The 72,089-nt window shown below is 41.7% G+C and overlaps 1 protein-coding gene across 4 annotated transcripts; it reads right to left on the bottom strand.

Moving 5' to 3' along the window:
* Window positions 1-28,625: 28,625 nt before the first annotated feature.
* On the bottom strand, window positions 28,626-56,563 carry ttc14 (tetratricopeptide repeat domain 14). 4 transcript variants are annotated; one of them, XM_060941163.1, is made up of 13 exons: window positions 56,373-56,563; window positions 54,185-54,361; window positions 52,945-53,066; window positions 48,572-48,771; window positions 48,373-48,457; window positions 40,711-40,840; window positions 33,834-33,989; window positions 33,621-33,692; window positions 33,397-33,516; window positions 33,154-33,276; window positions 32,474-32,591; window positions 31,448-31,554; window positions 28,626-30,622 (listed from the first exon to the last, which is right to left on the bottom strand). In XM_060941163.1, exons 1-13 carry the CDS (start codon window positions 56,441-56,443, stop codon window positions 29,815-29,817), a joined length of 2,289 nt encoding a protein of 762 aa, XP_060797146.1. In that variant the 5' UTR covers window positions 56,444-56,563; the 3' UTR covers window positions 28,626-29,814. The 4 variants fall into 4 exon arrangements, with proteins under 4 accessions (XP_060797146.1, XP_060797147.1, XP_060797148.1 ...); XM_060941164.1 differs by lacking the exon at window positions 56,373-56,563 and adding an exon at window positions 53,805-53,905 and having other exon boundaries at window positions 54,185-54,273; XM_060941166.1 differs by having other exon boundaries at window positions 30,538-30,622; window positions 31,448-31,535.
* Between the last annotated feature and the right edge of the window lie 15,526 nt (window positions 56,564-72,089).

Genomic DNA, 72,089 nt, shown 5'->3' with positions numbered 1-72,089 from the left:
ATACAGTGAGGAAGAGGGTAAGAGAGACGTTAAAAAAATCCCAAGCATCACAGTTGGTAAATAAGAAAAAGTAAAATCCAAATGTCCAAAATTACTATCAGATGCCACCTCCATGCCAACAGATTATTTTGAAAGTATGCCAGAAAAAAAGTCTTTTCTGTCAGTTAACCACAAATGTAAGTGCCTGAAATTTGTGAAACACTACTACAACTTTGACTGGAACCATGTTCAATGATCTGATGTAACACAAATTTTACTTTTACATGTCAATATATTTGTATAGCACTTTTAACAAAAGACATTGTCACCCAATCTCAACTGTAATATATGGTGGAAGTTTTGTGATGTTTTGGGGCTGTGTTTCCTCCAAAGGCCCTGGAAACCTTGTTAGGGTACATCATCATGGACTCCATGAAATACCAGGACATTATAAGTGAAAATCTGGTTGCTTCTACCAGGAAACTAAAACTGAGTCATCACTGTATCTTCCAGCAGGAAGATGATCTGAAACATATGTCCAAAGCCACACAAAAATGGTTAGCTGAGCACAGAATCCAGCTTCTGCCATGGCCATCTCAGTACCCTTATCTAAGCCCCATTGAAAACCTGTGGGATGAGCTGAAGAGGAGCGAGCACAAGAGATGGCTGAGAACCCTGGATGATCTGGAGAGATTGTGTAAAGAGGAACGGTCTCAGATGCTCTGCTGTGTATCTCCAACCTTATAAAATATTATAGGAGAAGCTCAGTGCTGTTTCACTGGCAAAGGGAGGCTGTACAAAGTATTAAATACAGGGGTGCCAATAATAGTGGCACATGTGTTTTTGCTGAAAATAATAATTTATTGACAAGGGATTTGTTTTTCTCTGAATATATTTATTTCAATTAAAGGTTGGATTTTTCTCTTTTTTTCAGTGTGAGATGAAGCTACTTCTCCAAAATATGGATTTTTTTCTAACCCTTTTTACCAATCTTTATAAGGGGTGCCAATAATTGTGGAGAGCAGTGTATATCCTTAGCATTCTCAGTTTCCCAAAAGAAGTTTTTTCAAACATACTTCAATTTTCTGGCTTTGAGTGATAGTTATGTCAAGAAAATGACTATGCTAAGCTTCTCCAGTACACAATTATACTCCAGGTTCTTTGTTTAGTAAGTAACCTCCCACACTCAGCTGAAGAATTTAAGAATCTGGACACAAGGCCTATATAAAGTTAAAAAAAAAACACTCAGGTCCAGGTCTGATATGATTTTGGATTTCATAATTATGAAACATTATTGTGTAATGGCTAGAACGTCTATGAAATGCTACACATATTCCCTAACAAAATGTTATCGAATGCTACACAACAGCCCTGCTGAATTTTGGATTCTGATTGGTCAAGTTCATATTAACATACTCGTTCCAATACATTATTGTTTCTAACAATAAAATCTGACCTGCATTTACCAAAACTTAAGTTTACACTCGGAAACCAAATTTTAGCTATTCAGGTTCAATACTTAGCCCTGTGATGACCTGGCGACTTGTCCAGGGTGTACCCACCTTTCGCCCGTAGTCAGCTGGGATAGGCTCCAGCTTGCCTGCGACCCTGTAGAAGGATAAAGCTGCTTGAGATAATGAGATGAGATGAGGTTCAATACTTTTTAATTCACTCCCAGCAACTATGTCTCTAAATCAATTTAAAAGGCTCATTAGGTCATATTTTTCATAGTCTTATATAACTATTATGATATTTTTGTTAGTTTCGTATGTCTTTTTGTCTTATAATTTTCATTGCATTTTTTTCCTCTTAAGACCATAATGGTAGTTTTGATTAAACTTTTATATAAATTATATTAATGAGATTATTAAAGATTATTGTAATGTATTCTTGAAATTGTAAATTAGTATAGTTTTATATTTTATTTTTGATATTGTAAATTAATATAGTGGGTGGCATGGTGGTGTAGTGGTTAGCACTGTCACCTCACAGCAAGAAGGTCCTGGGTTCGAGCCCAGTGGCCGGCGAGGGCCTTTCTGTGTGGAGCTTGCATGTTCTCCCTGTGTCTGTGTGGGTTTCCTCCGGGTGCTTTGGTTTCCCCCACAGTCCAAAGACATGCAGATTAGGTTAACTGGTGGCTCTAAATTGACCATAGGTATGAATGTGAGTGTGAATGGTTGTTTGTCTATACGAGGAAACGCAGTGCTGAACTCTAGCTGACGTCGTCATTGGACAACGTCACTGTGACATCCACCTTCCTGATTTGCTGGCGTTGTTCATGCCACGTTGGTCATGTGACGCGACTGCTGAAAAACGGCGCGGACTTCACTTCCTGCTATTGTTTCCGCCTTGTATCACCTTTTTGTTTTTCATTAAAGAGTATAAAAGTATGAATATAATGCTTTGCTTTGTCATTCTTAATGTTGTTCATGGTAAGATGCAAACACTGCCCATTGTGTAGTTATGATTGTCTTTAGGCTTGCCATCCTTCCACTTGCAAGTAGTGAGTGACTTGCGCATGCCCGATATGCACTGGGATCACACACACAACGGCTCAGTCCCGAATCACTGCTCGTGTGCTTCACTCGCGCGCTCTGTGAGCTGCGCAGGGCCGGAGTGCACATCCTCCAGAGGGCACTCGCTGTTCAGGGCGGAGTGATTTGGAGCGCAGCCGCTGAGGAGGAAGCGCTGAGCCGCACTGACACATTTCAACTTATGTGCCGTCTAATTAGTCATGTGATTAGCGTATCCGTGTATTGGCGTTGCTGTGTGCACGCGAATCGTTTTAAAAACGTTAATCTGATGATCCGCTGATATGGTCTAATGTAAACACCACCTCAATGTTTACACAGCACCGGATCAGATACGAACTGGGTTGAATACGTGGGCCCTGGTGGATTCAAGTTGTTCCGCCTGTGGAGTCGTGTCCCGGCATTTTAATGTGAACGGACAGTGCATCCGCGACGAAAACGAGACGGATACAGTCTTAAGGTGGTGTTTACATTAGACCGTATCCATCTCGTTTTCGTCGCGGATGCACTGTCCGTTCACATTAAAACGCCAGGAAACGACTCCACAGGCGGAACAACTTGAATCTGCCAGGGCCCACATCTTCAATCCATTACGTATCTGATCCGGTGCTGTGTAAACATTGAGAAACGAGGATACACTGTGCTGAGCTCTAGCTGACGTCGTCATTGGACAACGTCACTGTGACATCCACCTTCCTGATTTGCTGGCGTTGGTCATACCACGTGCTGATGTCGTCATTGGACAACGTCACTGTGACATCCACCTTCCTGATTCGCTGGCGTTGGTCATGCCACGTTGGTCATGTGACGCGACTGCTGAAAAACGTCGCGGACTTTCACTTCCTGCTATTTGTCCTGAATCACTGCTCGTGCGCTTCACTCGCGCGCTCTGTGAGCTGCGCAGGGCCAGAGTGCACACCCTCCAGAGGGCACTCGCTGTTCAGGGCGGAGTGATTTGGAGCGCAGGATGCCTGCGGAGCCGAGCGTATCCGTGTATTGGCGTTGCTGTGTGCACGTGAATTGTGTATTGGCGTTGCTGTGTGCACGCGAATCGTTTTAAAAACGTTAATCTGATGATCCGTTGATACGGTCTAATGTAAACACCACCTAATGTAAACACCACCTATGTGTCAGCCCTGCGATAACCTGGCAACTTGTCCAGGGTGTACCCCGCTTCTCACCCATAGTCAGCTGGGATAGGTTCCAGCTTGCCTGCAACCCTGTAGAACAGGATAAGTGGCTACAGATAATGGAAGGATGGATGGAAAAATTAATATAGTTTTGCAGGGCCCCTATGGATACCAGCTGTGCTGAATGGGCCACCCTGGTGAAATAAAAGGGGGGGGGGGGGGGGGTAATTAAAAAATAAATAACACAGGGACTTCACAGGGACTTGTATGACAGATGCTCCACATACAGTAAATGTCCTGGGGGGTCACTGATATGGTGAAGTTTTCCGTAAAGGGATGTTTGTTTCACATTTATGGAAGGAGTCTCCAATGCCAGCACTTTGTAAAAGTTAGAGGATATTATATTTTCCAACATCTTCACAACAGAGGAGTTTTTATGCTTTGTACAAACTGTGTTTTTGTCTTAATAACTCCAAGAAAAAAGAGAGGCTGGTGAGGGAATGACTGCTTATAGCTAATATAACATAAGTGCGAACAGGAACTAAGTTGCTTCACAGATGTTCCACAATATTAGAGGTAATAATAACTGGATAAAAAGTGTGGCATGTCTTTCTTTAATATATTGCTATAATTGTTGCTATTGCTGTGGTCTAAGAGGCATAAAACATTTAGGGATGTGTTCTTATAGAAAAATAAACCACTTTGATGTGGTAACTAACTCCATTTCATCATACCATCCTGTCACTCAGTATTTGACTAAAAGTGACTCAAGTCATTTAAGTTTGTTCAGTTAAATGACTCATTCATCTTCAATCACAGATTAATTTAGTTGCACAGTATGCACAATTGCCCAGAGAATAAAGAGCTCGAGCAATGTACAAATCTTCAGCTCTGACTAAATAAGCTTGGACGGGACTCGCTGTATTCACATCACTGAATGCAAAAGTGAACCTCAATCATGAAAGGATTCACTGAATCAATGACTTTACAGATCTTTTAAAAAAAATGATGAAAGTGTGACAGATAAATATATCATGTACATCAAGGTTATTTGATGATTTACTGATGCTAGGAAAATAGCAAAGCAAAAAGAAAAGAATGATTCCATGCATGCCTGATATGGCTTTGTTCACTTTACTGACTCATTTTTATAAATAAAACATATCTATTTTAAAGCAGTACTTTCAGACTCAACAGGCTAAAAGCTCATAGCTTATACCGGTATAGCTTTTTTCCATTATCTGAAAATTTGCACAGTTTCCTCACTGGTGGCACAGCTGCTTTAAATCCCTCCAGACAATCGGTATGAACCCATCAGCAGTGTCTGAGGACAAGCACACATGCCGTCATTAAAAGCTATGAGTGTTTGTGTGTGTTAGGCTCAAGCTTCAACAAGCCTTGGTGGAAATGAAGCGTCAAATCCCTGCTAAATTCCTCTAATAGTCATGCAGCAACGGCAGCTTGCTCTCGTCTGCGTTTTTAAACTCCCTAATTACATTCTCTCTGCTTCTAGTTTGCCTACAGGCTCTCAATCAGAAAAAGAGCTCAAGAGGTCTGCAGACTGCCACCATGAAGCAGTGTGACTGTTATTCTCAGATCCATAAAGTTATAGTTATTACCAGAGATAACAAAAATACATAGAATTTTACATATTTCATGCTTACAGCTCATGGAAATCTGGCAAAGTTCTCATCTCATCTCATCATCTCTAGCTGCTTTATCCTGTTCTACAGGGTCGCAGGCAAGCTGGAGCCTATCCCAGCTGACAACAGGCGAGAGGCGGGGTACACGCTGGACAAGTCGCCAGGTCATCACAGGGCTGACACATAGACACAGACAACCATTCACACTCACACCTACGGTCAATTTAGAGTCACCAGTTAACCTAACCTGCATGTCTTTGGACTGTGGGGGAAACCGGAGCACCCGGAGGAAACCCACGCAGACACGGGGAGAACATGCAAACTCTGCACAGAAAAGCCCTCGCCGGCCACGGGGCTCAAACCCAGACCTTCTTGCTGTGAGGCGACAGCGCTAACCACTACACCACTGTGCCGCCCATCTGGCAAAGTTATAGATTCAAAAATTTCACTTGATTAAAAGTTTACATGGTGACTACAAACAGTGGTCAAACATAAAATGGCTAAATAGGCAAATGATGAAATAAATAATAGCTGTGAAAGAAACAAAATAATACAAATTAAAAATGTTTAATCATCTCATCTCATCTTGTTATCTCTAGCCGCTTTATCCTGTTCTACAGGGTCGCAGGCAAGCTGGAGCCTATCCCAGCTGACTACGGGCGAGAGGTGGGGTACACCCTGGACAAGTCGCCAGGTCATCACAGGGCTGACACATAGACACAGACAACCATTCACACTCACACCTATGGTCAATTTAGAGTCACCAGTTAACCTAACCTGCATGTCTTTGGACTGTGGGGGAAACTGGAGCACCCAGAGGAAACCCACGCAGACATGGGGAGAACATGCAAACTCTGCACAGAAAAGCCCTCGCCGGCCACGGGGCTCAAACCCAGACCTTCTTGCTGTGAGACGACAGCGCTAACCACTACACCACTGTGCCGCCCATCTGGCAAAGTTATAGATTCAAAAATTTCACTTGATTAAAAGTTTACATGGTGACTACAAACAGTGGTCAAACATAAAATGGCTAAATAGGCAAATGATGAAATAAATAATAGCTGTGAAAGAAACAAAATAATAAAAATTAAAAATGTTTAATCATGCTGTGTATAAATGTACAATATTTTCAATAATTACAATAACGGTAAATGTAAATATAATGTGCAAGTAAAAGTAAAACAAAAATAAACGTTAGTTAAAAATTATATATATGTTTTGTTTTGTGTTTTTTTTAAGTATCTCAGGAATCTGAAGGAATTCAAAGGGTTAAAAAAGTTAGAAGAGGATCAAGCACAAAGCCAAAAAGCAAGTTGATGCAGACTCAGATATTTATTATGACATCTTGGAAAAGATATGCCTTTGGTTAAGGTTAGAAGAGAGGAAAAAAGTGATGGAAAAAAAGAAATTAATTATGCTACTATTTTAGAAACAAAAATAGTTTAGTAAAAACAATAAATAATAGCTGTGTGACAAGGATTATAAAAATAATCCCATCCTCATCTGTAGTAGACACCAATTATCAACTGGAGCGATGTAGCTGAGGTTGAAGAACTGTCACATACCATGGTGACACTATTGACATTTCTACATCTGGAGGTTTACTATGTTTTATTTATTTATTTATTTATTTATTTATTAAACCTACCTACCTTTAGGTTTAGACCACAACCACTTTGGTTTGAAATTCAAAGGAGGATACGGATATTTTCATTGCATTCCACAACTAATTTATAGTATATTTATACAGTAGTGTGCAAAAGTCTTATGCACACACAGTGAAATGTTGTAGAACAAAGATGCCTTAAAAATTAATGAAATTAAATGTTTCTACATTTAAAAAATACCATAACAATCAGTAAGCAATGCATGAAAAAAGTCAATGTTTGGTGTGATGACCATTTGCTAAAAAAAGAAAATAGCACTCTCAGTTACAGTTAGTACAGTTTTATAAGGAAATGAGCTGTAAGTTTTACTGAACATCTTACAGAATCAGGCACAGTTCTTCTGGACATTTTGACTGTCGCACATCATCCTTCTTATTTTTGCAGCAAAACCCAGCAGCCTTCTTTATGTTTTGGTCTGAAAAGTAGTCTGTTATGTAATATGCTGCTTTCTTTACTGACATACAAACATTTTTCTGTAACATTTAATTTTGTGGGGCGGCACGGTGGTGTAGTGGTTAGCGCTGTCGCCTCACAGCAAGAAGGTCCTGGGTTCGAGCCCCGGGGCCGGCGAGGGCCTTTCTGTGTGGAGTTTGCATGTTCTCCCCGTGTCCGCGTGGGTTTCCTCCGGGTGCTCCGGTTTCCCCCACAGTCCAAAGACATGCAGGTTAGGTTAACTGGTGACTCTAAATTGACTGTAGGTGTGAGTGTGAATGGTTGTCTGTGTCTATGTGTCAGCCCTGTGATGACCTGGCGACTTGTCCAGGGTGTACCCCGCCTTTCGCCCGTAGTCAGCTGGGATAGGCTCCAGCTTGCCTGCGACCCTGTAGAAGGATAAAGCGGCTAGAGATAATGAATGAATGAATGATTTAATTTTGTGCTGGAAAACTGTTTGGAATCTACATTATGGAACTAGTACAAAAACACTTTAGAAGTCATAAAATAAAAGTCTATGACAAAGTGTGTACTAAAAATAATAAGTTGCCTAAGACTTTTGCACAGTATTTTGTGTGTAATATATATATATATAAAAGGAGGTCAATTCAACCTCCTTAGGTACACACTACACACAGATCAAAACCTCTCTCACACACACACACACACACACACACTGTTAGAGGTGCAGACATGCGTCTCATTTGTGACATTAAATTAGTTAATCACTCGCCTAATGGAGTTAAATTTGATTCAAATTTGGCAATATCAATGTGACATTGCGATATCCATACGTAATTCCATAACATACTGAAATATATTCATAAAGTTCTGCGTATATTGATTTAATAATTAACTCAATGTACTTGCAATGTACAAGAAAAATAATTTAACATGGGCAGCAGATTCAACACCAGTTTCCTCCATTGACTGCGAGAGTCCCTTGTCGATGCATGCACATTCTGTGCATTCGGCTCTGAGCGAGTCACTCTTTGTTTTGAAAGAGTCCGGGTGCCTCGTAAATTCCGAGCAAACTCAGGCTACGTTTACATTAGACCATATCTGTCTCGTTTTCTTCGCGGATGCACTGTCCGTTTACATTAAACCGCCTGGAAACGCCGGGAAACGGGAATCCGCCAGCGTCCACGTATTCAATCCAGATCGTGTCAGCTCCGGTGATGTGTAAACATTCAGAATACGCGGATACGCTGTGCTGAGCTCTAGCTGGCGTCTCATTGGACAACGTCACTGTGACATCCACCTTCCTGATTCGCTGGCGTTGGTCATGTGACGCGACTGCTGAAAAACGGCACGGACTTCCGCCTTGTATCACCTTTCATTAAAGAGTATAAAAGTATGAAAATACTGCAAATACTGATGCAAATACTGCCCATTGTGTAGTTATGATTGTCTTTAGGCTTGCCATCCTTCCACTTGCAAGTGGTAAGTGATATGCACTAGGATCACACACACAGCGGCTCAGTCCCGAATCACAAGCTGTGCACTTCACTCGTGCGCTCTGTGAGCTGCGCAGGGCCGGAGTGCGCACCCTCCAGAGGGCACTCGCTGTTCAGGGCGGAGTGATTTGGAGCGCAGGATGCCTGCGGAGCCGAGCGTATCCGTGTATTGGCGTTGCTATGTGCACGCAAATCGTGTATTGGTGTTGCTGTGTGCACACTAATCGTTTTAAAAACGTTAATCTGATGATCCGCTGATACGGTCTAATGTAAACATGGGCTCAAGGACTACTTGGGCTACAATGTTGTTTGGGAAAACCACATTAGCTTGACGATGAATCTTAAGAGGTAATTTAAGACTCTTTTGGCCTTAAGAGGCTTTCGGGAAACCCAGCCCTGATCAGTACTGGACAGTGGAGATGCACAGCCATACACACCTGGCAGCGTGAATGCATCTCTTGTAACCACTTCATACGTACATCATTTCCAGGAGGAAGGATGTCATGGACATTTATTGTAGAGATTACATGTCATATTTCTGCCATATTTGTTTTCAAGCAGATATATCCCATGCATCCTATTTTATATACAGGCTTTTTCAAACACTTTGCTTGAGTGGCCTGCTAAAAAAAAAAACCTGTGTCAATAAACAGTAGATGAGATGATGAAACGAGCTAGGAAAAGCTGCTGCTACTGTTCTGCTGTTTTAGCCTCAAGACCATGCAGAATGGTATGAGTGGTATAAGAATTACGCAGTTTCCGGCTACGGCAATGACACATTCGCATTCACCCTACAAATATGATGTGGTTATATGCATCCCAAACTACCTCTGAATGTGGCTTGAATGAACGAGTCTCAATGTGTCTTTGAGGCACATTTGACCCCATTCACACCTGTACTTAGTGCTACTCACTTACAATGGGATCATCCAGGAAGCATGTTATGCCAGATGTGAACTGGGCCAAAATTTCAGGAGAAACAAAGCCATGGCAGGAATGAAGTGTAGAACTTTAAGAGTGAAAATTTATTAAAACCTTATTGTGATCAGTTCATGTTTACCATGCAAGCAAAAGCAAGCTTTGTAGTGATAAAACACTAGCTAGCAAACTCAACAATAACTCAAAGAAATGTACACATCCTGCTGCAAGAGAAAGTACTGATAAAACACACACAGATCAGTCCTACCATATGTGTCCGATTTATCTCTTGGTTACATTATAATGTTTCTGTGTGGAGTTTGTATGTTCTCCCCGTGTCTGTGTGGGTTTCCTCCCACTTCAAAAACATGCAGGTGAGGTAAAAAAAAAAATTGTTGAACTTGTATGTTGCTGTGGATAAGAGCATCTGCTAAATGGCTGTAATGTAGTGTGCATATGCACAATATACAGTATAGGAATTATGTTCAGAGTAAAAAAAATCACTTGAAATATACTAAATGCATGAACTTAAACAACTTTAAATGTATATTTTACTTCTTTTGGACTTGAATATTGAATTGTCAGAATATTTTCAGAATATTTACTTTGTCATAAAGTTTAAGTTAGGGGTCACCACAGCAGATCCAGATATTTGATTTGGCATAAGTTTTACACTGGATGCCCTTCCTGATGCAACCCTGGAAACTAAGTATGCACTGGCCTGTGCAACCCCAGTGGCTGGGTATTTTACCTCACCTGCATATCTTTGGATGGTGAGGGAACCCAGAGCACCTGGAGGAAACCTACACAGACACAACATCCAAACTCCACACAGAAAGGGCCCTGTCAGCCATGAGGTTCGAACCTGGAACCTTCTTGCTGTGAGATGACAGCGCTACCCACTGCACCACCATGCCGCCCTTCACTAAGAACCGCCCTGTACATTAAATTTAATAAAAGATTCTTTATGTAATAAAGTGTCTTACATTGGCATGTGGGCAGCACGGTGGTGTAGTGGTTAGCACTGTCGCCTCACAGCAATAAGGTTTTGGGTTCGAGCCCAGCAACCGACAGGGGCCTTTCTGATACCCCTTTTCCACCAAATCAGTTCCAGGGCTGGTTCGGAGCCAGTGCTGGTGCTGGTTCCTAACTCGTTCAACTTGCGAGCCAGCTGAGAACCAGTTTGCTTTTCCATAGCTCGCGGTGCTAAGTGGAGCCACATCATTACATCACTGTATACGTCAGTTACGGCGCTATGTTTACATAAACCTTGGCGCGAATATCAAAGCAAAAACAACACGGAAGAAGCAGCAGCAACAACAACAATAATAATAATGGATGACTTCGCGTTTGTACAGCTACTGCTTCTCGTCGCTTAAAAATGGTGATCTTTCGTGGTCTTGTTATTGTTGTTGGTCTTAACAACTCCGCCCCCCTGCTGACGTAAGCGGTTCTTTCCTCTGGCCCAGCAGAGAGTTGGTGCTAGCCTGGAACCGGTTTTTCTGGCCCCAGAGCCAGTTCTTTGTCAGTGGAAACAGAAAACCCAGTTCCAAACTAAGCACTGGCCCCGAACCAGCCCTGGAACTGCTTTGGTGGAAAAGGGGCATGTGTGGAGTTTGCATGTTCTCCCCGAGTCTGTGTGGGTTTCTTCCAGGTGCTCTGGTTTCCCTCACAGTCCAAAGACATGCAGGTTAGGTTAATTGGTGGCTCTAAATTGATCGTAGGTGTGAATGTGAGTGTGAATGATTGTTTGTCTATGTGTCAGCCCTGTGATGACCTGGCAACTTGTAGCCTTGCCTCTCGCCCATAGTCAGCTGGGATAGGCTCCAGCTTGCCTACGACTCTGCACAGGATAAATGGTCATGGATAATGGATGGACAATGGCATGTACACACACAGAATGATACCACACACAGTCTGGAAGTTCATGGTTCATTGGCAGACGTCTCACACACACACTGTGTGTAAAAAAGAGCCAATTTGCATTGATACACTTAATAATGATATAAGACAGCCAATATATTTCCCTTGTTCAAAAGGATGCAGTAGTAGACCACACACTGAGTGCAAGTCAAGTGTTGCTGTCCAAAAATATGTTGCAAAATACACACATCACTCTGCATTGCAGTGCCAGTCTGAGTTCTCAGAACACACACGAACAAGTGCGCGTTCACACACACCATTCGGTCATTCATAGAGAAGCACACAGCTGTATGAAAAGCTACTGTGGGTCAGTGGCTGTGAGAGATGCAGTAAGGGAGGTAGGATTAACTCCTGAAGAAACTCAACCCCACTCACACTCTCTCTCTCTTCCAGCAAGCCAAGCAAGACCAACAGGAAGCAGACTAAGTAGGCAATTACAAGTGTATTCCATTAAACAGGATTAAGGAGCAGTGAACATAAAGCAGACCTGTACAGCTGAGCTGGACAACTGTCAGAGACACTCTGCAACCACACACACACACACACAGTACTAAACTTTTTGGTCTATATCAATGGAAAAAGACATCACAAAACATGTCTGAAGAGGCATCTTTACCACTTATTACCAGAACACTGGAACATTTACATTTCACATAGATTGAACGTTTATAAAGATGGCACTCCTCATGAAGAAAACATCAAAATTATGGACTTATGCACATTCACTGGTCAGTTGGTAATCACGGCATAGAACATTAACCTCATTCAGGATCTGACCTGATTAATGGTTTACTGACTTTGGACTTGACTTGGATATGAGAGTGATGAAGCTACTTGTTTTCTGTGAAAATTTTTATTTTAATTAACAACTATTTGTTTAAATAAATAAATAAATTTGTACACTGGCATTAGCTTCATTATTTACAATCCCATTTCCAAAAAAAGTAAGTGCACTGTGTAAAATGCAAACAAAAATAGAATGTGACGATTTGCAAATCATGAAAACCCTATATTTCATTGTACAAAGACAACATATCAAATGTTGAAACTAAGAAATTTTATTGTTTTTTGGAAAAATATATGCTCATTTTGAATTTAATGCAAGCAACACGTAAAAAAACACTTGGTGGAATATCTCACATCTTATTTGGTTAATTGGCACCAGAGCATCCCAGAGAGGCTGAGTCTCTCTGAAGAAAAGATGGGGAGGGGTTCACCGCTCTGTGAAAGACTATGCAGGCAAATAGTGCAACAATTTCAGAATAATGTTCCTCAATGTAAAATTGCAAAGAATTTGGGGATCATATCATCTATGGTACATAATATAATTAAAAGATGCAGAGAATCTGGAGAAATATCTGTATGCAAGGGACCCTCAGGCAGTACTGCATTAAAAACAAACACGATTCTATAGTGGAAATCACTGCATGGGCTCAGGAACACAGTTCATCACTGCATGACCGAGTTCAAGTGGAGCACATTCTATACAAGAAGCCAATTCTAGATTTGACTTTTAAACCATAACCTACTGATGTGATGTAAGGAGGACAGAGTATTATTTAAGCAAATAACCAGGTATTTATAGTCAGTGACCTGGTCTAGGATAACCCCATTGAGAGTGATGATATCTTGGGCGAGAAGGGGGACAATATGTTTCCTAACTGAACCACATGACCTTGGTCTTGGTGGTATTTAATGAGAGGTCTAAAGTAGAGAAAGCCTGAAAACATTTGATGCATTATGAAAAGAAAAAGATGACAAAGGAGACCCTGAACTGTTGAACAGCTGAAATCCTACAGTATATCAGGCAAGACAACATTTGGGACATTTCACTTTCAAAACTACAGCAACTGGTCTCCTCAGTTCCCGAATATTTACAGTGTGCTGTTCAACAAACATGCCTCTGTTTGTTGAAATGTCCTGGCAACAAACTTAAAATGAGCATAAGTTTTTCAAAGAATAATAACACATCTCAGTTTCAACATCTGATATGTTGTCTTGTACCATTTTCAATGACATATAGGGTTTCCATGATTTACAAATCATCAAATTGTGTTTATTTATATTTTAGTGTTTCAACATTTCTGGAAACTGGGTTGTACTTTTGTTAGATGCAAGAAGATAATATAATAATCACTAAAATCATTAAAAGCCATAAGGTATATAGACAAATCTAAAAATCTACAGTAGTGGCTATGGTGATTGTGGACTCTAAAATATAACGCTCAAAGCACTGACTCAGATATAATAAGTGATCAACAGGGTGCTTCCCTGTATCTGCTGCATTTTGTGTTATTTAGATTTTACAGATTCATTTTTGGGGTGATTTTGTGGGTCCACCACTGTCCTCCAGGACCGAGATGAGCGTTTAACAAGATATATTGATTTGTTGATATTCTGACAGTCTGGAGCAAATCTTTAGACTTGCTATTTACTGGGATCCTTGATTTTCTGAAGTATTCTTTTTTTTACAACCCAATTTCACTTCTAACAAAGTTCAGCTCAGAAAATGCTTCAACCAATTTGTTAACATGTTCAGGGGTCTTTGATTTATTTAATTTCTTCTCTGAAAGAGGTTCAGCCCAGTTTTTCACTAAAAGTACTCAGAGGAATAATTTTGCAGTAACAACAACAACAACAACAACAACAACTCATAAGAGCTCCTCAAGGTCATCAAAAGACCTTCTTGAGAGAGAAGCCTGCTCTTGAGTGTGTGTGTGGGGGGGGGGGGGGGGGGGGGCTGATGACTAATGTTGAGAAATAAAAGGATATGTAGCTACCATGTAAACCACACACATTAAGGGAAAATGTTGCAAATAAACACACATAAATATTCAGGGTTGTTCTACAATAAGAAATAAATTAAAGCCCACAGACAAAAATAATAAACAAGACACATGAAAAAAAAAGGTTTCTATTACTTTTTTGTTCCAGAGCTCAGGTCAAAATGTTTTTTGCATGTTTTTCTAACTCTAAATTAACCAGGGTTTTGTTTGTTTGTCTTTGTGAACAAAATTTTCAGATTGTTTCAGATTTAAGAAATCCTTCAGATTTGTCCAAAATAAGAAAGACATTTCTGTCTTAGAAATGCTGGTTACATAAACAGTCTCCTGATTGAAACACCATCAAGTCCATGCTAGCAATACTGTCCGTTTGGAATATCGCAACATGGTTGCAAAAATACCTGAGCATCTGATGATACTTGGCTATAATTTGACAGGAGATCTGAGCAAAAATTTCATTTAGGAAATGGAATTTCTTCAGCTAAACCAACATTTTTTGAATGGTGCAACTCAAAAGTCTTTATAGCTTATCCTTATCGACCAACAAGTTGAGTCATTTTTGTTGCAAATGTGTATGACCGAAATACTTTAAAATGTTTTTAAAAGCAAGGAAGCTATTTAAGAAAAACTCCTGCAGACATTTGAGCTTGCTGTGACCTTGACCCTGTGTGGATCCATTCCAAAATTTAATCAGTTTATCTGCTGGTTAAAGATGAATTGATTCAATTTCAATAAGTTCACTGAAATTATACAAACATTCCACCACTCATTCTTGCACTAAGGAGAATCTCAGATGAATGAATGCTCAGATGAATGCACAGACAGTGTCATAAGTATAAAAAAAATATACAGTAATTGGTGTAAAAAAAACCCAGCAAAATATCCTCAAAAGTTTAAAAAATATTTGTACTTGTATCCTTGTGTGGACATTTTTTATTTTATTTTTTATTTTATTGAGCTTCGCCTTACCATAATTGAAAATAACATACAAGAAAACAAAATAAGTACGATTACACGTAGGCAGGGTCACCACAACAGTTTACACCAATTACTGTGAGCCCGGTTAATAAAAACAAATGAAGACTAATACATTAAAGTGCAATGCAATGATAGAAAAAATCTGAACATTTGGTCCCCACCAAGATATACAGTGGTGCTTGAAAGTTTGTGAACCCTTGAGAATTTTCTATATTTCTGCATAAATATGACAAACATCATCAGATTTTCACACAAGTCCTAAAAGTAGATAAAGAAAACCCAGTTAAAAATGAGACAAAAATATTATACTTGGTCATTTATTTTTTGAGGAAAATGATCCAATATTACATATCTGTGAGTGGCAAAAGTATGTGAACCTCTAGGATTAGCAGTAAATTTGAAGGTGAAATTAGAGTCAGGTGTTTTCAGTCAATGGGATGACAATCAGGTGTGAGTGGGCACCCTGTTTTATTTAAAGAGCAGGGATCTATCAAAGTCTGATCTTCACAACACATGTTTGTAGAAGTGTATCATGGCATGAACAAAGGAGATTTCTGAGGACCTCAGAAAAAGTGTTGTTGATGCTCATCAGGCTGGAAAATGTTACAAAACCATCTCTAAAGAGTTTGAACTCCACCAATCCACAGTCAGACAGATTGTGTACAAATGGAGGAAATTCAAGACCATTGTTACCCTCCCCAGGAGTGGTCGACCAACAAAGATCACTCCAAGAGCAAGGCATGTAATAGTCAGCAAGGTGACAAAGGACCCCAGGGTAACTTCTAAGCAATTGAAAGCCTCTCTCACATTGGCTAATGTTAATGTTCATGAGTCCACCATCAGCAGAACACTGAACATCAATAGTGTGCATGGCAGGGTTGCAAGATGAAAGCCAGTCAGTGTGTTTACATGCACATCCAAATCGAGCTACTGTCGGTAATCGAGCTAAGGGTCCCAGCAGGGGTGCCAGAGAAATCCAATCCTACATGCACACAAGGAAATCGAGCTATTGTGTGAGGTACATTGTGCACCCGAGCCACAGGTGGCGCTACACGCCCCATTGTGTTGGTACACTTCCGGTTGTGGTCATGAAGAAGAGCTATTCAAGAGTATAAACAAAGTTATCAGCAGTGTTGCCAGATACTGCTGACATTTTCCAGCCCAAAACATGTTCAAATCCGCCAAAATGCACTTAAAACCGCCCAATCTGGCAACACTGGCAGTTCCGTGTTCAAGCTGTTAGGCTTGCTCTAACAGACTGTATGGCTACAAACTGTCCTGCGCAGACCACTGTTTTGTAAGACAACTTATTTTGCACAATTGTATATATTTTTCTAAAGTCCATTTTTTGCTTACAAAAATTTTTATTTTTTGCTTACAATTTAACTTATGTCTTAATAAACACACAAAAAGTTCAATTGTTTTGTTTTTATTGACATTCTTCAGATGTTGGATATATATATATATATATATACACACACACACACACACACACAAATACAATGACTTGTTTATGTACACAATTCACAGCTATGCAACAGCTGTACATATGTATTTGGTGATACAGTAAGTGAGCTAAATTTTAACAGTGCAAACAATGCCACAAAAAGAAAAGATTCATGCCGTTGTCATGATTCGTTGTCATGCCGACCGAGGCTGTTGTGTTTCCCGCTTGTGGTCTCGTCACTCGTCACTTCCGGAAGGGGCAGTGCTGAAGTAAGTAGCTCGACTACATAGCTCGATAGGGTATACATGCACTAAGTAGCTCGGCTACAATCGCATAATCTAGGTCGTGTAGCTCGATTACGAGAAATCAAGTTCAGTTCGATTTCAGCCTAGCTAAGGTGTATCCATGGCATTTAGAAATTCGATTTCAGTCGAGCAATGGCAGAAATTCGATTTTCTCTATGTGCATGTAAACGCACTGACTGTGCTTCAAAAAGAACATTGCTGATCATCTGCAGTTTGCTAAAGATCACATGGATAAGCCAGAAGGCTATTGGAAAAATGTTTTGTGGATGGATGAGACCAAAATAGAACTTTTTGGTTTAAACATCTGTACAGCTGTTGCATAGCTGTGAATTGTGTACATAAACAAGTAATTGTATTTGTGTGTATATATATATATATATATATATATATATATATATATATATATATATATATATATATATATATATCCAACATCTGAAGAATGTCAATAAAAACAAAACAATTGAACTTTTTGTGTGTTTATTAAGACATAAGTTAAATTGTAAGCAAAAAAAAAACATTTTTGTAAGCAAAAAATGGACTTTAGAAAAATATACAATTGTGCAAAATAAGTTGTCTTACAAAACAGTGGTCTGCGCAGGACAGTTTGTAGCCATACAGTCTGTTAGAGCAAGCCTAACAGCTTGAGCACGGAACTTGTGAACACAGAACTGCCAGTGTTGCCAGATTGGGCGGTTTTAAGTGCATTTTGGCGGATTTGAACATGTTTTGGGCTGGAAAATGTCAGCGGTATCTGGCAACACTGCTGATAACTTTGTTTATACTCTTAAATAGCTCTTCTTCATGATGACAACCGGAAGTGTACCAACACGATGGGGTGTGTAGCGCCACCTGTGGCTCGGGTGCACAATGTACCTCACACAATAGCTCGATTTCCTTGTGTGCATGTAGGATTGGATTTCTCTGGCACCCCTGCTGGGACCCTTAGCTCGATTACCAACAGCAGCTCGATTTGGATGTGCATGTAAACGCACTGACTGAATTCTGAATTATAGCAGCAAATTCTAAAGGAAAATGTGAGGACATCTGTCCATGAACTGAATCTCAAGAGAAGGTGGGTCATGCAGCAAGACAACAACCCTAAGCATACAAGTCGTTCTACAACCCCGATTCCAAAAAAGTTGGAACAAAGTACAAATTGTAAATAAAATTCGGAATGCAATGATGTGGAAGTTTCAAAATTCCATATTTTATTCAGAATAGAACATAGATGACACATCAAATGTTTAAACTGAGAAAATATATCATTTAAAGAGAAAAATTTGGTAATTTTAAATTTCATGACAACAACACATATCAAAAAAGTTGGGACAAGGCCATGTTTACCACTGTGAGACATCCCCTTTTCTCTTTACAACAGTCTGTAAACATCTGGGGACTGAGGAGACAAGTTGCTCAAGTTTAGGGATAGGAATGTTAACCCATTTTTGTCTAATGTAGGATTCTAGTCGCTCAACTGTCTTAGGTCTTTTTTGTCATATCTTCCATTTTATGATGCACCAAATGTTTTCTATGGGTGAAAGATCTGGACTGCAGGCTGGCCAGTTCAGTACCCGGACCCTTCTTCTACGCAGCCATGATGCTGTAATTGATGTAGTATGTGGTTTGGCATTGTCATGTTGGAAAATGCAAGGTCTTCCCTGAAAGAGACGTCGTCTGGATGGGAGCATATGTTGCTCTAGAACAGGGGTCACCAAACTACGGCCCGCGGGCCAGATCCGGCCCGCCACCCCCCTTTGACCGGCCCCCCAGCCCCCCATCACTTGAACCGGCCCTATGAGGCAATCCCCAAAAGTGGTCATGGCCTATTTTTTTAAATTGCTTTTCGGCAAATAATAACATGTCTGCATCTTGTATTTTGTTGATTTTATCAATTAAATTGATATTTAGTTATAAAATGAACTATTCATATTTTCCGAATTTTCGTCATATGCTCGCGATCAAGCAGTGACAGGCAGCGCACACGCAGAGAACTGTCAGTGTTCAGGACAGCAAAATGGCGAGCGGTCAGCGAAAAGCTGACAGAGAGTGCAGAGTTTTTAAACAACAGTGGACCACCGATTATTTTTTCGTTCAGTGTAAGCAGGGTTCGAAGTATAAATTTGACCCTATGGGGGTCTCTATTTAAAAAAAAAAGCAATGCATACTCGCTCTCCTGGACCAGCGCACTTTTGCGCACTGCAGTGCACAGCTTTCACACACAGGCGCGCGCATGCACGCACCCACACACACACGGTGTTGCAAACAAATTATATATATATTGTATATATATATAATTATATATATTGTTAAACAAAGGAAGATCGTTGTGAGATAGAGGACAAGTCTTCTTCGGACTTAACTTCACATTCGATTTCGCAGGCTGCAAATTTCAGTTTGCGCGCATAGTGGTGTGGTGGTGAAGTACAGCCGTACATGTTGCGGTTTAATAACACGTTCAATACAAAGTTATGGCTGCATGGTGATCGGAAATGAAATGAGTTTTATTTATATTTATATGGTGATATAGGCTATTCAAGCTTATTATGGTGATATATGACGTATTTGAGAGACTTCCACAGAAAATTAAGTTTGCTTCTTTCATGGGAGCCTGAGGGAATGGGAGCTCAGCTCCCATTGGCTCCCACGTAATTCGAACTATGAGTGTAAGGACCGTGCAGTTTGTCTTGTATGTAAAGAAAGTGTGTCGGTTTTCAAAGAATATAATCTGCGTCGTCACTACGAAACCTGCCACAAAGAGTATGTTAGTTTGCGAGGGCAAACAAGAGAAGACAGGATTCGGAGGATGAAATGCGGACTGGCTGCACAACAGAATGTATTCCTTCGCCAAACCCAGATCAACCAGGCTGCTGTCCGAGCTCGCTATAAGGTAGCTCACCTACTAGCTACCCATGGAAAGCCGTTTACTGATGGGGACTTTGTTAAAGTATGCATGCTTGCTGTGGCCAAGGAGGTGTGTCCCAACAAGAAGGATGCGCTCGACGCGGTGAGTCTCTCCGCACCTACTATGACCAGGCGAACCGAAGATTTGGGGGACAACGTGTATGACCAGCTGAATGAGAAAGCGTCAGAATTCGAGTTTTTTGCTTTGGCCATGAGAGCAATGACGTGCAGGACACAGCACAACTGCTGTGATCTATTGCTCATATTATTATAATTTCACTGTTTTTTAAAATGTATTTATTTTATAGGCCTATTTATTTGACCTTTATTAAGTGCTGCATACAATTATTATTTATATTATTAATAATATCAACAGGCCTACCTACAATTTATAATTTTCCACTCATCTTTGCCAGTGTCAATCACCTCAAATAGGCAGATGTTTCTTACCTTGACAGCTTTGATGTTATTTTTATTAGAAAACAAATAAATGGAATATCTGTGGTATTTCAAATTAAAACAAAGTGTGAAGACTCAATTACTACTTTTGCAAACCACTAGTAAAGATAAACAAATATGTGCCAGGAATCAAGTGTTGATATAGTAGTGGGGATATAGTAGTGTTGATATAGTAGTGTGGGTATAGTAGTGTGGATATAGTAGTGGGGATATACAGTAGTAGTGGGGATATAGTAGTGGGGATGGCCGTGCCAGGCTAGTAATCTCTACTACACAATGAGGCCTGCTGGTGGTCATATTTGTCTGGGTCATACAATTCTATGTGATATAGCTGACCCGACCCCGGCCCCCCATCACAGTCAGGAACGACAATGTGGCCCCCAGAGAAAAAAGTTTGGTGACCCCTGCTCTAGAACCTGGACATACCTTTCAGCATTGATGGTGTCTTTCCATATATGTAAGCTGCCCATGCCACACGCACTAATGCAACCCCATACCATCAGAGATGCAGGCTTCTGAACTGAGTGCTGATAACAACTTGGGTCGTCCTTCTCCTCTTTAGTCCGAATGACACGGCATCCCTGATTTCCATAAAGAACTTCACATTTTGATTCGTCTGACCACAGTCCATTTTAAATGAGCCTTGGCCCAGAGAAGACGTCTGCGCTTCTGGATCATGTTTAGATATGGCTTCTTCTTTGAACTATAGAGTTTTAGCTGGCAACGGCAGATGGCACGGTAAATTGTGTTCACAGATAATCTCATCTCATCTCATTATCTGTAGCCGCTTTATCCTGTTCTACAGGGTCGCAGGCAAGCTGGAGCCTATCCCAGCTGACTACGGGCGAAAGGCGGGGTACACCCTGGACAAGTCGCCAGGTCATCACAGGGCTGACACATAGACACAGACAACCATTCACACCTACGGTCAATTTAGAGTCACCAGTTAACCTAACCTGCATGTCTTTGGACTGTGGGGGAAACCGGAGCACCCAGAGGAAACCCACGCGGACACGGGGAGAACATGCAAACTCCACACAGAAAGGCCCTCGCCGGCCATGGGGCTCGAACCCAGACCTTCTTGCTGTGAGGTGACAGCGCTAACCACTACACCACCGTGCCACCCGTGTGTTCACAGATAATGTTCTCTGGAAATATTCCTGAGCCCATTTTGTGATTTCCAATACAGAAGCATGCCTGTATGTGATGCAGTGCCGTCTAAGGGCCTGAAGATCACAGGCACCCAGTATGGTTTTCTGGCCTTGACCCTTACGCACAAAGATTCTTCCAGATTCTCTGAATCTTTTGATGATATTATGCACTGTAGATGATGATATGTTCAAACTCTTTGCAATTTTACACTGTCGAAAACCTTTCTGATATTGCTCCACTATTTGTCGGCGCAGAATTAGGGGGATTGGTGATCCTCTTCCCATCTTTACTTCTGAGAGCCGCTGCCACTCCAAGATGCTCTTTTTATATCCAGTCATGTTAATGACCTATTGCCAATTGACCTAATGAGTTGCAATTTGGTCCTCCAGCTGTTCCTTTTTTGTACCTTTAACTTTTCCAGCCTCTTATTGCCCCTGTCCCAACTTTTTTGAGATGTGTTGCTGTCATGAAATTTCAAATGAGCCAATATTTGGCATGAAATTTCAAAATGTCTCACTTTCGACATTTGATATGTTGTCTATGTTCTATTGTGAATACAATATCAGTTTTTGAGATTTGTAAATTATTGCATTCCGTTTTTATTTACAATTTGTTCTTTGTCCCAACTTTTTTGGAATCGAGGTTGTACCAAAGAATGGTTAAAGAAGAATAAAGTTAATGTTTTGGAATGGCCAAGTCAAAGTCCTGACCTTAATCCAATCGAAATGTTGTGGAAGGACCTGAAGCGAGCAGTTCATGTGAGGAAACCCACCAACATCCCAGAGTTGAAGCTGTTCTGTATGGAGGAATGGGCTAAAATTCCTCCAGGGCGGTGTGCAGGACTGATTAACAGTTACCGGAAACGTTTAGTTGCAGTTATTGCTGCACAAGGGGGTCACACCAGATACTGAAAGCAAAGGTTCACATACTTTTGCCACTCACTGATATGTAATATTGGATCATTTTCCTTAATAAATAAATGACCAAGTATAATATTTTTGTCTCATTTGTTTAACTGGGTTCTCTTTATCTACTTTTAGGACTTGTGTGAAAATCTGATGTTGTTTTCGGCCATATTCATGCAGTAATGTAGAAAATTTTAAAGGGTCCACAAAGTTTCAAGCACCACTGTATAAAAATACCCTCTGACCCAACACCAAGGGACACTAAGACTAGTATCCCAGTACCAATATAAAAAGTCTTCTTGTGTGTAAAGAGAAATTTTCAAAACATCATAACACAAATCACTCCCTTGATCATTTGTGTGTGTCACATGCTGTTTGATAATCATAAACATGACCAATATTCTTATATTAAGATTAGTCATTAAAAAGAAATATCAGTATCAAAGTATAATTGTCAATACTACATTAGTAATGATCTCATCTCATTATCTCTAGCCGCTTTATCCTTCTACAGGGTCGCAGGCAAGCTGGAGCCTATCCCAGCTGACTACGGGCGAAAGGCGGGGTACACCCTGGACAAGTCGCCAGGTCATCACAGGGCTGACACATAGACACAGACAACCATTCACACTCACATTCACACCTACGGTCAATTTAGAGTCACCAGTTAACCTAACCTGCATGTCTTTGGACTGTGGGGGAAACCGGAGTACCCGGAGGAAACCCACGCGGACACGGGGAGAACATGCAAACTCCACACAGAAAGGCCCTCGCCGGCCCCAGGGCTCGAACCCAGGACCTTCTTGCTGTGAGGCGACAGCGCTAACCACTACACCACCATGCCACCTCATTAGTAATGATGACTTCTAAATTTAAAAGACTAAAATTTTACAGTTAATATCAAATATCTCTCAAAAGAGACAATGAGTGGACTGTATGTTAAAATTTAGTTTTTTTATGGTTTATTTGATAGGGAGGGATACAATATACATAGACAAAACAGTACACATATAAGTGAACAGCCTATCCCATGCTTGTATCGTAGTGTTTATAGCAAATGCTAATTTTCAACACTTGTCCCTAGGAGGGCTTTTAAAAATGGGGGGAAAAAATTCTGGTAACAATAATCCATTATAAAATTTAAAAAAGACTATATATGACTACATGATTGTTGTTGAATTAGCCAAGATTTTGTAATTTTTTTTTTAAATTAGTGAAGCTTGAAAGCGATTTCAGATGATCAGGTAGAGAATTCCAAAGTTCTGGACCTTTGACTGAAAAGGCTGACTGAGCAAAGGATGTTTTGCAGAATGAAATTCTACAGTTGCCACTTGACACTGCTCTAGTGGATTTGCTCTGTGATCTTGTTATGAGTCTAGCAAGGGGCAAAGGAGCAAGATTGTTTAGACATTTAAAAACTAATTTTACAGAATGAAAAACAATAAAATTCACAAAACTAAGGATCTTATGCTTGTTTAAAATTTTGCAATGATGGTACCTTATCTGTTTTTTGTCCAAAACTTAAGGCTTGATTATAAAGACTCTCTATTGCTTTAATGGTTGTTTGATTTGCTTGGGACCAAGTAGTAGCACTATATGACATGTGTGAAAGTAACATGAGTTCAGGAAGAGTAGAGCACAATTAAAGGTCAGACAGTTTCTAATCAGCTTAAAACAACCTAAATTAGCTTTAACGGTTTTACAGATTTTTTTAATGAGAGTTTTAAAATTTAGCTGACTGTCTAGAATTATTCCCAGGTATTTAACCTCTGGTACTTGTTCAATAAATTCATCTTTAATATATACATTCAAAGATTTGGTTATAGCTTTTTTCTTAATTGAAAAGCAAATTGAATTGGTCTTTTTAGTGTTAGACAGGAAGATTCAAGCCATGTTGATACTTTAGTTAAATTTGTATTTAGCTTGTCTGATACAGAGTCATGGGTGTTACCAGATGCATACACCACTGTATCATCGGCATATATTTGAAGGCCTATATCTGGACATATGTCTGGCAGGTCGTTGATGTACAGGCTAAAGAGTACAGGGCCTAAAACAGTCCCTTGTGGGATTCCTGTATCCATTTTGCAGGATAAAGATCTTATGTTATTAATTGTGACACACTGTTTGCGGCCCTTCAAATAGGACTCAAACCAAGACAATGTCGGTTTGGACAAACTGAATTTTGAAAGTTTGGAGATCAAAATGTCATGATTCACTGTATCAAATGCTTTTTTCAAATCAAGAAAAACAGCCCCAACTATATTCCCTTTATCAAGTGATTGATATTTTCAGATAATAAGCAAATAGCTGTTTCTGTAGAGTGTTTGTGTCTAAAACCAAACTGTAAAAGGTGTAAAAAATTATTTACTTCCAGGTGATGTAGGAGTTGCTCTAGGACAACCTTCTCTAGAACTTTAGACAGGACTGGAATGGACTTAGTTTAATATCACCTTTCTATATACACACTTTCAGGTTGTGCTGTTGGGTTGAACTGCCCTCTGCTGGATAATTCATTCATTTGACTTGTAAACGTTTTTGGTTTTTTACCCCCTTGATTTGTGGTAAAGAATCAATACATAACCGAGCTTATTAACCAGAAGGTTGCAAGTTCAAATCCCAAGTTAGAGAACAAAAACCTTCAGCAAAATCCTTTCAACATTAAGGTCCATTTTAAAACTTAGACTATACTTTTCCACAAATCTAATGGTTGTTGGAATAAAACCATGAATTAAATCAAAGTTAAGACCACAAAATATTTCATACTGGCCAGTTAACACGGATATAACTACCTCTCTAATAATAGAGTGCAGCATGTAAATTTAGACCTCCATCTCTCTCAGCCCCTCCATGTGTCCTTAGGTATTCCTCAGGGCTCAACACTTGGTCCCACTCTCCTCTGTATATTTATTTATCATACTCCTGTTAATAACTCCCACATATTCATTTGTATGCTGTTACAATCTTGTATGCCACTAGTCCATCTAATTAATGCAGTGACAAAATAATTTCAGGATAGTTTTCTTGAAATACAGTAGGCTTTTACTAAGCTCAATTTATCATTAAACACTGGCAAGACTAAAGTTATGTGGTTTGGTCAGAAGGACTTTGAGTCCCCATCCACTTTGAAGATTACCACTAGACATGGAACCATCCTCGAGCAGGTTCCAGGTTATAAATACCTGGCTAGATAGTGCATTGTCCTTCTCTCACTATGTTACCAAGCTGCAGACAAAGGTCAAGGCAAAACTTGGGTTTCTATACAGAAACCATTTTTTTCTCTTTCTTTTTTTTTATATTCACTGCCTAACACATGATTGTTCATGTTCAAATACTTCCCTTGTTACAATTTATAGTCTGGCATCAAAGGAACACTTTAAAAGCCTGATGATGAGTAATTGATCATTTTGCTATTCGATTTGCTACAAATGCCCCCTTTAAAACACCCCACTGCCATAGTATTCTCTAGTCAAATAGCCTTCCTTGCATCCAGTGGTTTATGCTTATTTATAAACTCTTCTTGGTTACTCATCCTCCTATTTAAAGCGGTTACTGCAGCCAATATCTGTGCACAAATATAATACACGGTATTCCCTTTACATCAATGTAAAGGTCGCCAAATCCAACACATCCTTTAGCCTGTTGTCATTTACAGCCTGCTGATTGGAATTTGCTACAAAACCCCCAAAAACTGCATAATTTTCTCTCAATCACTGCTTTTAAGGTTCTACTTATGGATATTTTAATCTCATCTCATTATCTCTAGCCGCTTTATCCTTCTACAGGGTCGCAGGCAAGCTGGAGCCTATCCCAGCTGACTACGGGCGAAAGGCGGGGTACACCCTGGACAAGTCGCCAGGTCATCACAGGGCTGACACATAGACACAGACAACCATTCACACTCACATTCACACCTACGGTCAATTTAGAGTCACCAGTTAACCTAACCTGCATGTCTTTGGACTGTGGGGGAAACCGGAGCACCCGGAGGAAACCCACGCGGACACAGGGAGAACATGCAAACTCCACACAGAAAGGCCCTCGCCGGCCCCGGGGCTCGAACCCAGGACCTTCTTGCTGTGAGGCGACAGCGCTAACCACTACACCACCGTGCCGCCCTGGATATTTTAATGATAATTGTAAATCTTTACTTCTGTCAATCTTTATTTTGTATATCCTGTTTTTTTCCTTTCTACAAGTGTCTTCTGGCACTTGCCAGGCTGTAATTATAAATAAGAAACTGTTTTCAATGTCTTGCCTGGTAAAATAAAGGTTAAAAAAATCAGAGTAAATCTATTGTTGTACACAAGTAACAAACTGATGCTGTCACTATCTCAAGGAGGGGTTTGGGGAAGAAAAGAACGGCTTCCTTTATTATAAAAATCACGAGTGCACAGAAGCATGACAATGCACGACCACTAGGCGGTGTGTATGACTGGCAATTACTAACACTGGCCACTAGGCGGTGTGTATGACTGGCAATTACTAACACTGGCCACTAGGCGGTGTGTATGACTGGCAATTACTAACACTGGTCACTAGGCGGTGTGTATGACTGGTAATTACTAACACTGGCCACTAGGCGGTGTGTATGACTGATAATTACTAACACTGGCAACTAGGCGGTGTGTATGACTGGTAATACTAACACTGGCCACTAGGCGGTGTGTATGACTGGTAATTACTAACACTGGCCACTAGGCGGTGTGTATGACTGGCAATTACTAACACTGGCCACTAGGCGGTATGTATGACTGGTAATACTAACACTGGCCACTAGGCGGTGTGTATGACTGGCAATTACTAACACTGGCCACTAGGCGGTGTGTATGACTGGCAATTACTAACACTGGCCACTAGGCGGTGTGTATGACTGGTAATTACTAACACTGGCCACTAGGCGGTGTGTATGACTGGCAATTACTAACACTGGCCACTAGGCGGTATGTATGACTGGTAATACTAACACTGGCCACTAGGCGGTGTGTATGACTGGCAATTACTAACGCTGGCCACTAGGCGGAGTGTATGACTGGTAATTACTAACACTGGCCACTAGGCGGTGTGTATGACTGGTAATTACTAACACTGGCCACTAGGCGGTGTGTATGACTGGTAATTACTAACACTGGCCACTAGGCGGTGTGTATGACTGGTAATTACTAACACTGGCCACTAGGCGGTGTGTATGACTGGTAATTACTAACACTGGCCACTAGGCGGTGATGGAGGTACGCACAGGACCGAAACCATCAGAAAATAACTCCATGGGTTTCTTTATGTATCCACACTCTATGCCTATGGGGCTCCGCTATGAACTGTTACTTATTAATGATAAGTGGTAAATCTGACGTAAACAGATACCATTTCCACTTAATGAACTGTGCTGTTTCTTTAGTTTTGCATTAAAGCTACAAGGCTAATGTTGCTAACAGCAAACAATGACGCTTGATTTAGCATGGTGCATCTCTAAATCTGTAAATTCTGATATTAATACATTATAATAATACTGGCAGCACAATTTTGAGCATTTAATTATATCCGATGAAAACGTTTAAAAAATATTAGCTCACAGTCTTTGCTCATGTTTGACAGTGTAATTAAAAATTATACAAAATTAAGGAATTTACTGTTGCTTTAACCCTCAGTTTATTAGATGTTTGGATATATCGGTTTACATGTACGTTATGTATTCTTAAAACAATCAGTCTGACAGAGAAACAAAAAGCATCAGAGTGAAGTCACTAAAAATTAACCAACATGTATCTAATTATCAACTAAACTACAATCAGTAGATTTCCACACCCTAATTACATTCGGTACAATTTATAGCCTTCTACATAGAAAATGATCAAAAGCAGCAAACTGCATCCATAAATTTACTGAAATGAACTGACTGTAGTTTTAATCCCAGAACCGCTTATGATTCATTTCTGAACCACTTTGCTAAAATTTTATACTACATTTCATTAAAAAAATACATATAAAGAAGTGATAGTTGCTACATTAACACATTGTACCATCATGTTTGTTTATTACAAGGCATCATTACATCCAGACCTGCCAACGTTGAAAAGGAATAATGTTTAGACCCATTTATTTTCCATATCGGAAATTTATCACTTGTCTAATGTCCACTGGAAGAAAGCATAAAATGTTTCCACATGTCCAACATTTTCTCCATTGATCTGCTGCTCAAACTGTTTGAATGTGTCTGTTCTGACTGCAGGAGAACAAACAGTGTTAAACACTTTCTAATTACCATTCCTATTAAAATTATTTATAAAAAGTGTTAGATTTAAGACTTTGCTGTAGGACTATAATTTTTTTTTAAACAATCAAAATATTCAGCCTTTTTTCCTTTCATCCAAATCATCTTCCTTTAATACATTCCTTTATTATATTTTATAGCAAATTATATATACAAGGTGTTTCAAAAAATTTGATCTCTCAATTTAATAACTTTGAACAAGAACTGGCAATTAACCTCAAATTTTAACAGCATGTGTGGAAACAGGTCACAATTTTATGTTTTTTGTTTTTATCTTTTTAGGTATAGAAATGCCATTCACTGGAAAAGGGAAGGCGTTTTGTGTGTTACAGTGCCGTGTCTCAGGCAACGCGCGTATTGAAAATTTGTGAAATCTTTCATGGAATCCACATACCTTTGAATTTCTCATTCAGATTTTGAGGAATTAATCTTACATTGCTCAACATTAAGCCTGTTCAGTTTAATTTTCCTAGACTATGTATTTTCTGGGATATTTACATCTAAAGATCATAATTTTTGAAACACCCTGTGTGGAACACTGAATTTATTTAATGAACTCAAAACATTCTCCATTCTCCGTGACAGAAAGTGATGACAGCATGTTGGTGCATCTTTCATGTGGGAAAATTGAGTGAAGACAAAAAAAGTACTAGATATGAGATGATGGAAGGAGGCAGGATTTACAGTTAATATGGGAGAGTTTATAACCCCTACATAGCTGTCGATTGTGCATATTCATACAATGACTTGGGGGCATGGTTGGGGAGAACTATTTTGTGTATCTTGAATCATATATTCCTGTTCAAAGTAAGCTTCTACACAAAATGCATAATGATTGGCAGGTCTGGGTTATCTCATATTTATCACGCCATCTCTAGCTTTCTGCTTGAAGGTGCAAAGCAATTGCGACAACAGTAAATAACATTTCATTCATTTCTTCTGCTTTCTTTCTTTCTCGAATTCAGCAATCTGATTAAAGATATCCAATAAATTGGAGGGTAAATTCTTTTTCTGGTTTCCCTCTGAGGCTTTACTCCCATCATTGCTGCTTAATCTACGATCATTCCCATCTCTGACCTCTGACCTCCCATGGCTTCCAGATTTATAAGAGTCTGATCTGCGAGAGTCAGATGAGTGGGAATTGCGTGAGTCAAATGTGCGAGAGCTGGAGTTGCATGCATCAAAATCACGCGAGTCAGATTTGCGTGAGGTCTCTGAATAGGCCGAAGAGGACGAATCCTTTCTACAGGAAGTGATGTGTGAGCTTCTACAACTTTCCAGTCGAGCACTTTGATCATCTTCAGATCTTCTCCGATCTCTATACTTGTCTTTGTCCCGGTCATTTAACCCACTGAGGCACTCATGTTGACCTTTGGCCTTCCTGTCTTCAGTCTCAGGACTCCGTGTGAAGGGGTCATCTTCAAACCTACCTTCTTTGCTTTTTTTATGAGAAACTCTTTGGTGTTCAGCTCTGTTCTCTCCATCAAGCAATTTAACGAGGGTTTGTTTCTCATTAATGAAAGATGCTGAGGTGTTAGCAGGAACAGGGTAGTGCTCCTCCTCTTCTTCGTCACGTGATGAAACCCTTTGCTTGTGTTTTTTACCACTGTGTGAAGAGCGTCTGCGTTTGTGCTTTCGCTTTTTTGTTTTTTTGCGACTGGACAAGTCGTCACTGGAGGAATCGGAGCTCGAGGATGTGTCTGACGTGGAGTCAGACCTCTTCCTTTTCTTTTTCATCCTGGATGAAATTAAATTTTATGAACTCCTTCGGTACCTTAATTCATCTTTAAAAAGTGTGTGATCAAAAGTAATTTTTAAATTCCCCTTGAACATGTCACAAAGCTATTACATAATAATAATGCTTGATTAGAAATTGTTTATCATCTGTTTCCTTTTCATAAAAAAAGGCCTTAGAACATCTCTACACCTTTACTTTCATTATGAATACCAGTAACCATAAATATGTTCTACATGCAAATTGGATAAGCCCCACCACAATGCGCTAGCCATCTAGTTAACTTAAGCCAGCTCACTACTTTCAAACCTCCCAACACCAGTGGGATTTGCTTCAGTTTCTCACTGATTTATTTGCCATTTCTGATGATAAATAATAGCACTTCAGTGTTGCCATGACAACCACATGTTCTCATCAATATTTAAGTTAATTAACTGGCAGGGTTCTTTGGCTAAAAAAAAAAAAAAAAAAAAATTCAGCTACATCATCCCTACTAATGTGCATATTGATGGTTCGTTGTAGGTTCCTGCCACGTAGTCTTTTAGTGACAGCACAAACTGAGCTCATATTATATATTTTTTCCATGCCTAAGTCAGTTTCATATCAAATGACTATAAAAGTCTGTTTTAAGACAGAAATCTGACCCAAATAACCTACGCTAAATAATCATAATCAGTATCCAAGAGGAGTTTAAATATTAAACATCACACTTTAGAGTTCAGGGGGAATTTAAACACTACAGACACAGTAATAATAACCTTGGTCAGACACCTGTAGAAAATAAATACAAAAATGCAGAGCCGTCTGTGTGTTTGTGTCAGTCATTACCTTTTTTCTTCTTTTAAGATCTTACGTAATTTTTCTGCGCTTGTCTCCACAGTTTGTTGCTTTTCCTTCTCCTTTGCAGCTTCTTCAGCTTTCAGTTTAAGAGTTTTCTTTAAAGCGGTCAATTGGCACAATGGAAAAATAACGTACAAGTGATAAACCGGGCATGCAGAGACGTGCAACAATTTGTTTTTTAAACAAGATGATGATAAATGACCATTCCAGCAGATCATCGACATTCCAAACATCAGGACACAACAGGACAGCAAGAACATGAGAAAGCATTGAACGGACATAAGACAAAGATACAGTTACCAGCCAGTGTGAGCAGCAGAATACAAACCAGTGTTTCAGTCCAAACATGGATTTCCAGAGATGGCGTTTGTGCCGAACCAGTGTGATTAGGATTGTGCGTCCAACAGCAATCAGGGTTCAACATCCCAGATCAAAGACACACATAAATAACAAAAATATTTCATCAGTGTAACAAGGTACATTTGTAAATTTAATTTTTGTCAAACAGTTGTTTTCTATTGTTGCACCACTGCGTCCCGGACTCTCTATAACCTGCATTATAAATAGTACATTTACTGTAAACCTGCACATCTGTAGTAAAAGCTGTAGTGTAAACCCACATTGTAAATCTGCAGTGCAAAACTGTAATATAAATCTGGATTATATTGTAAAGGATTGTACTGGATTATATGTAAAGCTGCAAATCTGCAGTGTAAAACTAAACCTGCACTGTACTGTTGTAAACCTGCACTGCAAAGCTGTAATGTAAACCTGCACTGTACTGTTGTAAACCTGCATTGAAAAGCTGTAATGTAAACCTGCATTGTAAAGCTGTAAATTTGCAGGAAGTTTTTTCCCCTAAACAATCTGTTCCATCATTGTCATCACATCATAAAACAAAGCTGAAAACAGACAATATTTTGGTCTACAGCCTGTGCTGACAATGTGATAAACACCTGACAAATAGGAGATTTATTTTTTACAGATAATGCATTTGGAGATATTCCAGCTCACCTGGATGTGCATCTGCAACTTCCTCAAGGCTTCCTTTGCTTCATGAAATGTGTTGTCTAAAGCTATTGCTTTCTTATAAAGCCCTTCTGCTGTAATCAGCTTCTCCTCTTCCTCCAGCCTGATGAGAGGAGACCAGACATCAATTGCACATTTAAAAATTCTCTTATTAGGATGAGTTTTCCAGACTTCCCAAAACTATCAATGTATAAACTAATCAATGTATGCACTAAATGTATAAACTATTTTTTGGAAACTGGCAAGTTGCACAACTAATGGAAAGATTAAATTGCATAAAATAAATCAATTTCACTTGCTTTACATCTCAGCACTGTCTAATATCATTGTTTTATTGATTTTTATTACAGAAGAAAGTCTTAGTAGTGTGTAATCGATTCCTAGGAGTAAACATTTTTTGGCAACACTATTGATTGTAAAGTAATTGCCTCAAGATTACAATATTTGTTTACTCACACATGCACAGGTAGCATGGTGAGATTGTAAGATAACTTGCTTACTGAGAGACATACTAGATCCCTGTGGAGCTCCGAGCCTTGGATGTGTGAATACAAGCAAAAATTTATGCCAATATAAAATTCAATTCAACCCAGGAATCTGTAAACAATCAACCCAGGAATCTGTAAACAATGAACAAGAAATTTTATTTGTATAAACATGCTTACTGGCCACCTCGTTCCACAAGTGTTTGGCACAGATATTTCTTAGCGTTCCTGTGTGTTGGGCAGCCTTCCAAAGCTAGCTCAAAGTCACTGATCGCTTTCATCAAGCTTCCTTTAGTGGCATATCTGCAGTAAGAGAGAGTTTGGGATAAAGGCTTTGTACTGACAAATCAAAACCATGTAAATTGGAAGAGTAATGAAAATTTTAATTGTGAATTGGTTTGTATTTTAGGTGGAGGAGCTTACAGAGCGCCGCGTGCTACGAGTGCCTCAACATTATTTGTGTCAATTTCTAAAGCCTTGTTATATTCATTCATCGCTTCTACATGATGGCCCGATTTGAAATTATTCACACCAGCTTTCACACTGCAAGAGATTCACATAAGAAATGAGCTTCCACATCAGTCATATTTATAAGATATAAATGATAGATAAAATAAAGACATGTATAAGATGCATATCATGCATACCATTTCAATGCCCAGGAAGCAGACTGCTTCTTCCGAATTGCACTTGCAAAATCATCTTCAGTGAAATGTTTACTACAAACAAATAAAAATTTTATATTTTATATATATATATATATATATATATATATATATATATATATATATATATATACTGCATATATCGTATCTAAATTTGTACCGACAAAAGGAAAAAAAAAAAAAGGCAGTGTATACCTCTGTAATCCTCTCATTAGTGAATGAGATTTTGTGTCGCTGATTCCCAGCTTGCCAAGTAAATAGTCCACGTTGGAGGGGTTAGAGAAGCCAAGTGAGCTCTGGAGTAACATCTCATACGACTCACCGCTGTCTGCAGTCGCCCGTTCGCCACGGCTGAACCCACAACACAATAATAAACATCCACTCAGAGATAACGTGTTGAGAACCAGCCACAACCTCACAACCTGAATCATATTAGTCAGTGGTGCACGCTTTTCATCAATTTCCAGGGAAGACGGTGACCAATACTTTTGTGGAGATCAACAGATAGTGGACTGACAAATACTGTAGTGTTTGCCCCATTGGACAGTGTGCTTCGACCATAACCATAATCCTGCATTTTGTCAAACACTGACGACATATAGGCAGAGCTAGAAAAATAATACAGATCACTGACTGGCTAAACAAATTATTCACAAAAGTGTCCTGATAATGCTTACTGTTTTTCTATTGTGATCTCTCAGTGCATGTCTCACTTCTAATTGTTTATTTTAATGGCTTTGGGAGGAAACAATTTTATCACACTACAGGTGCTGGTCATATAATTAGAATATCATGAAAAAAGTTTATTTATTTCAGTAATTCCATTCAAAAAGTGAAACTTGTATAATGTATACATTCATTCCACACAGACTGATATATTTCAAGTGTTTATTTCTTTTAATTTTGATTATAACTGACAACTAATGAAAAACCCAAATTCAGTATCTCAGAAAATTAGAATATTGTGAAAAGGTTCAATATTGAAGACACCTGGTGCCACACGCTAATCAGCTAATTAACTCAAAACACCTGCAAAGGCCTTTAAATGGTCTCTCGGTCTAGTTCTGTAGGCGACACAATCATGGGGAAGACTGCTGACTTGACAGTTGTCCAAAAGACAACCACTGACACCTTGCACAAGGACGGCAAGACACAAAAGGTCATTGCTAAAGAGTCTGGCTGTTCACAGAGCTCTGTGTCCAAGCACATTAAAAGAGAGGTGAAGAGAAGGAAAAGATGTGGTAGAAAAAAAAAGTGTACAAGCAATAGGGATAACCACACCCTGGAGAGGATTGTGAAACAAAACCCATTCAAAAATGTGTGGGAGATTCACAAAGAGTGGACTGCAGCTGGAGTCAGTGCTTTAAGAACCACCACGCACAGACGTATGTAAGACATGGGTTTCAGCTGTCGCATTCCTTGTGTCAAGCCACTCTTGAACAAGAGACAGCGTCAGAAGCGTCTCGCCTGGGCTAAAGACAAAAAGGACTGGACTGCTGCTGAGTGGTCCAAAGTTATGTTCTCTGATGAAAGTAAATTTTGCATTTCCTTTGGAAATCAAGGTCCCAGTGTCTGGAGGAAGAGAGGAGAGGCACAGAATCCACGTTGCTTGAGGTCCAGTGTAAAGTTTCCACAGTCAGTGATAGTTTGGGGTGCCATGTCATCTGCTGATGTTGGTCCACTGTGTTTTCTGAGGTCCAAGGTCAACGCAGCCGTCTACCAGGAAGTTTTAGAGCACTTCATGCTTCCTGCTGCTGACCAACTTTATGGAGATCAGGGCTTTGAACCGGTTCAAGGAACGAAAACGAAAACCGGGAACTTTTTCCATTTCACATGGAACAGAAACGAAACCAGAAACTTTTTTTTTTTTTTATGTTCCGGAACAGAACCGCTTATTAAAAATAATGGTAACCGGTTAATACCGGTTTTTATTTCGTTCCTCAAAGTTTCCGTAGCCTACAAATAAAAAAGCCATTCTCCTCCTGCGCAAGTTTCTATGACCCGCTGGGGTTCACTTCCTGTGTGACGTTCACTGACTGAATGGAGAGAGCGGGAAGGTGGACTACTATCACGTCTCCATGTGATATTAAGTGAATTACTGAGTGTCTGAGCAAAGAAGAGCCTGAACGTTGCAACCTCCCTATTGGCTGTTTGTAAAAATGTATCAGTTGTTGCCCTTCCCACGGGAATCATCGCGGACTCGAGAGACGAGACCTGACGAGTTAGTTCGTAGCAGAACAAAATGTCTGGACACAAATCGGGTTTTCAGAAAAGTAAAGAAAATAAACGGAAGGTTGAAAATACAAAAAAGGAGGCAGAAAATGCAAAACGAGTTTTAAGGTAGGACAAATGGTTACTTTTTAAGGCAGCCCGCCGTGGCTGCAGGCTTTCAGTTGTCATTGAATGGTTACTTTTCTGAGGCAGCCCGCCGTGGCTGCCTGCAGGCTTATTTATTATAGCCCATTTAGTTAAAATAGTTGATATAAAATGTTTATAGTTATATGATGGTTGTCCTGATTTAGACTGGTGTTTTTTTTTTTTTGGGGGGGGTTGCGCGATGTTGCACCCGGGTCCAGATTAGGGCAGAACCGGCCCTGGCTACATTTCAGGTGTAGTTTGTTTTATGTATGTATGTACTTGCATAGATGTGTACTTGGTCTTCCAATATGGCGCCTAATAAAATCTCGCGGCGCGGTGACGTCATGCGGTAGCCCTCTATAGGGCCTGACTAGCCTTTGGTAACACACTAAACGAATGATCTTTCATTTTTGGCACTTTTTCTGTTTGTGTAGATGGGAAGACATACTGAGAATCCAAATCGCCAACATTTGAAATAATAATTGTTTTGAATTATTTCTTGTCTTATTTAATGAAGGTTGTAATAGAATTAGCCTACATTTGGCTTAAGCTGGATGAGACAGACAATTTTATAGCCATTTGTTAAACCGCTGACAGGGAACGTAATTAACCGTTCCGGGAACGAAATTTTTTTGTTCTAACCGGTTCGGGAACATCTATTTAATGGTGGAACCCAAAACCGGAAACGTTAAAATTCCGTTTCTGTTCGGAACGAACCAATAGGAAAAAAATTCTGGTTCAAAGCCCTGATGGAGATACAGATTTCATTTTCCAACAGGACCTGGCACCTGCACACAGTGCCAAAGCTACCAGTACCTGGTTTAAGGACCATGGTATCCCTGTTCTTAATTGGCCAGCAAACTCGCCTGACCTTAAAGTGCCATTCCACCATTGGATGTATTCTTTGGCATAAAATAAAATATATTTTGACAACATATATAAATGGTATCACTAGATAGAGAAATCTTTTAGCTTCAAAATGATATATCAAACATAATTTTTTGACAACGACAAGTATATTAATTTTGCGACCAAAGTCACCTACCCTTTTAATTTCCGAGCGTGATGTCATCGGCAGGTTCCCCTTCTTGTGTACCACGTGACGTGTGACGTGGCACATATTATCAGCAATGGCGGATAGAACGCGATAAAAATAATACCAATAAATCTAGCTAATACCAATAAATCTAGCTAACTGAAAGATTAACTCAATTTTTAGCAATTTTTTTGGCCCCCATATACGAGGAGAAATGACTCTCTCACTTTGGGGGTTTCCTGGTCTAAAAATAGACCGACACGTGGTACACAAGAAGGGGAACCTGCCGATGACATCACGTTTCACTACCGAGCAGAAATTAAAAGGGTAGGTGACTTTGGTCGCAAAATTAATATACTTGTCGTTGTCAAAAAATTATGTTTGATATATTATTTTGAAGCTAAAAGATTTCTCTGTCTAGTCATGTTGTCATAAAATATATTGTATTTTATGCCAAAGAATACATCCAATGGTGGAATGGCACTTTAACCCCATAGAAAATCTATGGGGTATTGTGAAGAGGAAGATGCGATACGCCAGACCCAACAATGCAGAAGAGATGAAGGCCACTATTAGAGCAACCTGGGCTCTCATAACACCTGAGCAGTGCCACAGACTGATCGACTCCATGCCACGCCGCATTGCTGTACATGCTCATACTTTTCATGTTCATACTTTTCAGTTGGCCAACATTTCTAAAAATCCTTTTTTTGTATTGGTCTTAAGTAATATAGACCCCTTCGCATGTTTGTAAACAAACCGACCGTTGCCAGGATGCGCGCGCAGCCTGGACTCAGAAACAATGGCGCTGCCCATAGACCGGCATTATGAGCTGTCAGATTATGCAAAACAATTGTCGTTACAAGATTGAGAATGCTACATAAATAAGTTAACTCTAAAGGCCTCTGCATGCTCTTGCGACAAGGCTTTCACAGACAGCTTTTCGCAGACAGTTGTAATTTATTGTTGAGCGGGGATAATAGGCGTGCGCGATGTTATTCACCGGCACAACGCAAGGGGGCGTGAAGTCGCTAGGAGTAGTTGGTGGGTGTGGTTAGTGGAGTGTTTATCCTCCGGTTACTTATAATGACTAGAACTTTTTTTTTTTATAATGACTAGAACTGGAGTCGTATAGATGTACATACTTCCTCAATCAACCGCTCTTCATGCTGCTCCATCTTCGCTCGTGTTTTTAAAAATGCCGGTCGTGAAAACAAAACAAACTGGGAAAGCAGAGAAGCGGAAGTGCGTGTACAGCGGATGTAGAGTGGACCAATCAGAGCCCTCTTGTCTGTGGCGCTGTCTGCGAGGCTTCTGCGGTGGTCACAATTTTTGGGAGGTGCGCACAGAGTGTCTGCGAAGGTGGGGGGCCTACGCAGACACTGTCTGCGAGGACTGGGTTGTCAGCATAAATTGGCCTTAACAAGTGGACATCGCCTACCGGATCCGTATTTAATTAAAGAGTGGACGGACGGTGTTAGTAAGTTCCCTCCTCATTTTCCTCTGATACCTGAAGGCAGTCATACTATTTACAAAAAATGTCAAACTCAAAAAAAAAACCTATTTACAAAAGTAGCCTGCCATCAACATTCTGGTTACAGCGAGACTACAACTTGATTAACAATGGGACATTCATATTGATTTTGTTTTAATCAAATTATGCCAGTGATGTGATGGCAATGTGGCTTAAGCTACAACAGCAAATACCAACACTAAACAGCAATTTGCAGGAGGTGATGGCATGAAAGGAATGATAGTGTAAAGAGTGCAGCTAAGAGAAATCAGAGCTGCGTAAAAAGCGAGAGGCAGAGACCAGAAATGAAACTGAACGGGGCGGGAGCTAGGTTAGAGCAGTCAACGTAAGTTGGCATTTCGACTGAGGGCACACAATTTTACCTTTCCATCCTTGCTTTAAAATTGTGATTTTCGGCATACACAAATAACGATGGCACAAAATCTGGACTGCTTGAGACAAGCGAGAGCTCTCCTACAAACATTTTAACCCCATCACTGCTACGATTCTGACACCCGACAACACAACAACTAGGCATTTCTTCCAAATATTTCTTCTCGTCTCTACCGTCGCTGAGTCTTTTTTGGGTCCAGGCTGCGCGCGCAATTTCCTCTTACGTATGAATGACGTTTACTGCGAAGGGGTCTATTCTAATTTTCTGAGATACTGAATTTGGGATTTTCATTAGTTGTCAGTTATAATCATCAAAATTAAAAGAAAACATTTGAAATATATCAGTCTGTGTGTAATGAATGAGTATAATATACAAGTTTCACTTTTTGAATGGAATTACTGAAAATCAACTTTTCATGATATTCTAATTATATGACCAGCACCTGTATTTAATGCTTCATTTTTTTTTAACTCAGTTGTTCTCTGACTGCTGTTTGATATTTAGCTCAGCTTATATATACACACATACATACGTATATATATATATATATATATATATATATATATACACACACATACATATACACACACACACACACACACACACACACACACACACACGTGCTGTCAAGCGATTAAAATATTTAATCGCGATTAATGTCGCGACAGTCATAGTTAACTTGCGATTAATCGCAATTTAATCGCACATTTTTGTCACATAAACCATTGTAATTCTCTTATCAGCATAAAAAAGTGAATGGGCTTGCTTTGTACCAATGTTTTTTTTTTTTATTGCAAAGCATAACACGTCTTGACACAGCTACTGCAAAGTGAAACCTAAGCCGAGCACCGGCGCGGGGCTAGCAAGAGAACCGTGAGTGAAATGATCTACTGTTTGAGTTAGTCTCGAATCAGAGAGATAGGTTACACAGTGACGGTAGGCTTGACATGCTTGATTATAATATAAAGTACACTATTATATTAAGTTTAAGTTGTTCGTTGATAAATATTGCATTGAATCTGATCTTTACTGTTTCAGCTCACTTAACACATTTTGTACTTTTACACTTTCTGCCTGTTGATGCGTCGCGCTGTCCAATCAGAGGCGGCCAAATTTGCATATTACAGGAAGGATTTCTGGGATAGCATTGAGTTTACAGTTCAGAGGGATCTGGCTTCTTTAGACGCTGTCTTCTTAAAACTGAATGAATATTTAAAAAGAGCCAAATGAGCCAGTCTTTTGAACGGCTCTTTTCAAAGAACGGATCACAAAGATGCGGATCCCATCAAAGAGCCATAAATCCCATCTCTACTAGCGCGCCCTGCCCGCGCTGGTTCTTTGGGGGAGGAGGGCAGAGGACTCTGGCTGTGCGGGGCGTGGCTAGCTGCTATCGGTTTTCTAAGCAAAGTCTCTGTTCCAAGTTCCTGGCAGTTTCAAAAGCTTATGAAAAACCTACATCATGTCACAGAGCGTTAATCTCGCGATAAAAAAATTATCGCCGTTAAAATTGAGTCAAGTTAACGCGTTAATAACGCGATATTTTTGACAGCACTAATACACACACACACACACACATACATACACACACATATATATGTGTATATCTATCCCCCCATCCCCAATCCACATCCCAAATAACAATGAACAGAGAGAGGAAAAAATGAATAAGCAAGCAAGCAAAAATAAACAGATTTAATCACCAAGATGAATTAAGTATTGGCACTCTCTCAGTTCAATAATAGAAAGACAGCGTGCACACAGCGATTCTTACGTGTAATGAAGAGGTAGATCTTCTTTGCTTATTACACCCAGTTTGGTTTGCTCCATGTTCGAGGCCAGACAGATGGAATAAAGTGAGATTGTCAGCTTCTCGTGATAACGATCAATGTCCTTCACACCAGCTAAACAAAATTAGAAAATCAGAAAACAAGATTAGTCTCATTAAACCTGTTAGCTTTAAATTCCTAGCAGTTATGTTTAAATAAAGGGGTAACTCTGCTTATTTCTATTGTCATATACTGAAGTAAAAATGTAGTAATAGATAAGGATTAAACTGGATATTTACATTTGGTAAAATGAAGGTGCTTGAATCATGAAAAAAAAAAAAATCAAGAATGAAATAATTATTCAGTATATATGGTAGTATGCAAAATTTAGTATGTACACTATTTTAAAAGGCTTATCTTTTCATAAGAAAATTGCAATTTATTATAAATATTTTTAATTATATGCATTTAATGTACAGTATACAAGTATATAAAGATATTTTAAAAACTCAAAATGTCTTAAAAAGCATGATAACTTCAAAGTAGCACTGCAATTGTATTAATGTTATAAAATATTTAAAATAAATTTTACATATTTACAAAAAAAATTCTGAAAATAACACACATATGTATGGATCCATTTACATTTTGATAATTTTATTTTCATTTCAGAAACCGAAATTAGAAAATAAATGAATGGTGTTCTGATTTTCATTTCAAAATCCAAAAATGAATAATGGAAAAACAAGTCATATTTCATTTTCCTGCCCAGAAGCATCAAATACAAAATTTAAAAAGAACTTACTTTTCATTTTATCCTTTGTAAAATAGAAAATAAAATAATTGCATGAAAACAGAAAATAAAATAATTGCATGAAAACAGAAAATGGCCCATTTTTTCATTTTCTGAAACCAGAATCTGTCCACATGCTCATGTCCCATATACAACTAAATTACCCAGAAGTTATCATAATATAATGTACCACAGGGGTGTAATGATGCATTGCAATGCAAAACCGGGATGATGCATTTCATAGAAATGTGCAATTCATACTGTGGAAATCAGCATTCTATTAATAATACATCCAATTTCACTTGCACTGTCTGAACAGCAGAGGTCCCCAATCTGCACAGCCCATAGAGGAAAAAAACATGAGAGCACACTGGGCTCCTGATCACACCAACCGACACATACTGCGTGTTATATGGTAACACAACAATATTATAATAATTAAAAGGAGCTCATCAAGAGCTTTTAAATGACATCCACCCCACACCACTGTAATCTCCATGCTAGAGGAAAAGGTAGGGGAGTTCGGGTGGTTTCGCTGACTGACACTGAAGCTTTATAGAAATAAAATGAGTTATAATGACATCTCGGGCGCTGCCACAGAACTCATGTTGTAAGCAATCATTTTCCCCAGGTCAGAATCTTTGTTTAGTCAATAAGAATTTTGGGAGAATTTATTAATTTTTAGCGTTGCTACAAGTAGCATTATTACTAGTTTAACTACATATCTCAGTAGTGTGGTGGTAACTTCATTGTTTTCTGAATCAAATAGCTTTTAAGTAGCAAATTTCTTTGACTGAGCAAGTAGTGCAGTAGCATCCATAAAACGAGGGTTATGTATATAACCGCGGTTCTATGAGTTTCGGATGACCGCCAGAGGCGGTGCTTTCAGCACATGGATATCCATCACACGAACGTGCAGGTCGAGTAATAGTAACAACAAAGTCACGTGTGACCTGGGTGACGTCACCCCGTGACCCCGGCATAAAAGACCGGTAAACCCAGGAAGTGACCTCTTGGCAAATCTTCTCGTGTACACTCCGAGTGACTGCCAAGCTCTGGCGGTCATCCGAAACTCATAGAACCGCGGTTATATACATAACCCTCGTTCTATTTCGTTTCTCCTGACCGCCAGAGGCGGTGCTTTCAGCACATGGATGACTAATACCAACCAGGTCATGAGGAGTGCCTACCCGTACCCAGTGCTGCTGCGACAGGCCTGGAATGACAGCCGTCGCCACAGGATTATGTGGGACGACATTAAGACGGTAAAACCTGGTGAAGGTGCAGCTGGAAGCCCAGGAGGCTGTGCTGCATATGTCTGAAAGGGGCACGCCCTTCAGTGATGCCCATGAGGCCACCACGCCCCGTGCAGAGTGCGCCCTGACAGCCGGAGGAATCGGGGAGCCACTGTGCCTGTAGGCATGTAATATGGCCTCGACTATCCACTTGGATAGCCTCTGCTTAGAGAGCGCCAGACCCCTCCTCGGCCCTGTGTGGCACAGAAACAGGGCGTCACTCCTACGGAAGCCCTCTGTACGGGACACGTACACCCTGAGGGCGCGAACTGGGCACAAAAGTTCCGACCTCTCACCATGGCCCGCCTCGAACGCCGCAAGGCTAAGGGGCTGGTTGACGAAGGTAGCAGAGAGGGTCTTCGGGAGGAAAGAGGGGTTAGGCCACAGAGTGACCCCACTGTCGCCGGAGTGCCACTGCAGGCACTCCCCACTGACTGACAGCGCGTGTAATTCCCCGACGCGCCTCGTCGATGTAATGGCCAGAAGAAAAGCAGTCTTCAGGGAGAGCCATGAAATGTCTGCCGTGAGCAGGGGCTCAAACGGTGCGTCGCAGAGAGCCTGCAGCACCAAGTGAAGATCCCATGTGAGTACCCGGCTCCGTTGGGGGGGGGGGGTCTCAACCGGAGAGCACCCTTCAAGAAACATGCCACCAAGGGGTGGGACCCCACGGTCCTTCCCCCAACTCTGGCATGCTGAGCAGAGATGGCAGCTGCATAGACCTTGATGGTGGAAGGAGTAAGACCCTTATCAAACAGAGACTGGAGGAACAGTAGAGTGGTCGGCAGGGGGCAGCATGTAGGCTCCTCCCCCCGAGTTAAGCACCAGTTGGAGAAAAGCCTCCATCTGTTGGCGTAGAGGGCATTGGTGGAGGGTGCCCGAGAGCTTGCAATAGTGTTGACCACTGCCGGCTCACAAAGACCTAGCAGGGGGTCCGGCCCTTCAGCGGCCACACCTAGAGCTGCAGACGGGCTGGATCCGGGTGCCAGATCTGCCCTCCCAGCTGTGATAGCAGGTCCGTCCTCACTGGCAGGCACCAGGGGTCGCCGTTCAGAAGTTGCAGCAACTTGGGAAACCACACTCGGCCCGGCCACCGAGGGGCGACAAGCAGCAGCCCGTGGTGGTCCATCGCAACCCTGTGTAGGGTTGGCACGATCAGCGGCAGAGGGGGGAAGGCATACAGCAGTTGCCTCAGCCAAGCATGCGCCAGCGCATCCTGGCCCAGGGGACTGGGGCCGTGGAGGCTGAACCACAGAGGGCAGTGTGTCGACTCCTGGCAGGCAAAGAGGTCCACCTCTGCCCTGCCAAAACGTTCCCAGATGGCGAGAACCACCGCTGGGTTGAGTCTCCATTCCCCGGGATCGGGGTTCTGGCGGGACAGCAGATCCGCTGCCCTGTTGGCAGTGCCTGACAAGTACATGGCATGCAGGCTCAAGAGATGTCGATGGGCCCACCGCAGAAGTTGGCCGGCCACTTCCAAGCACTGGAGGGACTTGGTGCCTCCCTGGTGGTTGATGTAGTACACTACCGTAGCGTTGTCCGTCCGCACCAGGACGTGTCTGCCGGCCAGGCCTGGGAGGAAGTGCTGTAGGCCGAGGAACACAGCCCATAGCGCCGGGTGGAGGTGGAGACCGTTGAGCCACCTCTGAAGTGGACGCAAGTCCAGGAGCCCCAGTGGGACCAGAGAGGAGGCTGCTGTAAGCATGCCCAGCAGGCGCTGAAAGGTCTTCAGGGCGAGTGACCTGCCCCGTCCGAAGCGGCCACGCAGCAGGCGGATGTTGTGGATCCTGGTCTGGGAGGGGGTTGCCATCAACGACCTCGAATCCAGGTGCATGCCCAAGAAAGTCGTCTCCTGGCTGGGCACCAGCGAGCTCCTCTTGTAATTCACCCTGAGCCCCAGCTCTGCGACATGTGAGAGCACAGTCGCGATGTCGGTGCAGGCCTGAGCTGCTGACCGTGAACAGACGAGCCAGTCGTCCAGGTAAGGCAGGACACGCAAACCCTTGCCTGAAGTGGTGCCAATGCCGCTGCCACACACCTGGTGAACACACGGGGTGCCAGCGATATCCCAAAGGGCAAAACATTGAACTCGAAAGCCTGGCCCTCGAAGGCAAACCGCAGGAACTGCCTGTGGTGTGGCGCAATGGGAACATGGAAATAGGCGTCTTTCAGGTCGACGGTGGCAAACCAGTCGCCCGCCTGGATGTGGTGTAAGACATCCATTGTACGCAGCATGCGGAATCTCATGGTCTTCAAATGGGAGTTGAGGGACCTCAGGTCGAGGATCGGGCGGATACCGCCGTCCTTCTTCGGAACCAGAAAATACCTGGAGTAGAACCCACCTTGCTGTCTCTGCCTGTCGACGGGAGAGATTGCTCCTTTCTCCAGGAGGGTGGCGATTTCCTGCCGGAGGACAAGGGACTTCCCCGGATGGCTCACGGTGGTGTGTTTGACCCCATGAAAACGCGGCGGTCGGCGGCAGAACTGGATGCGGTAACCCTCGGTGAGGGTCACCGGCACCCAGGGGTCTGGGGTCAACGCTCTCCAGCTTTGGAGCTGTTCGCTGGAAAAGCGGCCGACCGCCGGCGCGCTGATGTCAGTGCCGCCCAGACCGCCCCCATCGGTCACCATGGGGGCGACGAGGAGCGGACTGGGTGTAGGGGGCAGCGCCGCGGGTCCGGGAGGTGGTGGGGCGACGAAAGTCATCAACCCGTCTGGTCTCCTGGCGGGTGCGTGGCCGAGGCAGAGTCGGTGTGGGCCCTCTGAAGGACTGGGCAGCGTTGCCGTGGTGGTGGGCCTGGCGGAGGCCAGCGAACTGCTGTCGCGCCTGGACGACCTGGGCACTCCGGTCCAGGGCTTGCTGAGTGGCCTCGCCAAACAGCTCCCCGGGGACAACAGGGAGAGAGCGCAGCACACGCCGGTCAGGCTCGGCCAGAGGGGACTGCGCCAGCCATATCTGCCGGCGGGCGAGGGTGAGATACGACATCAGCCGGCCCAGTTCCCGCGATGAGTAGGCAAAGGCCTGGAGAGCCGCGTCGCACAGCTCCCGTGATGCCGCGCTCGTCCCCTCCAGCATCTGGGCGAGGGCCAGCAGCAGATGGGACATGGAATTGTCAATACGACCCATTCGTGCTGCCGTGTTGTATCCCCGCATGATGAGGTCGTCGGTCGCACGGCATTGAGTGCGGGGGCATCGGGCGTCAGGCCGCAGAGCCTCGTTGGGCGAAAGGACGAGGGCAGCCACGGAGGGCTCAATGTTGGGCATCTGCTGGAGGCCGTAGGTAGGGGCGTCCTGCATTGCTGCCAGGGCCCTGCAGTCACTAGGGAGGTGGGAACGGCGTCTAGGGTCCGCCCAACACCTCTGTAACTCCTCGATGTATAGGGCCGAGGGCGGAACAGACAACGAGGAAGGCTGTGTGGAGCCTCTGAAGAAAGCGCTCTGATGCTGGGCCACCGGGGGCGTATCCAACCCCAGACGGGCCAATGCAGCCCTCAGCGTTGGCTGGATGGATGAGCGTCCGCCTTCCGACGCTGCCATGGTGCCATGGCTGGTGGCCTGGGAACCGGCCGGAGAGGTGGAGTCATGACCGTCAGACCCACCGCAGTCAAAGCTCTCCGACGCCCGGATCGACAGCTCATCCAGGCCGCGTGCATCAACAGCCGGTGACAGAAGCGGTGGTGATGGCGAACGGTCGGGCTGCCAGGCAGATGGGGTGGCTGCGGGAACACTGCTGCCCTGTGGCGGAGGCTGGAGATTCGCCAGCAGGGCCTTCATCTCCTCCAGCTCGGTGGACATCACCTCCACCTTCCGAGCCAAATCGCCCGGGCACTTCTTTTTCGCCTTGGAAGCGGAGACGTGTGGGGGAGCCCCACGGCGCTTGCTGGGCCCTACTGCTGCAGCCGGCACCCTGTCCTGTCCCCCCGAGGCCCGGGGGATGTCAGACGGAGGATCCACCCGAGCCAGCCTGGCGGTCCGCGCAGCCACGCTCAGGCACATGCAGTCTGCGCAGGCCATGTCCGTCAGCCCCTGCCGCAGGCGATCAATACCCAGGCACGAGGGGCACTCGCGGTGGCAGTCCTCTGGCTCGAGGGGGGCCCGGCAGTTGGCGCAGCAAGAGAATAGGTCCATGACACCTGGCTGGCAGAAGGGAACTTAAAAAATAGGGCGAGAACACCCCAAGTAAGTATCCCAAAATAAACAATCAGGCGGCAACGAAAAAACGACCGGGCGGACACACCCATGGTCGGGACGCAACTAATCAGTCACTCACTAGCGTGAGAAGACATCATACGCCGCTAAAACACACAAGACAGCCGGCCCGTGAGCAGGCCGGAGGCAAGGTTACACAAAACAAGGCGGTCGATAATATTAACAAGGATAGGCGCCGTGCGCCACAGAACTGATAAACAGCGGCGAGAAACACCGCTTTAATTTAAATGAATGAAAACCGCTTACCTGAACGAAAGCAAGCCGGCCTCCAGCGGCAAGGACCCCGCCTCGGAGGGCTAGTCAGCTAACTCCACCAAGCGAGAGCACTCAGCTTAACGGAGTAACAAACAATACGAATACAACACACAAGACAGCCGGCCCGTGAGCAGGCCGGAGGCAAGGCTACACAAAACAAGGCGGTTGATAATATTAACAAAGATAGGCGCCGTGCGCCACAGAACTGATAAACAGCGGCGAGAAACACCGCTTTAATTTAAATGAATGAAAACCGCTTACCTGAACAAAAAACAAGCCGGCCTCCAGCGGTGAGGACACCGCCCCGGAGGGCTAATCAGCTAACTCCACCGAGCGAGAGCACTCAGCTTAACGGAGTAACAAATCAATACGAATATAACGACAAGAGAAAAAGAATTGGTGGACTTAACGCAGTTTCTTGGAGGATGCGTAAGCACAGCCCCAACCCTACGGGTAACGAAACTAACACAGCGCTTTGTCCAAATTCCAATCCAACTCGCAACCTGCAAACGCGAGAAGATGCAAGAGGTCACTTCCTGGGTTTACCGGTCTTTTATGCCGGGGTCACGGGGTGACGTCACCCAGGTCACACGTGACTTTGTTGTTACTATTACTCGACCTGCACGTTCATGTGATGGATATCCATGTGCTGAAAGCACCGCCTCTGGCGGTCAGGAGAAACGAAATAGAACCTACGTTTTTCTGAGCATTTCTGAAGCTCAAGCACAGCGGCCTGAAATAAAACTAAGGATCATTATGTGACGCCACCACTATACATGGATATATATATGCGCAGCCACAGAAGCACTTCCACATGACAGTAACATCATGTACCAGTCCTACAACTGCCTACGACAGGGGAGTAAGGGAATAAAAGCAAATGAGCTTGTGTTTACTTGATGGAAAGATGGCAGAGGAAACTTGTAACGCTGAGGACAGAAAGGAATTGGATGTTAAAAAAAAAAAACCCACAAACAAAGATGAACTTTCACATACTCTCAACACCTGCATTGTTGTGTTATTTTGTTATTATTAATAATCAGAGTAAATTGACTCATGAAGCCAGTATAATGAATCGAATTGCGATAAGAGTGCTTCACTACACCCCTAAATGTACCTCTAATCAAATCCCCAATCTGGAAATAAGACAAAGGATCATCATGATTTCCAGTTGATGGGACATCTCTGATTGGACACAGACCCTGAGAAAGAGAACAGAAATTACTCAATTAAAGGAAGATGTGAAACCTCATACCACCGCACAGTGTAAGGGTGTGTTCAGTTGTGGTGCAAAGTCTAAATCATGTTTAAAATACCGTGATCTCCAGATCTTCAACATCCCTCTCCAATCCCCCAGCAGTGCAGAGAAGATTAACAAAGAACCCAAAATCTCGAATTGAGGAAATTCTGCCTATGACGACATCGCCTCGCTCCACATCTCTGTAGAAAAGTTCTCTCCTTTCGTTATAAGAAATGTCCATGAACTGCTCCAATGGAGGCATGATGGCGTACGGCTCTGCGAAATCAGCATCATAATACTTTACACATCTCCACTAGGATTTTTATTTTGCACATCAAAAACATTTGGTCAAGTATTTCTGAAACAAGACTCTGATAATATTTATAATACTAGAGCTGGTGTGTACCATTTAAATTCTCAAATACTGGTTTGTTATGCCATTACTGTCTTTAATTAGTATCTTTGTCTGTACATTCCTACTCCTTGTACAAAGACACGATGTAGGCTGAAATAACTAGTGCACTATACAGTAGAGGACGGGGACATGACAAAAATATTATGAATGCCAAACATTTCTGTCACACACAATATCAGTAGTACTGTTGTGTTAAAAACAATGATCATCTTGTATTTAACATCTACACACACTTTTATGAGAGAGAAAGTGGACCAAAGAAAAAAAAAAAAAAATCCTGAACGGGGCGGCAATGTCCCCCGAAAAAATTTTAATAACATAACACGCAAAACCCTGTATTCTAGTGCATTTTAGTACTTATTTTCACTAAAACAAGTTATAACTTTTAAGCCTTTTTCTTTCATGTACATTAATGATTAACATGTCAAAAATATCAAATTTAATTCCCCTAGTTAATGAGTAATTTTCAGGAGTGCATTGTTCTAAACTCAGAATTTTCACTATTGGATGTCAAAACTTATATGAAAGTGATGCTGTCACGTCTTATGTGCAATACTGCATATATGTTTAGAAAATAATTCAACTGATAAATAGTTCACACTTTCATGAAATTGAATTGATTCAATATCAAAACAGTCTTATTAATCAGATATATATTTATTGTAACAGTAAACTCATTCAGAACAGAAAAGATAAATCAGCCACATTATCTTGTAAAACTGAGCTTATTCAACAAACTATTATCAAAAAGAATATTTTCTTATCATGCCACTTTAAAGATTTCAAACTATTAATAATGCACAAAAACTTAACTGGTTTGAACTGTGTGTGTGTGTGTGTGTGTGTGAGAGAGAGAGAGAGAGAGAGAGAGAGAGAGAGAGAGAGATGGAATGCACTGCAAAGTTCATAGTTTTGTAAAAACCAAAGAAGACAGTCTGCTAGGGTAAGTGAAAACCAGCTGTGAAACGGACACCACTAAATCTAGACCCTCTTCTTCTTCAGTTGTTCCACAGCCTTACAGCTGTTTTCCTTTCTCTTGCGCTTTCCCCAAATGGCTTTTTTAATGTTTTTTGCTATGCTATGAACGGACTGTCTTGTCTTGGGTTGAGAGGCTGGATTTGGCAGTGCCTTTTCCTCTTTCCTCCCTTCCCTATCGTGGTAAAATCTCGTTCACATGACATGAGGTATAAGTATATAAGGTCTCGTACACACCAGCAAGCATTGCGAGACTACAAAAATGGCGGCGCCCTGTCGCTGAACGTAAACAAGCCGCGCGATCGCAAAACCAAAATTTCTATGAAACGGGACGCGAAAAAAACAAAAAATAAATTTCTCCATTCGGAAAACCAGAGATTTAAGAGTTTTGTCAAATATCCGGATTTCCGGGTAAATCCGGAAGACTTTCATCGGAAGACTTATTAAAAGTTTCTTATTTTACTGTATATTCTTCAAAGTAGCCACCATTTACCTTGAGAGCTTTGCACACTGTTGGAATAAATATGTAATAAAGTGCTAACTTTTCAGTCTGTTTGGAATTATTAAATATATAAAACATAAATAAAATAATTTTTAAAATAATCACTATATCCACCATCTAAAAAAAAAAAAGAAAGAATATTGTGGCTTATCATGATACCAGTATTGTATGATATTAATATTGCCCAGCCCCAAATTATGAGTCATCTCAGATTCATCCAAACGTCGATAACTTCCAGAATGATGATCAAGTGACCCAAATCATACGCTACTCTCTAAGCAAAGACGATGCTTCCCTGAACAAGAATCAATCTAATACAAAAAAAATGTAAAAAATATTTTTACCAAAAAAAAATCAAATGTATTATTGCTTAGAAATGTAATAGAATGCAGAATGGTAAACACAAAGATGTCAGGCTGGTATAAAGTCACATCCACAAGGTGAACACTTGCTTTCCTTATTTTATAATTTTGACCTTATTTTATTTTCAATCATCAATGCACAGCTATATGCTGATTCTTAACTCATTCCCTACAGCAAGCCGCTGACAGCGGCTCGGCGAATTTTCCCATTCCCTACAGAAAGCCAGTACTATCGGCTTTGGTGACGTCATATGGAATTCTCTCGGAAACTCCCATAATAAAGCAGTACACGTGAATTTGACCAATCAGAGCCGTAGAGGACTGCACATAGACCACATTTGGATATTATAATTAGCAGGAAACCCCAGAAGTCACGCGTAGGGAAGGTTTATTATAGCAGGGATAGACTGCTATAATATTATTATAGTATAATATTATTATAATATAATATTATGACTAATGCTTGTGAAACCTACCTACTTCAGAATTGTACAAAAATAATTCCATATTTAGAAAGGATAGGTTTCAAGGACTCGGTAAATGTATACTTTTCTACCTCTAAAATAATTTGTTATGGAAAGAGACATTTAACTGAATGTACCTATTAAATTGGTGATTTTCACAAAAAGTATTCGTCAAAACGTGACTGAAAAAAATTGAAGTATTCCGTAAGGAATGAGTTAAAACACTAGTGGGTTTAAGCTCATAAAGTGTAAGTAAATGGATGATTGTCAATATGCTAATGACACTTCAACCATATCAGACACAGTGCGCATTAATATTTGTTTAGACTTGTAGGTTATTGACTTTGTGTGATAAAAACACTGCCCGGCAAAAAAAAAAAAAAAAAGGTTTCACGCACTAATTTCACTGGACTGTCTTTAATGCTAATTATGGCACACATTCATGACATTGTTTCAACAACCTCATGCAATGTCACCACATTTATCGAGAGTTGCATCAATTTCTTGTCTTGACAACAGGAGAGATAAACCACTCTAAAATCTTCTCCAGCACATCCCGAAGACTTTCAGTGGGGTTAAGGTCAGGACTTTGTGGTGGCCGTTTCATGTGTGAAAATGATTCCTCATGTTTCCTGAACCACTCTTTCACAATCTGAGCCCTAATTTTATGCCCATGCCATCAGGGAAGGAATAAAATCCATCGATGTGATAACCTGGTCATTCAGTACATTCAGACTGTCAGCTAACTTCATTTTATTGCCACATAACACTGCTGTGCCTCGACCTGACCAACTGAAGCAACCCCAGATCATAACGCTGCCTCCAGAGGTTGTAAAGTGGCCACTGTTCATGATGGGTGCATCATTTCATGTACTTCCCTTCTTACCCTGAGACACCCATCACTCAGGAATAGGGTAAATCTGGACTTATCAAACCACATGACGTTTTTCCATTGTTCTAGAGTCCAACCTTTATGTTCCCTTGCAAACAGAAGCTTTTTCTCCCCGTTAACCTTACTAACGAGATCTCGTTGCAGTGTACATGTAGAAAAGCTCTTACTTTCACTATTAAGCATAGCTTATTGATTTGTGTTACAATTTAACGTCATCCTGCATTTAAGTGATCTCTGATCACAGTCAGTCAAGCTTTTCTGTGACCACATTTCTGCCACAAAGTGGACAGTTCAGCAATATCTTGATGCATTGGAGCCACACTTAGCATAACCCCTTTTAATGTTTACTTTGATTGGATAATTATCCATGTTGTATTTTCAAGTTCATGCCCGCCCACCCACCATTTAGGATCATTTCTCTTTTCTTTCAAAATGGCAAGTGTAAAACCACAGACATAAAAGAAAATATTGTTTTAATTTTTTTTTCATGTTTTTGTTCATCTAAATGCCCACTGCCATTTTTCAAGTTCAGCTACAATATGGGTGCACTCCATTTTCGTGCTGTTTCTAAATGCTCACTGAAAATGGATTCATCCATAGATTAGTGGACTGCAGTAATTATCCAAATCAAAAGTGCTTAAATATGCTTATTTAAATCCAAATATTCCCCCCTTTTTTTGCCAAGCCCCACCATCACCACCACCCTTTACAGAACTGCAGTAACAAATATCCATAAACTAGGGTTAATTGTAAAATGTAAATATTATTGTTTTAGGGGTAATTTTAAGGACTCAGGGTTTTACAGCTATGATTATGTATTTGAACTGTGCATAAATAACCTTGTGTTTCTTCCTGCCACTTGTCTTCCCCAGGTGTGGTTGATTTCCATGCTGGAGCAAACAGAAGGTCCGCTTTCCTCGCAATAAACTGTTCCACCACTGGACTGTCATCTTCCTTATCCCTGTTAGAACAGTTAAATACCGTAAAACAGTGGTAAATGCAATTGCTAAAATTATCCACATTGCATCTGATTGTGAAATGGTGCCAAAACTAACAACTGAATGAGGATTTCAGAAAAGCTGGCTTCTTTAAATTTTGTTTACGATTAAAACATTTTTTTTTTACTTTTAAACAAGGAAAAGAAGCACAATTTGCTTTTAAATGTTGTATCCATGATTTCTGATACTAAAAACAAAAATGGCTTATTAATTTCTGTGACTGATACAAAAATAATGCCTAAATGTACAGGGACCATTAATGTCCTTCTAATAATCAGTTAAATAGGCTTGAAGTAAAAAAGCTCTATTACAAAGCTGAATGTACTAACTGGACTCAAGCACTCCATGTTGTCATGATAATGTTGACAATAACACAAAGTGCATACTGATTGTCAACAGAGTGAAACCTCTCCATTCACATGATCAGCTTCCCCATTACTTGGGTGAGCCCAAGAAAAGTCTATGTGCTTGGTGCCAGCATTGCTGGGAAAACAGAGATGTTTACAGTGACATGATGACATGGCTCTATGGTAGCTCTCTAGCCTGAAAAGCAAACTGGTCCATTGCTGAATCAAATACAAACTGGGACCAGCACCAGCCCAGAACTAGCACCTAACTGGCTTTGGTGGAAAGGGGGCAACAGAGGCCACACCTTCACTGGAAATGAGACACAGGGCATACGTCCTTTAAATGTTACTGACAGAAACAGGGGCTTCACTTCTTTGCTGGGGACCAACGGATACAGTGGCCACACCTGCTTCATTTGGACTAACAGACACCGGCCACACCGCCTCCTCTGGGACTAATGGACACAGAAGCCACATGTCCGTTACTGGGTCTGAGACAATATTTTAAAATTGATTTAAAATTATTTATTCTGCCTAAGCACAGCTGAAGCTTCTAAAAATTCTGGAACCACTTCCTAACTTCTGGAAGCAATTAGAAATTAATTGGCAAAACAACTGTGAAACCCCAAAATATTAGTCACTTCTAATATCAAAACAGTTAATGATAAACCATTGTTCAAGCTAATAAACAGATGTATATAATTTCTCAGATCAGGAAAAAACTCAGCTTGTACCTCTGGTTCATAGATTTGGCAAGATCGGCTGTGACATGTTTAAAGTCTGGATTTTCACTCTGTTCACATTTTAACAGAGAAAATAGACTCTGTCCATGAAACACCACAGTCTGCTTGAGTAAATCTCTATCCATGCTCGAAAACACAATCTCCTCACACTGGTACACACACTCCAACCTGGAAAGAAAAAAAAATACACATTAATATTACAAGCTTATATTATAAAGCACGTCCACAGCGCTGTTAAATTCTGGCTTCTGATTGGTCAGAACATGCTGATTAATTTTCTACTGTATAATAGCAGCTCAGACAGTAGCAGCCCCCTCCCCAAGACTTTTCTAATGAGCCCAGGCTCAGCCCGATCCGAGGTCAGGAGTGAGCATGGACCGTCAGGAGTGAGCATGGACCACGGAAAGCTTTAGCATGAACCCTTTCTCCAGCCACTCATGCGCACACGTGGGGATTTAAAAATTCATAACTCAGCCACCGAAGGCCCTAGGCCCACCAAAATTTACAGGCACCTCCCATTCCCCCGAGTGGCACGCTAAATAAGACAATAATAATACACTCAGTATTCACTGTTGTTTTTATTGCATGATGCAGTTGAACTAGTGCTTTAGGGTTGACAGTATCTGATTGATTCAGTCAGTTGATTAAGAGTTCAGTTTACATGAAACTCTGCAGTACAGTATTATCTTAAGTGCCAAACTACCAATCAGTGGTTATGCTGTTATGTGCATTTTTTTATTCATAATAAGAATGGCAGTCAGTGTCATATGCTTTGGAGGATGTAGATTTATATTTTAAGAGTTTTTATTTTCTAAGTTCTAGTCCAGCAGATTTTAATCTGAATGCCAAATGAGATTACCATGCCTAGTTTTGTCACTTTAAAAGTCACTTTGTTACAAAGTTACTTGGAATCTCGTACTCAAACTTTTTAGCTCTATTATGTAAGAATAGTTGTATTGCTAATTACTAAATATCTCATAGACTTGTTATAAACATAGTATAAAAAATAGTCATTGTTCACATAATGTTTCATGAGTGTTATTATAGTGCCTATATGAGTACCAGTAAGTTGTAACTAACTGGAACATCCTTCCCCCCACACACTTTTTTTCTAGAACATGGAACTGGCTTGTGTGTGTTACTGTTTTCTTGGGTGTAACTTTAAGTGTGTTTTTCTTGAATCTTCTTACATTTTCTTGTAAATGTTATTTAATTTGTAATGTAATTTGGCCTTTGACGATCACAAAAATGTGCCTGGAAATAGCTGAGAAGCCAGGCATCTAAAGCCATTCAGCTTCCGGGTCCCTGAGGCGGGCCCTGGACCCCCAGCCACATTGTTCCGGGTCTTTGGCCCGTCATTCGGACAGGCTGAAATTTGGATGGACGGACAACATTTCAGACTTGTCTGTCCTGTGAAAGTCTGCTTAAAATTCCTTATTTCCCACACTGGGGTGGTTACAGCAACCCTGTATCATCACACCATCACTTATTTTTCTTGTAACAGCACAACAAAGTGTTTTTATTCTTAACATATAAAACATACACAATGTTTAGACTGTCTACTGAATGTTTATTTCTGGGGGGAGACATGCCAGATTAATCTGAGAGAGAATTTTAAAAAAAAGAGAGAGAAACAGGAGGTTTTAGTCATGCATACAAACTGTTCTTATATAAAAAGTTCCTTTATAAACATAAGAAAGCCCTACAATTATAATAACTTTAAGATAAGTCTGCAATGCATGGAAACCCTAATACTGAACATCATCTAATATCTAACATGAATTCAGGTACAAATACTACAAAAACATTTTCCCCCCACTGCCATGTAATCATAAACAAACGCAGGTTTGTTCAGTTAACAAAATGGTAACGTATATTTAGAAACATATAAAAGTTTAAAAGAAAACAAACAACTCTCTAAAACATTAGCTGAAACTCGTCATAACAAATAAGAGGCCAACACAGCTCGTTAAATAGCGCCTTAAGCGCGACTAGCTTCATGTAGACAGCTGCGAGTTTTATTAAACTATTCAGACGATTGTAATAATCTGAAACACGTCTTTTAATTAATATGTTATGCTTCGTTTATTTTCCTTAAATCAATGCACAAATTCACAAACCAAAATTTGAGCTAAAACGGACAGCTAGAGGATAGCACGACTCGTTAGCATATACTCACCGACACGCAGATCCTAAACGCTGCCTGAAATTTTTAAATCCTGGCCAAATCTGTACCTTCTGATATTTCATTTGTAAGCATTTTCAGCATTGGAGATAAATATTTGTAAACGTATGTTATATTTTAGCACTAACTCGGTGCTGCTGGATATCCGTGCAATGAAAAATGCAAAAACCGTGACACGAAGCTAAGCTGAGTTCGTTAACTGAGTTTTTCAAAATAAAAGTCACTAACGTCACCATCATGCTTCACATTCATGTGCATTCATTTCTCCTTTTTCTTTCAGTTTCAAAGTGAAATGAATATCTCATCTCATCTCATTATCTCTAGCCGTTTTATCCTGTTCTACAGGGTCGCAGGCAAGCTGGAGCCTATCCCAGCTGACTACGGGCGAAAGGCGGGGTACACCCTGGACAAGTCGCCAGGTCATCACAGGGCTGACACATAGACACAGACAACCATTCACACTCACATTCACACCTACGGTCAATTTAGAGTCACCAGTTAACCTAACCTGCATGTCTTTGGACTGCGGGGGAAACCGGAGCACCCGGAGGAAACCCACACGGATACGGGGAGAACATGCAAACTCCGCATAGAAAGGCCCTCGCCGGCCACGGGGCTCGAACCCAGACCTTCTTGCTGTGAGGCGACAGCACTAACCACTACACCACCGTGCCGCCCGAAATGAATATCATGTTATCATATTAATACAAATATAATTTATAACATTAATACTGCTGTTGGCAATCCCCTCATATCAACATCACACAGTGATTCTGCTGTCATTTTTGTAGGTAGAGTTTTATCCAGCATTTTGTACAATAAGCAATGAGGAGTTTCTGCTTTCCAGTGGCTTCAGCAGCAGCAATAATAATAATAATAATAATAATTATTATTATTATTATTATTATTATTATTATTATTATTGTTGTTTTTGTTGTCGTTAAGTTTGGCATTCCTTTTGAGCCCATTTTACAACAAACCAACACACTATCAATGCAAATGATACTATATCTGTTCAACAAAAATCCAAAAAAAGTTTTTGAGATACCATCAATTTAATTTTATAGTCCATCATTTTTGGGAAAACGGAAATCAGAATCAAATTTATTGCCAAGTACGTTCTCACATACAAAGATGATTTGGTGACTGGTGCTTGAACAGTTAAAATAGAAGAATTTAGCAAAGACAAAAAGTAGCTATATACATCCATTATCTGTAACCACATATCTTGTGCAGGGTCACAGGTAAGCTGGAGCCTATCCCAGCTGACTATGGGCAAGAGTCAGGGTACACCCTAGACAAGTCGCCAGGTCATCGCAGGGCTGACACATAACAACCATTCACACTCACATTCACACCTACAGTCAATTTAGAGCCTCCAGTTAGCCTAACCTGCATGCCTTTGGACTGTGGGGGAAACCGGAGCACCCGGGGGAAACCCACACAGACAGGGGGAGAACATGCAAACTCCACACAGAAAGGCCCCCATCGGCCACTGGGCTCAAACCCAGAACCTTCTTGCTGTGAAGCAACAGTGCTAACCACTACACCCGCTCAATAGCTATATACATAGAAGAAAAAATACAGTGGTGCTTGAAAGTTTGTGAACCCTTTAGAATTTTCTATATTTCTGCATAAATATGACCTAAAACAGCATCAGATTTTCACACAAGTCCTAAAAGTAGATAAAGAGAACCCAGTTAAACAAATGAGACTAAAATATTATACTTGGTCATTTATTTATTGAGGAAAATGATCCAATATTACATATCTGTCAGTGGCAAATGTATGTGAACCTTTGCTTTCAGTATCTGGTGTGACCCCCTTGTGCAGCAATAACTGCAACTAAACATTTCCAGTAACTATTGATCAGTCCTGCACACCGGCTTGGAGGAATTTTAGCCCATTCCTCCATACAGAACAGCTTCAACTCTAGGATGTTGGTGGGTTTCCTCACATGAACTGCTTGCTTCAGGTCCTTCCAGAACATTTAGATTGGATTAAGGTCAGGACTTTGACTTAGCCATTCCAAAACATTAACTTTATTCTTCTTTAACCATTCTTTGGTAGAACGACTTGTGTGCTTAGGGTTGTTGTCTTGCTGCATGACCCACCTTCTCTTAAGATTCAGTTCATGGACAGGTGTCCTGACATTTTCCTTTAGAATTCCCTGGTATAATTCAGAATTCGTTGTTCCATCAATGATGGCAAGCCGTCCTGGCCCAGATGCAGCAAAACAGGCCCAAACCATGATACTACCACCACCATGTTTCACAGATGGGATAAGGTTCTTATGCTGGAATGCAGTGTTTTCCTTTCTCCAAGAATAATGTTTCTCATTTAAACCAAAAAGTTTTATTTTGGTCTCATCCATCCACAAAATATTTTTCCAATAACCTTCTGGCTTGTCCACATGATCTTTAGCAAACTGCAGATGAGCAGCAATGTTCTTTTTGGAGAGCAGTGGCTTTCTGCTTGCAACCCTGCCATGCACACCATTGTTGTTCAGTGTTCTCCTGATGGTGGACTCATGAACACATTAGCCAATGTGAGAGAGGCCTTCAGTTGCTTAGAAGTTACCCTGGGGTCCTTTGTGACCTTGCCAACTATTACACGCCTTGCTCTTGGAGTGATCTTTGTTGGTCGACCACTCCTGGAGAGGCTAACAATGGTCTTGAATTTCCTCCATTTGTACACAATCTGTCTGACTGTGGATTGGTGGAGTCCAAACTCTTTACAGACAATTTTGTAGCCTTTTCCAGCCTGATGAGCATCAACAAGGATTTTTCTGAGGTCCTCAGAAATATCCTTTGTTCGTGCCATGATACACTTCCACAAACATGTGTTGTGAAGATCAGACTTTGATAGATCCCTGTTCTTTAAATAAAACAGGGTGCCCACTCACACCTGATTGTCATCCCATTGATTGAAAACACCTGACTCTAATATCACCTTCAAATTAACTGCTCATCCTAGAGGTTCACATACTTTTGCCACTCACATATATGTAATAAATAAATAAATAAATGACCAAGTATAATATTTTTGTCTTATTTGTTTAACTGGGTTCTCTTTATCTACTTTTATGACTTGTGTGAAAATCCAATGAAGTTTTATGTCATATTTATGCAGAAATATAGAAAATTCAAAAGGGTTTACAAACTTTCAAGCACCACTGTAGAAGAATCTGAAATATACGAATTTGAAAAGTGGACATATATAAGGGGTATGTACATGAGTTGTTGAAGTCCAAGCTGTACAGTGTGTCCTGGAATGTGCAAAAATAGGTCACATGATAAAGATGGAGAAGAGTCATGATATGAACGTGCGAGAAGAAGAGAATATGTGCAGTGGGTTAAATAAATAGCCAAGCTGTGCAGTATTTGCTGGAAGATGCAATAAACATTCACAGGATGAAGATATATGACATGACCTTGAATTGTGCAAAACCGCAGTTCAGAGACAAAGTGCATTAATGTTACAGGTTGAAAGTCTGAGGTTCGAGTCAGTGAGGGTTTCTGACCTTATTGATGAGACCAAAAGTCTCCACGGCCAGTCTGCGACCTTCTATGGTGCTGAACACACGCAAGTGTCGCACAAGTCTCAAGCACGGTTTTGCCAAATTTTTTTACCGTAGACCGCCCATAGTAGCACATATGATGGGTTGTAAGTGAGCCTTTAGCTGTTCTCCTTATTTAACTAGCTCACTAAGTTACTGTCAGGTTTATTTAGATCCAGTGAGAGTGTAGTATGGGCTACTGGTTGAAGTCATGCACTTTAACATGTCAGTCTATCAATCAGTCAAATCACAGCTCATAAGCCATTTCATGTGGACTCTGAAATAAAATTAAGTGTATTTTTGCATGGGCTCCAGCCTGTCATGGTTTCTACCCCACACTGCACCACAGTCCCTTCGATTCTCTAGCACTGCTCAACTGGTCCCACCATCTCTGAAGGTTCAAGGAAGACTCTTCTCAAGACTCTTCTGGAACCTAGGTATTGGAATGAACTTCCCCTAGATGTCTTCAAATGACATCTAAAGACCTACTGCTTCCTGAAGTACATAAATTTGTTATTCTTAGTCTGTGACCTAGTGAACAGTATCAGGATGTATTTGTTGTTAGTGATTTCAAAGCACTTATGTAAGTCGCTTTGGATAAGGGCATCTGGATAAGGGCATCTGCCAAATGCCATAAACGTAAACATAAATGTCTGTTTATATTATTTACAGACATTTGCATGATATTTGCATGATATATTTACTAAGCTAGTGGCATGGTGGTGCAAAAGTTAGCACTGTTGCCTCACAGCAAGAAGGTTCTAGGTTCGAACCTGCCGCCCAACGGGGGCCTTCTGAAGCCTTTCACGGTCCAAAGACATGCAGATTACATAAACTGGCTACTTTAAATTGCCTATAGAGTGCTCCAAGATGATGCTAAAAATAGTAACACTGCGGTCTGCGCGGCCATCTTGGAAGTCACTCGCTCCAGAGCGCTCACAGAGTACACATCATAGAGTACACATTCACCGATTCGTTTCCGTATTAGAGGGCTTAGAAGCTTGGATTTTTTAAGAATTTAGACATCTGAAGTGATGGAGCACTACTGTGAAAGTTTGGATAAGCAGGCACGGGAGCGTTATGCTGAGAAGGTACATTTCATTGGGAATGTAAGTGAGAAGGAATGGAAAGCTGACCCCAGCTTGTTGCCACGTGACATACATCGATCTTGTGAACTATCTAGTGTTTCACCCAAGTCCATTTTGTGAACTAAAGCATGTGTACATAAACATTACTAGGCCTATATCTTAAATGCCATTTGATGCAACAATGCACTGCAGTAGACATAAGCTACCTAATGTGACAAATATATCCATTAATCATTGCTGAAAGTACATAGAAAAGATAATAGTTTGTATCACATTTATTTTAGTAACTATGAAATTCAAGACAATTTAACCTACCTGTCACAAAGTGATCAGAACAAATCCGGATACAGTCAAGTTGTCCTAAATTTGATCGGTTAATGGCAGCCAGCCACTGTCGTCTCCTCCGTTCGCTTTTCTCCTGTGCTGCAATTCCCTGGTTAGTCACGACTTTAGGGAGTCTGTGGAAGCTTTTGCCACCCTTTTCCCCCCGGCTACTACAGCCAACAATGACACACGTATTCGGCATTGTCACCCCTTTTTGCTTCGCTGAACAACAACAATGCACTGACACAGCGACCTTTGACTTCCAATATGGCCGCCGCTGGGTTCGCGCTGACCTCGAAGCACTCTATAGATGTGAATGGTTGTTTGTCTCTGTGTTAGCCCTGCAATAGATTGGTGACTTGCTCTGGGTGTACCCAGTCTCTTGTCCGAAGTCAGCTGAGATTGGCTCCAGCTCTGTGTGATTCATAACAACATTGTTAAACATGTAAATATAAAAACCAATGTGTAAGCTTTCCCTCTTTAATGTGTCACAATTAAAAAATTGTATTTATCCCATACCATAGCCGATTTGCCAATAATTACTGTTATACTTTATTGATGTTGATCATTATGCTGTGATATTTTTGGGAACTTGACTGTTTTTTTGGTGTGGGTATTTTTTTTAGAGATCCTCATTTGTCCACAGATAAGCTGTGAGGTTAAATACTGTACGTGTCCCCCATGGAGTTTACACCTATCCATGTACTTGGAATTTGACACCGCTTTTCCACTACCAACGCGGCTGAGTTGGGCTGAGCCGTGCGGTGCTGAGTTGGGCTGAGTCGAGCTGAGTGGGGCTGTTGGAGTTGTATTTCGACTACAACCGCGCTGAACCGTGCTGGCTGGAAGTGGGTGGACACATTGGGTGGAGTTAGCGAAAGTGGGTGGACGTCACGTGATGTCGTTAGGCGGCGCAAACAGTGATATCAGTGACCTTTTAAGCGGTAGTCTCACGACCCGGATAGTAAACAATAAACATGGAGGACATGGAGTCGTTAGTGTTGCTGGTCTTGGTGCTGTGGCTTGTTGTCACCGACAACGCCAACAGATACTGGCAAGAGCGTATAGATGAGGCGAGGCGCATAAGGCTTCAGAAATTCTCGTAATTCGTAATTCTTCTTCTTCCGGGTTTACGGTGTTTACAGATCCCAGCATGCTCGCGGGGCATGTGTGGGCATGTGAGGACACTCCTCCTCACCAATCAGTGCACAGGGGAGTGTCTCCTCACGCCCCTAGCCTCACTCAGCTCGGTTTGGCTCGCTTCAGCCCTACTCCAAAACCGTGCGAGTTTTGGGTGCTGAGTAGGGCTGAAGCGAGCTGAGTCGTGCTGCTCTGAGGTAGTCGAAACGCGAGCCGTGTTGGGCTGAAGTGAGCTGAAGTGAGCTGAAAAAGGGTAGTGGAAAAGGGCCATAAGAAGCTTCATCAATAGCCACATCGACTTTATTGTTTATGAGCTACTTGTTCAGCTGGTCCATTCAGTGCTTCCATATCAGTGGTATGGAATATCAGTGTGATATCTCTCTAAAGCCGAGCGTACTGTCCATGGTTTGGTTACATGTTCATCCCTAGCACCACTCTATAACTCTACTGAGTTACAGTTTTACTGTTACATTAGTATAAACCCTTCCACTTGGCATGAACATGTAATCACACTGCAGGCAATACACTCGGCTTCAGAGAGATAGCACGCTGATAGCAAGCTGAAAATTAAACTGCATATTCTATAGTTTTAAAATAGCATCAGGCTTGGTTTCATTTATTCAAAAATAAAATGATATATAAACAAATGTATCTAATCTTTCTCATTATAAGATTATGATAAAACAAATATGAGATGACTTTTTTTGATATTTTGTTTCTTCTTCAGTTTTGTTTTGTTTTTTCCTTGCTAAACATTTTTTAGAAGGAATCAGTCAACTGCTAAATAAAAAGACTAGAAATAGATTTAATAATCTTAATTTTATTTTATTATAATATCATAAGAAATACTGGATATGTTTGACTGCATTCAAGATATTTTCACTCAATAAAATATTTTACAGTCGAAGTAAAAGGATTCACTAATAGAGGAAAAATATGCAATGTCTGTATTTTAAACACACCAGGTTTGGTACATTGAGTAAATAAAAGTATCAAGATGTTATTTAAGGACAGAATTTGAATAATATACTATCAGCTTTCATAAAAGTTCCTGTTAACCTCCCACTAACTTTCCTCTGTACCGTTAAATCATTCCTATGTTCCTTAACTATGTATTGTTCCATTGTTTTCACAGTATGTGTATGTTTGCTATGTTTCATTCATTGTTGCTTGACAACTGGTAAAAACGGTTGCCTCACGGTTACTCATACAAGAAATGAGCTTAAACTTCTTTTTTTAGTGTTCTGCCTGATGGCAGGTCCGCTCTGATGGCTTCAGCCATCAAAGTTACTAGGGGAGGATTACAGTAGTGGTTTCTCATTGCCTTCTACTGGATTATTATAGAGGTTTTCTTCTCTCAACCATTCACACCTATGGACAATTTAGAGTAGCCAGTTAACCTAACTGCATGTCTTTGGACTGTAGGGGAAACTGGAGTACACCCACGGGGAAAACATGCAAACTCCACACACAGAAAGGCCCCCGTCAGCCACACTCGGCCCCACTCGAACCCAGAACCTTCTTGCTGTGAGGTGACAGTGCTAACCACTGTGCCACCGAAGTTAAACAACACAACTTCAATTATTTACTTCAACATCATGAGCATTAATTGATATTTACATTTCCTTGAAACACCTTACGTGTCTACCTTCAACAATAAGTACCTAAAAAAATACAGTCTCTCACTCGCATCTTTCACTTATTCTTATCATTCTCAGTTAACCTTAGCTATAAGGCTAATTCAAAGTTCAAAGTGTTTATTGTCATATGCACAGTTAGGACATGTCCACTTGCACAATGAAATTCTTAGTTTGCTGTCCACCATGAATGCCAATTACAAATAAATAAATAAGTGGAAGAAGAAAAAAGCAATATAGTGCAAACAAAAGCAAAGAAAGCAACAAGCAACAAAAACAAAATACCCAGTATAAAAAAAAAGGTAAATGTAGTGCAAAATAGGTAGTGTAATACAAAAATAAGCCAATGATCCAACGTAGCAGCAGAAGGGCAGTAATGTGCGAATGTGCAAACAGTGTAACCGGTCAAGGAAACAGCAGCAAAATGGCAGTAATGTGCAAATATGTGCAAACAATTTAACCAGATGTAAACAGTCAAGGAACGGCAGCAAAAAGGGCAGTAATGTGCAAACAAATGTAAACAGATGTAAACTGTCAAGGACAGTTTACAGCAGGGGTGTCCAAACTGATCCATAAAGGGCCGTGTGGCTGCAGGTTTTCATTCCAGCCATGCAGCAGCACACTTGACTTGGCTCATTCAATCAACTGAACTGTCTTCACACAGTCAAATACTTGCAGCCACACCCACCCTTGATTAAAGGGTGGGTGTGTCAGTTGATTGAATAAGCCAAATCAGGTGTGCTGCTGCATGGCTGGAATGAAAACCTGCAGCCACACGGCCCTTTATGGATCAGTTTGGACACCCCTGGTTTACAGGGAGGTAGTCCATGGTTAGCGACTCCTGTCAGCTGTTCAGGAGTCTGATGGCAGTGGGAAAGAAAGAGTTCTTTAGTCTGACAGTTTTACATTTCACACTTCTGTACCTCTGGCCTGAGGGTAGGAGTGTGAACAGTCCATACTGGGGGTCTTTGAGGATGGAGGCAGCTCTCCTGTGGACTCTGCGGTGGTAGATGCTCTGCAGAGAGGGCAGTGGAGTTTTGGTGATCCTCTCAGCAGTCTTCACCACCCTTTGCAGGTGTTTGCGGTCCATTGCTGTAGTGTTGCCGTACCACACAGTGATGCAGTTGGTCAGGATGCTCTCAATCATGCAGCTGTAGAAGTTGCTGAGGATCTTGCGTGACATACCAAACTTCCTCAGCCTCCTCAGAAAGTACAGCCGCTGTTGAGCCTTCCTAACCAGCTGTGTGGTGTTGAATGTCCATGTGAGGTCCTCACTGATGTGAACACCCAGGTATTTGAAGCTCCTCACCCTCTCCACCTCAAGCTCCCAGATGAACAGTGGCTGATGAGGTGTCCTCTCCTTCCTCATGTCCACTATCATCTCCTTCGTCTTGTCCGTGTTGAGGGTGAGGTTGTTGTCCTCACACCATGACACCAGACTGGCCACCCCCCTCCTGTAGGCAGTTTCGTCACCGCCAGTGATGCGTCCTATCACTGCGGTGTCATCCGTGAACTTCAGGATGATGTTGTCCTTGTGGGAGGCAACACAGTCATGGGTGAACAGAGTGTAGAGGATGGGGCTGAGGATGCGTCCCTGTAGGGTGCCAATGTTTGTGATGATGCTGGATGAAGTAATATTATCAATCCTGACAGTCTGGGGTGGCACGGTGGTGTAGTGGTTAGCGCTGTCGCCTCACAGCAAGAAGGTCCGGGTTCGAGCCCCATGGCCGGCGAGGGCCTTTCTGTGCGGAGTTTGCATGTTCTCCCCGTGTCCGCGTGGGTTTCCTCTGGGTGCTCCGGTTTCCCCCACAGTCCAAAGACATGCAGGTTAGGTTAACTGGTGACTCTAAATTGACCGTAGGTGTGAATGTGAGTGTGAATGGTTGTCTGTGTCTATGTGTCAGCCCTGTGATGACCTGGCGACTTGTCCAGGGTGTACCCCGCCTTTCACCCGTAGTCAGCTGGGATAGGCTCCAGCTTGCCTGCGACCCTGTAGAAGGATAAAGCGGCTAGAGATAATGAGATGAGAATGAGATGACAGTCTGGGGCCTGCCAGTCAGGAAGTTGAAGAGCCAGTCACAGAGGGTGAGGTGCAAACCAAGTGTGGACAGTTTATGGATGAGTTTGTGGGGGATGACCTTGTTGAAGGCAGAGCTGTAGTCAACAAAGAGCATCCTGATGTAAGAGTCTTTGTTTTCCAGGTGGGGGAGGGCATAATGGAGGGCAGTAGTGATGGCATCTGAAGTGGACCTGTTGGGCCTGTAGACATACTGCAGGGGGTCCAGGGTTTCCGGTATGCTATTCTGAATGTGGGCCAGTACCACTCTCTCAAAGCACTTTGAGATGATTGGAGTGAGTGCTATTGGCCTGTAATCATTCAGGCAGGTGGGTGGGCTCTTCTTGGGAAGAGGGACGATGGTTGTGGTCTTGAAGCAGGAGGGAACGGTGCTCTGGCTGAGGGAAAGGTTGAAGAAGGTGGTGAAAACATCAGCCAGCTCATTGGCACATACTCTGAGGGCCCGCCCAGGGATGTTGTCTGGTCCTGCTGCCTTCCTGGGGTTGATCCTCCTCAAAGCTTTGTGTACCTGGCCTGATGAGACTGTTGGTGGTGGGGGGGGGGGGAGGAGGTTGGGTGGTCCAGGTGTGTGTGTGCCTTCTCTCTGTGCTGTAGCTGGAGGTCTCAAAGCGGGTATAGAAAGTGTTGTCATCTGGCAGGCTGTCTGTGGAGCTGATGGTGCTGGTGGTGGTCCTGTAGTCTGTGATGTGTTGCAGGCCTTGCCACAATCGCCCGGGGTCAGCAGTAGAATAGAAGCTGTCCATCTTCTCTCTGTACTGCCTCTTGGCCGCTGTAATGGCTTTCCTCAGTCCGTACTTTGCCGCTTTGTACTCACTCATTGCCTGATCTAAATGCAAGAGAGTGAGCATGCAGCATGTGTCGTACCTGACTGTTTACCCAGGGCTTTTGGTTGGGGAACTTCCTGATCTGTATGGTGGGCACAATGTTACAGACACATGTGCTGATGTACCCAGTCACATACTCAGCATAGTCCTGTATACTAACAGAAGAGTTTTCCAAAGTGGCTGCAGCTTTAAACACATCCCAGTCTGTCCGAGCAAAACAGTCCTGAAGGGTGCTCTCAGTCTCTGGGCTCCAGAGTTTGACTTGTTTTGTGACAGGGTTTGTTTGTTTTAGTCTTTGTCTGTAGGCTGGATACAGGAACTATTGCCGCTTTTCCACTACAAACGCGGCTGAGTCGGGCTGAGCCGTGCCGTGCTGAGTCGGGCTGAGCGGGGCTGTTGGAGTTGCATTTCGACTACAACCGCGCTGAACCGTGCTGGCTGGAAGTGGGTGGACACATTGGGTGGAGTTAGCGAAAGTGGGTGGACATCAGGTGATGTCGTTAAGCAGCGCAAACAGTGACATCAGTGAGCTTTTAAGCGGTAGTCTCACGACCCGGATAGTAAACAATAAACATGGAGGACATGGAGTCGTTAGTGTTGCTGGTCTTGGTGCTGTGGCTTGTTGTCACCGACAACGCGGACAGATACTGGCAAGAGCGTATAGATGAGGCGAGGCGCATAAGGCTTCAGAAATTCTTGTAATTCGTAATTATTCTTCTTCCGGGTTTACGGTGTTTACAGATCCCAGCGTGCTCGCGGGGCGTGTGTGGGCATGTGAGGACACTCCTCCTCACCAATCAGTGCACAGGGGAGTGTCTGCTCATGCCCCCAGCCTCACACAGCACGGTTTGGCTCGCTTCAGCCCCACTCCAAAACGGTGCGAGTTTTAGGGGCTAAGCAGGGCTGAAGCGAGCTGAGTCGTGCTGGTTTTTGGTAGTCGAAACGCGAGCCGTGTCGGGCTGAAGTGAGCTGAAGCGAGCTGAAGTGAGCTGAAAAAGGGTAGTGGAAAAGAGAGGTGGTCCGAGTGTCTGAAGTGGGGGTGGGGTGTGGCCCTGTATGCACCGCATATGTTGCTGTAAACATGGTCCAGTGTGTTCTTATCATGGGTGGGGATGTCCACATGTTGATAATATTTAGGGAATACAGTCTGTAAATTGCACTGATTAAAGTCACTGGCAATAATAAAAACAGCATTGGGATGAGCCGTCTCTAACACACTGATGTCATCATGGAGTTTACTGAGTGCTGCCATGGAGTTAGCTCGCGGGGGCATGTAAACAGTGGCCAAAAACCCAGCAGTGAATTCCCTTGGTAGATAATAGGGGTGGCATTTCAGCAATAACAGCTCCACATCTGGTGAACAGTGCTTGTGAACAGTCTGTATATCTCCACACCAAGAGTTGTTAATAAACACACACACCCCTCCCCCTTTAGCCTTACCGGAGGCTGCGGTCCGGTCTCCTCAGTGTACAGAGTGAGTCTGTAGCTGAATGGCGCATTCTGGGATTTTGTCTGAGAGCCAGGTCTCGGTGAAAATTAGAGCGCAGCACTCTCTTATTTCCTGCTGAGCTGTATAGTAATAGGCTATTACTGGGGGAGGGGGGATTTTTTTGGACTAAAGCCTCATTCACAACCCGCTGTAAGTGTTTTGAACACGGGTCGCAGGGTTTGGTAGCTCGCAGCCATGCCGCAGGGGAAGGAGTATGGGCAAAGTACTTGTCAAGTACAGGTGGCATGCCTGACTTCCCCGAGGCATGGGAAAAATTGTGCCGTTAGCCCGTGGAAAGCATATATCTGATGCACACGATCAGTGCGTGTTCAGTGAGTGTGGAGTGTGTGAGACTTGCATTTTACCAGTTTCCTGCACTACGAGTACGGGCCGCACTTGTGAAGCGTGTATGATGCATGTGATCAGCACGTTACAATCACTCATAACTTGCGTCTGATGCAAGCCAGGAGTGGGTATAAAACCAGCATGTCTGCAGCATTCTGCATCTGTCTTTCGACTGAAGAACATTGGATATTTTGTGGGAAAATTTAAAAAATTTTCAGTTTAAAGTTTAGAAAATGGGACCCAAGAAGACACAAGCAAAAGTGAAAGTAACCTAGCCTGAAACAGCAGAGGGGGAGGAGGAGGAAGAATTTGAATGATGATGGTAGCAGCAAGCCCTGCACAGACAGGGAGAAGTATGCCTTCAATCCGGCAGAAGGCACAGCATCCCGCCAGAGGTATTTTCACAAGTAAATACATGTGCTTTAAAGATTCATTTTGGTATCTATATGCTTTTGTAATTAATATTATATATGCAAATTTTCATTTATGTTTCAGCTAACGACGCCCAGAAGTGAGGACATTGCAATCCCATCATCGCTGTCAGGCCATTGTGCCATGCTCAGTGATGAGGACAAGGACATCCCGACACTCTGTCCCACCACTCAGCAGGAGTAGGAGCAGGACAGCAGCTCAGAGTCAAAGTGTGTTTCAGTGCTCAAACTGTTGGGCTATTTAGTTGGGATTTTTTACAGTGTAATAAAATGCATTATTCCCTTATACTCATGTTTTATTATTTGACGTTTGCATGGTAAATTAAACATATACTCAAATAAAAACAGCAAATGAGGTGGTCTTCTTCCTTTCTACAATGCTACACGCTACATAATCGGTTCCTTGGTTCCTCCCCAATATATATACCCAGAGTCTTGCCCCTCCTGTCACATGCAGGTCGCGTGCACTGTGTGCAGGTCGCGTGCGCTGCGTGCACACCACACATAGGGGTAGAAAGTGAGATGTACTTCTGTCTTGCGCGCCACACAAATAGCAAGTGAGGAATACTTGTGTAGTACTTCTGAGGCACGTCACTCATGCATCTTACTGTCATCAAAAAAAGCCCCTACTAGCCGCACTGCTGACTTGGTTCAGGTGTACAAAAGGAGTACAGGTCCCGTACGTAGTGTATGCGTTCTTGATTTGTCACAAGACCCGTAGAATTTGCATGTGCAGGACCAAAAGTCTCCACGGGCAGTCTGCGACCTTCTACGGCGCTGAACATACACAAGTGTCGCACAAGTCTCAAGCACAGTTTTGCCAAATTTTTTACCGTAGACCACCTGTAGCAGCACGGGTGGTCTACGGTAAAGTAGGCAGGTTTTTAGCACAAATCATGGCACAACATGATGTTGAAGAAACAGAATAAGAAAACTGGTTGTTACAACATGTTTACAGAATAGCAAATGGCATACAAGTTGTATAAAGTATGCATTGACGTAAGGAGTAACAGTGTTTACTTTCTGCACATTTCCTAGTCAGCAGTTGTCTTTTTCTAAAGTTCTATGCATATAGAATTCCAAAAATCGAAATTCTGACAAAAATCAAACAACAATGCAAATATTAATCAGGTGCAAATGTAAAACTCAAAAATCACAAGGAGTGAAATTAAAGCAAACTAATGACCACTATATTTCTCAAATGGTAGCTATAACTCTGATTATACAGACTAGCTTGATCCTAAAAGGTAGCTAAAAGGTTAAGAGAGGTATAGGCCATTGGGTGTTTGATATTTTTGTGCACTTTTCTGGACACAAGCTTTAAAATCATTACAATCTAATTGGTTCACTGCAATTCTCTGTATATTCATGCATCAGGAAAACTTTCAATTATTGTAACACATTGATCTTCTTGGAATAAGATACAGTTACTAAACACAAAGTTCACAGACTTACATCTTTAAATTTAAATTGGTTTTTGTTTGAAGCAGTTAGCAATGGTGGCAGGGTGGTGCAGTGATTAGCCCCAGGACAGATTGGTGACTTGTCCGGGGTGTACCCCGCCTCTCACCCATTGCCAGCTGGGATTGGCTCCAGCTCACCCATGACACACAATTGATAAGTGGTCTAGAAAATGAATGAATGAGATAATCTCACATGTTTGCTGACTGGCTGTGGGAAAATATCTGTGATTTGGGTTGTCTGCCATGTCACAATTCCTCTTTCTGTGAAAATAGGCAAGTTTCAGCCATATTTATTGATGAAATATATGAGATTCTCTAGTGTAGGTGTTCTCTAAACTTTAGTAGATCACGATGCCTTTAACTGTTAAAAAAATTCTATCACCAAACTCTTAAAATATTGGGCTCATTTTTGTGTGTGTGTGTACAATCATATTACGGCTATTTATTAGAGCAACAGAGCTTTTTATATGTGGATTGCATCTGATGTCATTCGACGGCATCCAGCGGAAATAAAGTCTAAAAATGAGCTACATTTTCACACTCCTGTGCTAATACTGCAAAATAGATATCAATGTTAGCCTCTGGGACACAGTGCAGCATTTCCCTGAGAACCTGTTCTTCCTCTGAGAAGATGAGGGTGGAGTTTGAAGTCAGAGCTCTAAAGCAGCCAAGCAACTGTCAATCCTCAGTTAATACCTTAGACTTTGTTCAGCTATACAGCAACAAACAACACATTATACTCTTAAAAAAACTGTTTTGAAGCTGTTTAAGGATTGCCATACCAAGAGCTGCTTTTGCATCACTGTATGGCAAGATGTTTAAATACACATTACTTTTAGGATGTGTTATAATGATTAAAGGACAAACTGCAACAACAGGTAAGATGTTATGTGACTAATTAGGAATATGCATTAGTAATTAATTAGAAAAAAGTAATAATAATAAAAAAGAAAACCCCAATATTAACCTAATTTTATTATTTGTCTCCTGATAATAAATAAATACATAAAAAATACATGCTGTATAGATTAGATGATGTAATTTTCTTTTGTCTGTTTTAGACTTTTATCAAACTAGTAACTAGGTGATGTTTTTTTATACTTTGATTATCCACAAAATGTGACTAAGTTCTCAGAATCAGTTCATTTTGGCTTTTCAGTGACAGTTATGTTTGAGAAGTGCTGAATACAGCACAAGCTTGAAATTCTAAACCTGCATCATAGCCTTAAAGGAGGATAGATAAAAAGACAAAAAATTTAGCACCAGAGTATAGGCTTTTGAGAGTGTAACTGTCAATATGTGATGTTTTATCAGGAAATTTGGAATGTTTTACA

This window comes from Neoarius graeffei, chromosome 15, assembly GCF_027579695.1.
Source record: "Neoarius graeffei isolate fNeoGra1 chromosome 15, fNeoGra1.pri, whole genome shotgun sequence".
In the NCBI taxonomy this organism is placed as follows: domain Eukaryota; kingdom Metazoa; phylum Chordata; class Actinopteri; order Siluriformes; family Ariidae; genus Neoarius; species Neoarius graeffei.
This window is presented reverse-complemented; position numbering and strand designations above follow the sequence as displayed.

Bases quoted from the DNA above. Each gene is read 5' to 3' on its own strand.
- ttc14 (XM_060941163.1), bottom strand. From the start codon at position 56,443: ATGAAATATCAGAAGGTACAGATTTGGCCAGGATTTAAAAATTTCAGG. The intron at 48,772-52,944 runs GTTATTTATGCA...CTGATTTCGCAG, and splicing joins GTGGCAGGAAGAAACACAAG to AGCCGTACGCCATCATGCCT. The intron at 33,693-33,833 runs GTATACACTGCC...ATTTGTTTGTAG, and splicing joins CTAATGAGAGGATTACAGAG to TAAACATTTCACTGAAGATG.